This window comes from Pan paniscus, chromosome 9, assembly GCF_029289425.2.
Source record: "Pan paniscus chromosome 9, NHGRI_mPanPan1-v2.0_pri, whole genome shotgun sequence".
Taxonomy (NCBI): Eukaryota; Metazoa; Chordata; class Mammalia; order Primates; family Hominidae; genus Pan; species Pan paniscus.
In genome coordinates, this window is record NC_073258.2 from 58,561,353 (window position 1) to 58,612,510 (window position 51,158).

The 51,158-nt window shown below is 47.2% G+C and overlaps 1 protein-coding gene across 14 annotated transcripts; it reads right to left on the bottom strand.

The window, feature by feature from the left end:
• Nucleotides 1-2,068: 2,068 nt before the first annotated feature.
• SLC43A3 (solute carrier family 43 member 3) lies at nt 2,069-22,572 on the bottom strand. 14 transcript variants are annotated; one of them, XM_063608164.1, is made up of 14 exons: nt 22,493-22,572; nt 21,674-21,738; nt 21,074-21,475; nt 20,626-20,755; nt 19,065-19,111; nt 16,379-16,455; nt 16,054-16,146; nt 12,816-12,955; nt 11,641-11,738; nt 10,002-10,175; nt 9,684-9,800; nt 5,034-5,220; nt 4,275-4,398; nt 2,069-3,007 (listed from the first exon to the last, which is right to left on the bottom strand). In XM_063608164.1, the coding sequence occupies exons 3-14, from the start codon at nt 21,255-21,257 to the stop codon at nt 2,903-2,905; spliced, it is 1,476 nt and encodes a 491-aa protein (XP_063464234.1). In that variant the 5' UTR covers nt 21,258-21,475; nt 21,674-21,738; nt 22,493-22,572; the 3' UTR covers nt 2,069-2,902. The 14 variants fall into 14 exon arrangements, with proteins under 14 accessions (XP_063464234.1, XP_063464238.1, XP_063464232.1 ...); XM_063608168.1 differs by having other exon boundaries at nt 21,074-21,438; nt 22,493-22,570; XM_063608162.1 differs by having other exon boundaries at nt 20,626-20,794; nt 21,074-21,438; nt 22,493-22,566.
• Nucleotides 22,573-51,158: the final 28,586 nt, after the last annotated feature.

Below are 51,158 nucleotides of genomic sequence, written 5' to 3' on the forward strand. Positions count from 1 at the left end.
AGAGACGGGGTTTCGCCATGTTGGCCAGGCTGGTCACGAACTCCTGGCCTCAAGTGATCTGCCCACCTTGGCATCCCAAAGTGCTGGGATTACAGGCATGAGCCACTGCACCCTGGCCCGATATTTCATATTTAAATGGAATCATTAGCAGTTTCTTGTGTCTGGCTTCTTTCACTTAGTCTAATGTTTTCAAGATTCATCCATGTTGTAGCATGTGTCAGTACTTTTTTTGATTGCCAAATAATATCCCAAATATGGTATATTTCCTTTGTCCGTTCACCAACTGATGGACATTAGGCATCTTTTTTTGGCTTTAATATATCATCTGTAATGCTAGCTGTGATCTGTTCAACCCACCACATGCCAAGCGCTCGACCTAATTTGTAATCCTTACAACAGCCCAGAGAGGCATGTCTATTTCTCCCACCATACTGACAAAGAAGTGGTCCATCCAAAGTCACAGAGCTGACAAAGTAAGTGACAGAGCTGAGATTTCCAGAAGGGTTTTTTTCCACTGCACCACACTGCACCTCCCCCACCCCCATGTGTTTTTCTGGCTCCTTCTAATTGGTTCTGAGGCCAAAACAAGAATCCACTCATTCAACGATCATTCATTCAACAAGAATTAGCTGGTACCATGTGGATGGTAAGCACGGATTAATTAGAGCCAGGCAAGAACAGACCTTGCCTCCTGGAGTATGCTGCCCAGGCAAGGGGTGGGAGGGTCATGATGTGGAGGCAAATGCCAATCACCAGGAAGGGTGTGACCAAGTGCCAGGGACTCAGACATGCTGGAAAGTCTGAGTAATGATTTTTGGAGAAGATGACATTTTGAGCAGGATCCCAGCAGACCAGATGGATTTCACAAGCTGAGGCAGGGTGAGCCACCCACGCAGAGGAACTGGTGCACACACAGACCCAGAGACTGGGAATCTTGGTCCACAGGGATGGGCTCTGCCCCGCTGTTGGTAGGAGGTAAAGAGGGAAGGGGATAGGTTGAGATCACACTAGTGACAGCCTTGAATGCCAGGCTAGCATCTGGGTTTTTGTCCTGTGGACAGTGGGGAGCTGCTGAAAGCTTTTGAGCAGGGTAACAAGACCAAATCCATCCATTAGATTTAGACGCTGCTCATAGACACCACTAGAACTTTGGTGTCCGCCCTCAGACCCAGGCTCCTGGGCCCCTGGAAATTACACCCCGACGTCCACAGGAAGAAGGAAGAGCTGGGTTTCAGACCCTTCTGCATCTTTATAGCCCCAGCACCCAGGACAGGGCCTGACACGTGGCAGGTGCTCAATAAACATTTGTTGAATGAATGGATGGATGAACCTGCCTGCCAGCCCCCTGCCTTCCACCCCCATCCCCCTGCCTCCCACCCCCATCCCCCTGCCTCCCACTGTTCTTTCCTAGTCCCTCTCCTAGCAAGGTGGGAATGAGACAGCGGGTGTGCCCCAGATTCTCCCATCCCACCCACCTGCCATCTCTCCTCCTGCACCCTCAACTTCTCCCTCCTTGCCCCCGTCCTCCCCAAGGGTCATGAGTAAACACAGGAGCAAACCCTCATGTGCTCCTACCATGTGCTAGGCAGTTGCAATGACTTTACATTCTCACAATCGCCATCAGAGACAGAAATGATTAACTGCACTTTGCAGGTGGGGAACTAGTGACTCAGAGTGGTTAAGGGGCTTGCCCAGCTGCTGAGGGGCAGAATTGAAACTCAAACTAGAAATTTCTGATTCCATCCAGCGCTTCTAGCTGGGGGTGTGTAGTGAGGAGTAGGGTTCTGCTAAAGTTAGTTAAGGATGTGGAGAGGAAGAGGAAGCAGAGGGGTTCCTGGGGAAGTCTCTGGGCCCACATCCCAGGACCAGCGGGGTGAATCATAGTCAGGGTTCCTGCCCCACCTCTGGGTCCAGCTGCCACACTAGATGTGTAGCCAGATTCCCTACCCTCTTCTCATGCCAGGGTAGGGCCTCCTCAGAAACATACACATACACACAAACACACACACACACACACACACACACACACACAGCCCAGGCCCAAAGCCTAGAGAGATGGAAACAGTAGTTGCCTTAGACACAGAAGCTTTATTTTTCTATAAAATTATTCCCGAGAGAAATTTTCTTTTAAATGCCCAAAGTAAATAACTTATATCCCTTCTTGAAAACATCCCCAAAGATGGTCTGTCAGAAATCCTTCGGTCAAGCAGGTCAGCTGGCTCCCATGGCCCTTGGGGTGGCCTGACTCTGTCACTATTCCTAAAACCTTCTAGGACATCTGCTCCAGGAAGAACTTTCAACACCAAAATTCATCTCAATTTTACAGATGGGAAAAGTGATTCTGAGACCAGATCAGGGTCAGGCCAAGGTCATCCAGCATCAGTGGCTGGGCTGAGACTGGGCCCAGAGAACCCTGTCTGCTCCTCTTTTTCCCAGAGCTGTGAGTTCTCTAGCCAAGGCTGCACTCTTGAGGGAGAGCCAGGAAGCATAGCTGAGGCCATGACAACCTCACTCTTCACCTGAAAATTTAACCCGTGGCAGAGGATCCAGGCACATATAGGCTTCAGAGCCAAACAGGCCTAAAGAAATAGTTGACACACTTCCTCCCCCAGGTCATCTCCCCTGGAGTCAAGGGTCTGCCAAGGCTAAGTGCAAGGAGACACTCCTGTTTTGAAATAAAGAAGTTCCACATGCCTTTGCTTTGAGTCTGTGTGATATCAATCTGCTTGGCAACTGAGATTCTTTTCTTGCTGCTCAGACGTCCTTGTGTGTCTTTATTTTGTGTCTGTGTGTGTGTGTGTGTTTTGCTGGGATAGGCAAAGTCTTTTGGGACATGAGGTCCTCAAAGGTGGTGGAAGATGAACAAAACCATCCTCAGGGCTGAAAAGTGAGGGCTTCTGAACTATGCAATTGCAGAGGGACTTTCTTTCCAAGTACGGCATTCTCGATATACCAGAAAGGGGTGGAAGAATGTCAGAAGAATGGCAAGCATGAACATCACATTCACCTGCAGGGAGAGCAGAAGTGAGGTGAAATCCAGGAATTCTGAACAACAGAACTGTTGCTCAATGAAGCAAGCACTGGTCCATTCCATGACCAATGAAGGGACCAGAAGTCTACCGAGTTTATATTCTACTTTTCACCCAGACACTATGGTGCCCTGGAGGAAGGACTTTCAGTTACTTTTCATTCTGCACTATCGGGTGGGGTAGAGGAGGAATATCAAGCCCATTTCACAGATAAAGAAACAGAGGCCTAGCGAGCATTCAATGACATGTTCAAGGTCACATGGGAAGCTGGTAGAGGCACCAGCTAGAATACACAGCTGATTACTAGGTCACCTGATGTCACAATCAAGTCATTCGCCTCAGATTTCAAGTTTACTCTTTTGGCCATGCACAGTGGTTCACGCCTGTAATCACAGCACTTTGGAAGGCAGAGGCGGGTGGATCGCTTGAGGCCAGGAATTCAAAACCAGCCCAGGCAACATAGCGAAACCCCAGTGTCTATCAAAAAAATAAAATAAAATAAGCTTGGCATGGTGGCACATGCCTGTAGTGTCAGCTACTCAGGAGGCTGAGATGAGAGGATCGCTTAAGTCCAGGAGATCGAGGCTGCAGTGAGCCGAGATTGTGCCACTGCACTCCAGCCTGGGTGACAAAGCAAGATCGTGTCTCCAAAACAAAAACAAAAAACATTTAGTCTTTCTTTTCTCCAAGTGATGGATTTAAACTCCTACTCTAAGATTTGCTGCTTTAAAAATAAAAAATGAGGCAAATAGAGCTGTACAGTGGTCAAAACACAGAATTCAAAGTTGACTTTTGCTCCTTAGCTGGTGCCTCTGAACACATAAGTAACCTCTTTGAGCCTCAGTTTCTGCAAAGAGCAGGAGACTCATGCCCACCTCCTAGAGCAGGACCTCAGAGCATCCCTCCAGGTGTAAGGACACAGAGGTGAAAGCACAGAGCTCCTGTCCCTGGGGCCAACTGTGGAAACTCTGCGTGGGCCTAGGGCAGAGGCCAGGGTGGGCCTGCACTCACCACACCTTTGAGGTCTCAGGATTTTGCTTGAAGTTTCGTGAGAATTCCCCACCCTACTCCAGAATGTCTGTTTCCCCACACACACTAATACTTTTGCCCCAAATACTTGAATAACACAGACCCTTTGGGAAGCTGCACCATGCTACATACCCAGGCCATCACAGCCAGATTTGGGGCAGCCAAGGCCTAAGGCCCAGGCCTCCTGCCAGGGATCCCCATCCTCCCAGTACTCACGTAAAATGGGTCATTCTGAAGGGAGCCTTTGATGAGGGTGAAGATGGGGAACTGGAGCAGAGACACCACAGCCGACAAGGCCATCACCAGCCCAAAGAGCTTGCCAAAGTGCTCTGAAGGGAAACTGGGGAGAGAAACCAGAGGGGTTCCAGTGAGCTTCAGGGACCCTCCCTCCAAGCAGGAGCCTGGCCTCTGGGGGCTGTCGGCCGCTTGTCCCCAGCTCCCCTGTCCTAGGCCTGCCCTCCAGCCACACCTGTCTGGCCTTTCCCTCTTCAGCTCTGCTCAGACATTTGACCCACAGAACCCAGAGAAGGCACATGCGGGGCCCTGGACAAACAGACAGGACCTTCCTGCAGGCTGCACCAGGGAAGAAAAGACAGGCATGTAAATGGATGGCATGCCAGACAATGCACGCACTAGCAAAGGAAGTAAGACTAGAGTACTAAGGGCACAAAGAAGGGAAGACACTTTTCCATCTCTTCCCTGGAGAACTGAAACAGAAGTGGGCCTCAGAGGATGAATATGAGTTCACCAGGTAGAAAACAGTGGGAGAGGGCACCGCAGATGTAAAGGCTCAAGTGCATGAATGTTCTATCCTTCCCACCACCTCTGGTCTCACCCCCTCCACACCTGCCCCCAAACCCAGTCTCCCGCACCTGACTGCCTCCAGGCCCCGCCTTGCATCCCAATTTCTTTACCTCCAGCTTCTCTTTGCCCCAGTGTGTCCGTCTCCACAGAGCCCGCCCCAAGGCCACTTACGCAAGGGTGAGGAAGGCCGCGTTGCTCCCATAGAGGAAGGAGCGGCTGATCACTTGCAGGATGAAGGTGAGGTACTGGAGAGGGAGGACGGGGACTGAGGCACAGAGGGCGAAGCCCAGGCACAGCAGGGATGTCAGGGCCAGCGAAGGCACCGTCGAGCAGAGGGCCACCGCCAAAGTGGAGGAACCTGGGCGAACAGAGAGGAAAAAGAAGCTCTCTGTAGGCCAACCCAACAGAAGTCAGCAAAGAGCCAAGGAAGATTGGAAAAAGGGGAGGAGCCACTATCCATCCACTGTCCCAACAGAAACCTGGGAGTCATCCTCGAATCCTTTCCCCACATGCCCCACCTCAAATTCATCAATAATGCTGATCATTCACCTCCTACATATCATTCAAATGTGCCCACTTCTCTCCAACCCCACTGACTCATCCTAGCTTTAAACCACCATTAACTCAGTCATGGATTACTGCAATGCCCTCCTGACAGGCTACACATCTGCCCCTCCCCGCCCTGAACATGTAGCCAGATCGTCTTTGTAACACTACTGGTAATAGCAAAAGACTGGAAACAATCCAAATAGTCATCAGTACAGGAATGCTGTGGCAACTACGCTGCAGCCATGTAATGGAGACCCAGGCAGTGGTTAAAAGGCATGAGAGGTCCCTGCTACAGAGCACCCTCAGGATAGAGTTACATCAAAAAAAAAACTCTGCAGAATAGTGTATACAGTATACTACCTTTTATCTAAAAGAGAGGGAAATGTATTGATATGGTTTGGCTGTGTCCCCACCCAAATCTCACGTTGAATTCTATCTCCCAGAATTCCCACGTATTGTGGGTGGGACCCAGTGGGGGAGGGTAACTGAATCATGGGGGCCAGTCTTTCCCACGCTATTCTTGTGATAGTGAATAAATCTCACGAGATCTGATGGGTTTATCAGGGGTTTCCACTTTTGATTCTTCCTCATTTTTCTCTTGCCAACACCATGTAAGAAGTGCCTTTCACCTCCTGCCATGATTCTGAGGCCTCCCCAGCCATGTGGAACTGTAAGTCCAATTAAACCTCTTTTTCTTCCCAGTCTCAGATAGGTCTTTATCAGCAGCATGAAAACCGACTAATTCATGTATATACACCTACACAATGTTTATATTTAAAAAAATAAAAATGGTTACCTAAAGAAGAGGAAAAGGGGTACAAGAAACAGAGAGGGAAAGTAAACTTCTTTGAATATATCTTGTTTCACAGTTTTACCTTTGGGAAAATGTAAATGTCTGATATGTAAATGTTTTACAAATAAAATAAAATAATAATAGGAAGAAAACAAGTAAAACAATCTTTAAAAATCAGAAACAAAATAAAATGAAACCAATGAACATAACTCTATACCAAATTAGTGACCCTTAAAATCAGTAATTTGGCCCAGTGTGGTGGCTCACACCTACAATCCCAACACTTTGGGAGGCCAGGGCAAGAGGATTGCTTGAGCCCAGGAGTTAGACATCAGCCTGGGCAACAAAGACCCTTCCCCTACAAAAAAAAAAAAAAAATTATTTTAAATTAGCCAGACATGGTAGTGCCTGCCTGTAGTCCAAGCTACTTGGGAGGCTGAAGGGAGAGGATCGCTTGAGCCCAGGAGGTTAAGGCTGCAGTAAGCCATGATCGTACCACTGTACTCCAGCTTGGGCAACAGAGTGAGACCTCATCCCTAAAAATAAAAAAGAAAATATGGCAATTTGACTGTACATCTCTAATGGGATATATCCTAAGGATGAGAAAGGAATAAGGAAGGACAGAAAAAAGGAAACAAAGAAGTAGCAACAGTATTTAGCAATTGTATTGTTATCAAGTAACATCAATATTGGTAAAACCAGTAATTATATTTAAAATACTATATATGTGTATGTACATTTATATATGCATATGTTAGGAACCAAGATTATCAGAGGAAGAGAAAGGGCTACAAATGTAAAATCAAGGAAATAAAAATTTGAATAAAAATATCAGTATTATTTATGATATTTTTCTTATAAAAAATTATATATATGTTAACTCTATCCAAAACCCAAAAGCAGTGACAACCCAGGAGCAATAAGAAACCTCAGCATCCAGACTGTAGTCTCTACCATTTCCAATTAAAGAAACCCAGGGCTAGTTGGGAAAAATGACAATTTCATGTCTAGGGCAAGAAACACACCTAGTGAAATGGACCTGAACATTTAATTGTGTTAGAAAGTAAGGAAACTCTCTAGAAATAATGTGATTTCATCTAAAAGACACAGATTCTGGGTTGGTAAAGTTTTCAATGGCCAAAGGTGAGACAATTTGAGCATCAAGAAGAATCATGACAGAACAGATTAAAACATGTCAAATATATTTTAAAATGAAATATTATAAAATAAACAATTAGTAGCCATCCCTGAAGGTCACTAGGGCACCAACTCAGATTTCAAACTGGTAAATAAATGTGTAAACCAAGCATTTATTTCTGGGTAACAAAATAGTAAGGAATGTTTTTCTTTCTAGAAGAATTCTAGTGATTAAAAGCAGAAGATAGAAATAGAAAATCATCCTTTTGGCCAGGGGCAGTGGCTGTAATCCCAGCATTTTGGGAGGCCGAGGCAGGTGGATCACCGGAGATCAGGAGTTTGAGACCAGCCTGGCCAACATGGTGAAACCCCATCTCTACTAAAAATACAAAAATTAGCCAGGTAGTGGGCGCCTGTAATGCCAGCTACTCGGGATGCTGAGGCAGGAGAATCGCTTGAACGTGGGAGGCGGAGGTCACGGTAGGCTGAGATTACGCCACTGCACTCCAGCCTAGGCAACACAATGAGACTCTGTCTCAAAAAAAAAAAAAAAGAAAGAAAAGAAAAGCATCCTTTTGCAATCCTAATGAAATAATGGGCCTAGGCATTGATCATTAATGGCTCCTAAAATCACTAAGTATATGGTTGATGGGAAACTTTATAGTGGATGGATCAGACTCGCAATGTCTAAACCAGTTGATCAATCTTAACATCGTAACAAGACAACAGACACCAGGGGCTGCTGACAGGAGAACAGAGGAAACCCATAGCTCTACCGCTGAGTTATCCACGGCAAAAAAAAAAAAAAAAAAAAAAAATTAAACTGCGTTTCCTCCAAGCTTCTAATCCTGCTGTTTACAGGAAATACCCAAGGAAAGGAATACTTTTAAATGACACATTAAAACAACGCCAAATCCAAAATATGGGGAAATGACCCAGTTTCTTCAACAAATAAACAAGAAAAGGTGGGGGGGGGACTGTTCTAGATTTTAAAAGCTATAGAAGACACAGCAACCAAATACACTGCATGGACCAGGCATGGATCCTAATTGGAACAAACCAACTGTAAAAGGATGTATTTGAAATGATTGGAGGAATTTGAACAGTGACTGCACAGTAGATGATATGAAGAAATTATTGTTATTTTTTAGGTGTGATCATGATTTTATGGTGATGTTTAAGTAAAAGAGGCCTTATTTGTTAGAGATACATTTACGGGTATAGAGAAATATTTACGGATGAAATGATACGATGTCTGAGATTTGCTTTGAAAACTCTAGCAGGTGTGGGAGAAGTAGGTGCATGGGTGGAGGAAGGGATAGATGAAATAAGTATGCAAAATGTTAGTCTACTTTTGTCCCTCCTGACCCAGCAGGTTAAAATACCTCAGCATACCTCTACTCCTCCAACCAGGTCCAAGGATCAGGCCAAAACTCCCTGATGTGGTAAACAGCCTGACCCCTTCTTACCTCTCTCTCTCCAGCCACTTCCCTAAGATTCCCCAGTGCTCTGTGCCCTAGCCCGCCCGACTCATCTGCCCAGATTCCTCAATGTTTCACTCTCTCATTCACCATTTTGACCCCACTGTGCTCCTGGGCCACTCTCCAAGGCCCCACCTCTTCATCTCCTCCCTCCTTACTCATCCTTCAGGTCTTGGCTTAGGTGCCATTTCCTCCAGGAAGCCTTCCCTGACACCAATCCCATCCTCACCTAGAACAGATTATGTGCGCTTCTTTGTGCCCCCCATGGCCCCCTGTGGGTTTGCTTCACGGATTATAACTGCCTGACTACCTGCCTTTCTCCACCCTCTAGACTAAGAATACCTTGAGAAAAAGAACACATCTATCTTGTCTGTCATTGAATCCCTGGTGTCTGGCACCATGGCTAACACATAACTATCACTCAGTGACTAGTGTTTTAATGAACGAATGAGTGCAACTAGACAGGGTTAAGAACAAAAGAGAAGACCAGGCATGGTGCTTCACGCCTGTAATCCCAGCACTTTGGGAGGCTGAGGTGGGCAGATCACCTGAGGTCAGGAGTTCAAGACCAGCCTGACGTGGTGAAACCCCATCTCTACTAAAAAGACAAAAATTAGTGGGGGATGGTGGCACATGCCTGTAATCCCAGCTACTTGGGAGGCTGAGGCAGGAGAATCTCTTGAACCCAGGAGGTGCAGGCTGCAATGATCTGAGATCACACCACTGCACTCCAGCCTGGGCAACAGAGTAAGACTCTATCACAAAAAAAAAAAAAAAAAGAGCGAGAGAAGATGTCATGGGGTAAATGAAGACCTCCCTTCCTGGTTCCCTGACCAGCCCCTGCCCTCCCCCGCATCTCACCTGTCTTTCTTGCTTCCTTCTGGTACTTCTGTTTAAGCCGGTCCATGAGCAGGCCATTCCAGGGGGCACACAGCACTCCGAACTGAGTGAAGGCAAAGGCATTTGTGTAGGTGCTGACTGCAGAAGGAAGAGAGAGGTTGGTTGATGAGAAGTTTCCAAAACTCCCTTCCAGGCAGGGACTCTCCCACCTTACCCTTGTCTGCACGTCCCTCCTCCCCACACCATCAGACCCTCCTCTGGTGTGTACAGCCCTGCTGGGAGGCTCTGTGTTCCCAGCTGGGACATGCAGATGGGCTACCTCCCAGCCCTACCACATACCTCGTGCCATGTCCCCACCGGCCATGTTGGTCAGCAAGGAGTTGAGAGTGCCAATGAAGAGGTAGTGCCACAACTGTATCACAGACAGCCACACCAGGTGCCAGGCAAAGCGCCGAGAGAAAGCGTAGCTCCAGAAGGAGCGGAGTTCCTGCTTCTGCCCTGCCCCTGGGGTCTCTAATGGGGAGAGGAGGATCTGGACGTGAATTACGAGGAAAGTGGACAGGTAGGATGGGGAGTGTGGAGGCTTCAATGGAACATTTCAGATCCGGGCCCACCTTCTACCCTTGGCTCCCAGAACTCACCCGGCATGCTCTGCACCTGCCTCGGACTCACACATCCCCACCTCCCTGCTTTGTCATGTTGGCCCTACCACCTTGGATGACCCTCTGTGTTCTTCTCTGTCTATTGAAATCCGATCTGTCTCTCACAGCCTGGTCAATGACACTTCTTGCAGTAATACCTTCCTGATCTTTCTCAGCAAGAAAGGTGAAAGGAACGACAAGGAGAGGAGAAAGTCAGAAGGGAGAGGAGAATGAGTGTGGATACTCTGTTCTAACCTGCTCCTCAGCACCTCCCTTTCTTTTGATACCAGTATCCTGAGTTTCTTTGGGAAATCTTCCTCTACCCTAATCTTCATGGTCCAGATGGGACTGTGAATTCAGTGTTCTCTTCCTCTCTCAAGGTTAACCAATGAGATGGTTCCTCCTAACAAGGCAGACCGGCCATGAGTTTAGATTAGGACGGACTTAATCTAAAATAGGTCCTACACCCTGGCAAGTTCAATGTCCTCCCTTGATTTTGGAAGCTTCCCAGAACCCTATTCTTCTTTCTTTAAAATAAATAAATAAATACATGTTTTGGATCCAATTGTCAGATGGTAAAAATAAAAACAAAAAAACTTATTCTGTATATTTAAGATATACAATATGAGGTCATAGGATACATATAGCTACTAAGATGGTTACTACAGTTAAGCAAATTAACATATCCATCATCTCACATTTCTACCTGTTTTGTGGCAAGAGCAGTTAAAATCTACTTGTTTAGGAAAGTCCCAAACACAATGCAGTTTGATGACCTACAGTCTTCGTGCTGTGCATTAGATCTCTAGGCCTGTTCATCCTGCTCATCTGCTCCTTTTTGTCCTTCGACCTGCATCTCCCATCTCCTCTCCCACCCCGTTCTTATTTCTACTGTAGCTAGCTGCGGTTTGTGATGTGTGTAACCAAAGACGCGGAACAGAGAGGAAGGAAAGGAAGCAGTGATAGAGTTGGGACAATAAGAGAGGGCGGACCCAGGAGACCTGGAGAAATGGGGGCACTGTACCAGACTTAGTGCAATGGCATCACAGAAGAGGGCAGAACCGAGGAGTGGGGGGAAGGGAAGGCAACCCATGGAAGGCGGGCTTCAAGGGGTGGGGAAGTGATAGGATGCGAAATAGAGAAAAGAGGGACAGAAAAGAGACGAAAGCCCTGGACCCTCCATTAAGTGAGAGGGTTGGGAAGATGCCTAAGGCCCTTTTTCTGTCCTGCCTTTCCTGATTCTGGGTCCCTGGGGGAGCTCTGGAGGTGAGGGGCCAGGAAAGGCACAAGGAGAGGCTTGGGTCTGGAGGAGAGATGGGTTAGCCAGCAGGGCTCACCTTCCTTCGCTGAAAGGAACTCCTTTGACTGTAGCTCCCTGTTTTCATGCTCAGCTGTTTTCTTCTCTTCCTTTGTGGTGCCATTCCCAGAGCACAGGCTATGGAAACAAAAGCCCCACCAGCAAGGCCAAGGACTGTGAGCCGAACCTAAGACTCAGACTGGAGGGAATAGTATGGTGAATCCCACATTCCACCGCACTTTGGAATCACCTTTTAGCCACCCTGATGCCCAGGTTGCAGACCAGACCAGTTAAATCAGAATGTCTGGAGGTGAGAGCCAGGCTTCCTTTTCTAAGATCTCTATGTGAATCTAGTGATTCTAATAAGCAGCAAAGTTTAGGAAGCATGAAAAGAGTAGGGCAGGCCCAGGTTCAAATCCCAGCTCTGCCTCTTCCTAGCAACAGAAAGATGGCTCAGACTTAACCCTTCTGAGCCTCATTTTTTGCATTTAGAAAATGGAGATAAGGATATCTCAGAGGATTATTGTGAGGATGAAATCAGAGAGCACATGGGGTCTGACAATTAGTAAGTGAGCAGCAAAGGAAAGCCCTTCCTCTACTCCTTGTGGCAAATGACTGCAAAAATGATCACATTTCTTCACCTCCTCTGTATTTCCCCCAATTTGAATGAGACTGCAGCTCTATTTCCCCATGCCCTGAATCTGGGCCAGCCTTGTGAACTGCTTCAGCCAAAAGAATGCAGCAGAAGTGGTTGTGCCAATTCCAAGCCTAAACCTCAAGAACGCTTGTGCATTTCTGCACTCTTTCAGAACCCTGAAATCACGGTGTGAATGAGCCCACGCTGGCTTGCTGGAGGATGACAGCCACGTGACCCAGGCATCCCTGTCACTCCAAACCTATGTGAGTGAGGCCATCCTAGCATAGCCAGCCCCCGTGTAATCCTCCAAATGATCAGATGCATGAATGAGCCCTGTCAAAATCATCTACATCTGGCCCTGATCAGCGGAACTAGCCAGCTACCCACAGACTTGTGAAAAATAATAAATGCTTAACATTTTAGGCTGCTGAGTTTTGAGACAGTTTGTTATGCAGCAATAGCTAACAGATGCACTGCTCCAGTCCTCCTCCTCTCCTGTGATAGGTTTGCTTTGCCCTGTCCATCCCACCCTAGGGCCAATGAGGGGCTCTGGCCCACAATCACCAGATAGTCCTTACCCATAGCTGTAGTTGGGGGGCAGTGGGTATGGGATGTGTCCCCAGGGCATCAGGAGGAAAGTGCGTGCTACATGCCAGGTACTGCAGACAGAGATGAAGATGAAGGAGGCCCTGAGGCTGATGCCTTTTTCATAAAGAAGCTGCAGAAGGAGAAGGAAAAAGTCAGTGTCACACCCACGTTCACAGCAGCACTATTCACAATAGCCAAAGGATGGAAGCAAACTAAGGGTCCATCAGCAGATGAATAGCTAAACATAATGTGATCTATACACACAATGGAATATTATTCAGCCTTAAAAAAGGAAAGAGGCAACCATGCTGGCTCACACCTACAATCCCAGCACTTTGGGACGCACGAGGATCACCTGAGCCCAGTTCAAGACCAGCCTTGACAACATAGTGAGACCCTCACCCCTTCTCTACAAAATTTTTACTTAATTAGCTGGGTGTGGTGGCATACACCTGTAGTCCCAGCTACTCAGGAGGCTGAGTGGGAGGATTTCTTGAGCCCAGAAGTTTGAGGCTGCAGTGAGCCATGACTGGGCCACTGCATCCCAGCCTGGACAATGAAACATGACCTTGCCTCCAAATAAAAAAAAAAAAAAAAGGAAAGGAAAGAAATTCTGACACATGCTGCAACATGGATGAACTTTAAGAGCACTATGCAGGGCCGAGCTCAGTGGTTCCTGCCTGTAATTCTAGTGCTTTAGAAGACCAAGACAGGAGGATTGCTTGAGTCCAGGAGCTTGAGACCAGCCTGGGAAACAGCAAGACCTCATCTCTACTAAAAATAAATAAATAAATCAGCTGGGCGTGGTGGTGCACGCCTGTAATTCCAGCTACTTGGGAGGCTGAGGTGAGAGGATATGATTACATGATTACATGCCTGTAATCCCAGTACTTTGGGAGGCTGAGGCAAGCAGATCACCTGAGGCCAGGAGTTCCAGACCAGCCTGGCCAACATGGTGAAACCCCGTCTCTACTGAAAATACAAAAATTAGTGGGGCATGGTGGCACGCACCTGTAATCCCAGCTACTCGGGTGGTTGAGGCAGGAGAATCGCTTGAACCCGGGAGGCGGAGGTTGCAGTGAGCCAAGATCCTGCCACCGCACTCCAGCCTGGGCAACAGAGCGAGACTCTGTCTCAAAAAAAAAAAAAAAAAAAAGGTTAAGATAGTAAATTTTATGTTATGTATATTTTATTGCATACAAAAACATCAGCAGAAGAGGCAGGGGCTGGAACCCTGTTTTCTAAGGAGTCCTAGTACAAGCCATCACCTACCATCCTGTAAGCTGATTAGGGACACCTGGTACACACACGCCCCCACCCACCCCAAGACACACCCGGCAGTAGAGGAGTCCTCATATGACCCATCCCACAGCCGGTGGAGCCTCCTTGTGTGGCTCCCTAGAGATTTTCTAGCCCAGTGCCTTTTTTCCCCCAACGACAGCAAAGGCCTTTTGTTCAAAGAAAATTTTACACAAAAATTCATCTTACAAAACACACCAATGGGGAGCTTGCCAGTCATCTCCCTCTTTATTCTCCTTGGTGACTGGTATGACATCAAAGAGAATTCCTAAGTTCCTCAACAGCTCAGTTTGAAAACCACCGATCTAGCCCAACCTCCTCCCATTTTACAGAGAGTGACGTTGAGGTCCAGAGAGGTGCAGTGAATTGCTCAATAAATTGACAGAGTAAGCAGCAGCAAAGTCAGATTAAACTAAGAATTCCTGTTCCTGCTCCCTTTCCCCTTCCAACTCTAGAGAGACAGGAGAGAGGCTGGGCATGGTGGCTCATGCCTGTAATTTCAGCACTTTGGGAGGTCAAGGAAGGCGGATTACTTGAGGTCAAGAGTTCAAGACCAGCCTGGCCAACATGGCGAAACCCCATCTCTACTAAAAATACAAAAATAAGCTGAGTGTGGTGGCACGCCTATAGTCCCAGCTACTCAGGAGGCTGAGGCAGGAGAATTGCTTAAACCCACTAGGCAGAGATTGCAGTGAGCCAAGATCCCACCAATGCACTCCAGCCTGGGAGACAAAGTGAGACTCCAACTCAATAATAAAAAAAAAAAAAAAAAAAAGAGAGAGGAAAGAAAGATGAGGCAGCCATCTGGGTTCTCCAGGGGAAGGAGGGAGAACCCAGAAAGTGACTCTTATGCCAGGAGTAGAAAGGCTTGAGTGCCTCAGGGGCTCAGTCTCTGCATAACCCTCCAAACCTCCAAAGCTTATGGGACTAAGCTAGACTCATGTCTAGGTGGTGACTGCCAGAGATCCTCTTCTCTGCCCCCATAACCTGCAGGCAGTGCCAACTGCCTGTGAGCTAACACTAAGCCCAGAGAGAAGTCCCAGGTTGGATGGCTTGAGATCCACACTCTTCCCTTCCTTTCACTCAGCCATCTGTGGTGTGCTGGCTTTAGTCCTCCAGCTTGCTGCCTCATAATTGAAGCATGGTTGCCACAACTCCAGCTATCACATCCTCACACCGCAACATTCAATGAGGAAGACTTTGTTTTTACTCTGCTTTCACCTTCCGTCAGGAAAGAAAAGTCCCCTTGAATCTTCCACTATATACACTCCCTTTATCTCATTAAAAAGGACTGGATCATATGCTGACCTCCACCTATCACTAGCAACGGGTAAATGGATTGCCATGGTTGGCTTTGATCAATCAGGATTCATCCCCTGGGCTAAGCGGGTCACTGCCCAGATAAAACTGTTCGCAATGAATAAGACAGAATGGTTGTTGATTGACCTCTAATAGCCTTGGCAACAGTTCATCCCCTGATACCCCAACATCAGCCACTGGGACAGCTGGACAAGCCTCTGTGTCTGCCCCTGCTGTACCCACTAGCCACTTGCCACCTTCTTGTCCAAACTAGAAGCTCACAGTAGCAAACGCCCCACTCTAAAGGTCCCCCAGCCTCTACCCAACACTGGCCCAAGCACATTATGACCACTGCCACAAAAGCTTGGGCAAGTCTGAAGAAGGGGCTTAGCGGTTACAAGCTCAGGCTCTAGAACCGACAAGCCTGGGTTCAAGTTCCAGTATCATGGCTACTAGCTGCAGAACCTTCAACAAGCTTTTTAACCTCAGAGACTCAAATGCTTCATCTGTAAAATGGGGGTAACACAGTACCTACCTCACCGAGTTGATGGAGACAAATAATGCAGGTTCACAAGACAAGTGTCTGGCATATACAAGTGCCCAGTGAATGTAGGCTGTTGCTATATTTACCTTAATAATAAGGAAGACTGCCGAGGAAGAGTCAAATGCTCCATTGTACAGAGTGATGATGGTCGAACGGTGTTGGCCAAATAGGTTCCCAATCTGGGGATGATAGGACTAGCCTGGATCACTTATTTATTCATGAAACAGATACTTCCTGAGCACCCAGCATGTGGCAGACCCTCCTTATACCCAAACTCACCCTCCACCGCTAGAGCTCCCACCTCAGCTTGGGCCAACCCCATCTGAGGCAGCCAATTATAGAAAAGGGTCTCTCCTTCCCTCCACCTTCCCTCCACCCTGCCGAGTGCCTGGGATTAGGGAAGGCTCCCACCTGCAGGTTGGTGATGAGAAACAGGATTCCCCCAATGGTGAGCATTGGCATGGCCAGGAAGAGCAGCACGGCTGAGCCTGGACCATCAAAGTCAGAGGTAGGGTGGTGTCATAGTGCAACCCAAACATGGAGCCCCAAACTCTGCTCCCACCTGCTCCAAATTCCCAACAATCCTGGTATCCAGGCCCCAATTCTAGCCAGCGTTCCAGCGTCCTTCAAGGGTTTTTAGGATACTGGCCAAGGCTTCCCCAGATATCTCTGTGGAAGTCTTCTGAGCCACCTTCTTCCCAACCAAAGTTGGTCCTCAGTCTGTGGCAGGCCAGGAAGTCTACAGACAGAGGCAGAGCTCTAAGTGAAGCCACCTCTCTCTTCCCTCAGTAAACCACAAGCTGCCTCTCCCTTTCATCCTTGACACTCCTGGAAAAGAAGACCCTGGACTCAGGTCCCTGGCTCAACCCTCTAGCCCATTCCCTAATTCATGGTATTGGCCTTGAGCTTCAATCATCTGTTTAATGGGAACAACAGTTCCTGCTCTTCCTGTCTCAGGTGCTATGAGAACTGAGTGAGAAAAGGACCATGGTCTTTTCTTTGTTCACTAAACTCTGAGCACTTCTTTGGTGCCAGGCATTGTGCTTGGCACTGGAAATGCAAGATGAATCAGATAGTCTTTGCCATTAAATAGACTGACATGCAAACAAATGGTTATAACAGGTCTGGTAAGTGTGAGACCACAGCAAAAAAGCTCAAGAGCTGGGCTAGGGGAACCCTTGACAAATTCTTCCTCCCCAAACCAGACTTCTGCCCACCATTATTCTGGCCACAACCTATGCCTGTCCTATTATTTGCTAAAATGTTTTAAGTTGACTCACTTTTATCCAAAAAAGTATCTATTTTTAAAGGACACTTTATATCACTACTGTAGATGAAAACACTGGCATTGCTTGTCATGAATAGAAAGAAACTGTCAAAATAAATACAATGAAAGGAAAACAATGTTATTCAACTGTAGCTGGATGCATTTGACCTCAGAATGTTCAAAGCCTAAGACCTGCTCTTCCCATCAGTGTTAAAATCACACTGGCCCCACATGAAGACATTCTTTCATGAAATCAGAAGGACTGAAAGAGAAATAAAAAGGGAATAGCTGTTCTACCAGGTGATTTGATGTTTGTTAGTGTAGTTCACGTAGTATGCGTGTGCCCCTAACATCCTCTTAACTACCGTGCTATACCTTAAGAAGCACTGCCAAGAGCTAATTTTAGAGTATTCACACAGTTTACCATTCAATTTCTGTCTTTATAAAACGTACATCTCTCCTATTACTAAAGGTTGGAGACTCCTTTCACAATAGAGTCCTTATGGGCTCAATGCTTTTTTCAAAACCGAAAAGCCCTATATTATGGAGGAAGAGGAGGATTGTTGCTCAGACGATTTGCAAGCACGAGTCAAACATTACCCAGCCACCACCTCCACATTCAGTTGCTTAAAAATCATTTACAGGCTTTTAGAGTAGATGATGCTGGTTTGATAAGGAGAGTGGTTTGAAATAATTGGTTTGAGGTGCTGGGCCATCTCATGAGATCTGTGTGAACAAAGACACTCAGCCTCTGTGTTTGCCCAGCATGAGTGCAGACAATCTCATGATGCTGTCGGCTTTAGCATAGCTTACACACACAAGAGTAATGTACTTTCTTTCCTAAACCAAAAATTGAGCCACGGGTCTAACACTAGGAAGGAATATTGGGAGGCATCTCGTGGCCACCATAACCAAGGCAATGAGAGAAAGAAGAGTGAGGGATCAGGAGGCCTGCACATCAGGCCCACCTCCCACTTGCTTTCTCTGTGGCCATGGACATGTCTTTGCAAGGGGTCCTGCTGTGGCTTCAGTTTCTCCTCTGTGTAATGGGTGGAAGGGTGGTGGAAAATAAACCAGATTGGAGTTCCAGACTTAACAGACTGGTGAAATTTTAAAACAAAGATTTTGAGTACAATAGGGTTGTCAACTTTTACCCTGCTAAGTAAGGATATTTTCAAAATGGTCATTCATATAATCATTTCATTAAAAAGAGAAAGAGAACATTTTAACACATAGGAGAAGGATGTAAAGGTTTTTTGTTGTTGTTTTGTTTTTTAGGGTTTTTTGTTTGTTTTTTGGTAGAGTCTCACTTTGTCACCCAGGCTGGAGTGCAATGGTGTGATCTCGGCTCACTGCAACCTCTGCCTCCTGGGTTCAGGCAATTCTCCTGCCTCAGCCTCCTGAGTAGCTGGGATTACAGGCGCGCACCACCATCCAGCTAATTTTTGTATTTTTTTTAGTAGAGAAGGGATTTCACCATGTTGGCCAGGCTGGTCTTGAACTCCTGACCTCAGATGATCCACCCGCCTCAGCCTCCCAAAGTGCTGGGATTACAGGAGTGAGCCACTGCACCTGGCCAGATGTAAAGTTTTGAATAAATTCTACTCTCTGAAGTAATCCCTCTCCATCATCCTTGCTTTTCACATTTTCTCAACAAACTGTTTTCACAGACCAGCAATAGCTCAAGATCCTTCCAGGATTCTTTCAAGCTGCAGATCTCTGAATAACCATGTGGTCTGTATGTCTTGCCTATAGCCCTCTGCTCACACCTGCCCCAGCCACCAGGTGCCTCTGAGCTTGCATCCCTCCCACCCACCTGACAGCACTCACCTGCAGAGGTGAAGGCTATGATAAGTGTGGCGGTAGTGTAGAAAAATCTGAAACACATAACAGGAAAAGCAGAATATTGTCAAGGAGGGAGAAACCTGGGAGAAAAAACATGATTCTGCTCGGCCAGCCCACAAGTGTAGGACTTGACCGCACCCTCAGCCTGGGATGCAACGGGCACTGATGCCTCTGAGCCCCAGGCTCAAAACCAGGCGCAAGAAGCCGCGATGAGATTGAGATGTGGTCCTGACCTCATGGACAGTGCATTTTGCTCATTCTTAGGCCCAAGGCTAGCATGGAAAGTCTTGGACAATGAACTCAGCTGACGATGTGAGTGGCTTGGGACTTAGCCAGGACAGAATGGGCAAAGCGAAGGTCCTCCCACCTGGAAGCCCCAACAGCCCAACCCCTTGGAGAAAGGGGTTAGTGCCTGGTCTGCAAATCAAGGCCTTGAGTTCTAACTCCTCCTCACTCTGTGACCTTGGGCAAGGCGCTGTCCTTCTCTGGGCCTCAGGAGCCTTTTCTATAAAAAGAAATGATCGGACTGATCTAGCTCAGAGTGCTATGATTTCAGGACTACAGTCCCAAGGTTATCAGGCTCCCTTAGCATTTGGGGGTCTTGTAAGGCATGGAGTAAAAAAAAAAAAGCAATATCCTAAGGCTGGAGAAGAGGGAGGGGACAAAGGAAGGGGAGGAAAGGGGAGGTAGCAGGGAGCCAAGGACCAAGAAGGACTGAGGTACAGTCATTCTGCATCCAAAGGCTTAAATTGTAAGGGACTGTCTTTACTCTGGCTATTTCCGGAAAGGCAGGCCCAGCCAGCCCTCCCGTCTCTCTCTCTGACAGCCAATCTCACATGTGCCTCCCTTGGGAGCACCTGCTCTGAGCTGTATCAGCCCCCAGCAGGCCACTGATTACCACTGAGCCTGGCCACAGAGCACGAGATTAGGATGCAGCAACACACTGTGTGTGAGATCACGTCCCGAACCTTCTGACTCATCTGCACAGGAAACCCCCACAGTCTCCCCTCCAGTCAGAAGGGACCTGAAATTCCACCAGTGGCAATACCAAAGAAACTTCCTATTAGCTAAGCCCCTAGGGAGTGATTGGCTGTTGGGGTGGGGAGGGGGGGCGGTGAGGAGGATGAGGATGAAGCCTGGGCAACCTGGATGTAAGGCTGTGCAGGGGATGAGGACAAGGATCCTTGGGGTGAAGGAAGAGAAGAGCAATTTTAGGTTTTGCTAATTTTGTAACCCTGGCTCCAAGCCAGCCCTTACAGGAAGTCACCCTGGCCTCCGGCTCAGTTCAGCACGTGATAGGGAAGCCACATTTATGCAGAGCAGGGAACGAGGTAAGGAAATGGAAGTGGGGCTGTGGTGAAGTGGGCAAGTCTAGAGAGAGTCCCGCTGCCTGGGGCTGTTCCTAACAGCTGCTGGGAGCGAGCTGCAGGTGTGGTGCCTGGCAGGGTGGCCGGGCTGTCTGACTCTGGATTTCACTCCAAGCTAGGCTGCTGCCTGAAGGATTCCTCTCACCCACCTTTGCCTGGGCTGGGCCTTTGGGACTTACATGGCTATGAGGCGTGCCACGGTGGTCTTGAACCGGTCAAAGATGTAGCCAGTGGGGAATGTCATGAAGTTGTTCATGAAGGACCCCAGGGTGAAGATGAGTGAGAACCTCTCATCCTGGGCTTTGCAGTCTGGAGTAGAAAAAAGGTCTCCCATGCATCCCAGCCTTCCTGCCAAATGAGCACACAGGCTGGGCTCCCCTCCACCTCAGACAGCTTGTCGGTCGCAAACTTGTCCCTTAAGCTGAGTTGAAATGTGGCTGCCCCTAATTACCCCTCAGGAGCTGGTGCCTCCCTCCCAGGCACTTCCCAGATCAAGTGGGGTGAGAGCTGCTGACCCTTCCTCTCATCATAGAAAGAGGGGTGGGCAGGGGGCAGAGTCCTTCCTGCTCCTTGCCACCACGTGGGAACCAGACTTAACTTCCTTAGAAAAGTCATCCCTGCCCTTACCAGCCTGCCCTGTGGCATTGCCAATCGGCCCAGCATCTGGTCCACACAGATCCTTAAAGTAATCTTCATTCTTGAAGACAAACACTAGTGAAGGCCAGCCAAAGAGGACGCCAGCAAAGCCCAGGCATTCCAGCAGCCCAGTCAGCAGTGTGGCCACGTGCAGGGGCAGGCCCTGGCCCGCCATGAGCAGAGGTGGAGTGGATCTTCAAATCCCACTTTGTCCCCTGGACGGATCACAGGCGCTGTAAGCCTGGCGTTTGAGCACTTGGAAAATTCCTCTGGCAAGCCAAGCACTTCCTTTCCCGTAGCTCTCTGGTTCTGTTTCAGGCCTGGGCAAAAACCATCAGCGGGTGATTCTCTGGATCCTGTAGAATAAAGATAGAGGCTGCTGGAAGAGGAGGCCTGCGGGAAAGGGAAAGGTAGACTAGAGTTATTTGTGAGGTGCATTAAGAGGCAGGATGATCATGGCCGCTGGCAGCAAATGTGGGGAATAAATACTCCAATACATCATCTTAGGCACTGCATTTGAGTAACCACGTGGCAAGTAGAGAGGCAGGTCTTGATGGCCACTTGGAGTCACAGGTGAGATAAACGACTTACCCAATAGCTCCCCGGGAGCAGGTGGAGAAGCGGAGCTCCTGCGCTCGAATTCTGAATACCGTCCCCTAAAATAATGACAGCAACTCAACCAGGTGCAGAGGCAGGGAGATTTCATACAGAAGACACAAACTCCCGCTGCCAAGTTGGTGTTATCTTCAGTTTACTGACAATGAAACAAAAGCTCCCACGGATTTCAGGAACTTGCCCAAGGTCACAGGGCTAGTTTAGTCACGACGCAGGCCATTCTACTGCCAGAAATACCCCCAACTCCCATGACCCTCGCCTAGGACTCGCAAACCTGGTCCCCGCCGCCCTTCCTCGCATCAACTTCTACCAGGAAAGCCTCCGGGGGCCGCTCCCCGCCAGCCTCCGCACCCCGCTCCAGCCTGCGGCCCGCCCTCCCCGCAGAGGAGCCCGAGGGGCCAGGCTGCGCTCGGCGCCCCATGGGCCCGAAAGGGGACCCTTCGCCCTACCCGCCTGCTCCGCGCCGGGGCTCTCCGCGCCCTTTCCGCACGGGCCAGGTTCGCATTCGCGCCTCTCGCAGCCCCTCCCAGTCCCCTGCTCGCCTCCGCCCCCTCCTGCCCGCCCGGAAGGGGCTGGGGCAGGCCTCCCACTCTCCATCACTTCCTTCTTCTTTTCCCTTGCTCACAGCCTCCCGCGCCCTTTTTACCTCTCCCTCTTGAAACTTCTCCCTCTAGAACCCCCTAGAACCCCAGCGGTGTCTTTCCCTCCCTCCTCGCTGCCTTTCAGCCTCCCAGCCCCCTTGCCTCTGCCTCCCCTAACCAAGTTAGTTGAATGCTGTTACTCGCTCAGGCCCACCTAGGGAAAATGTCACACACAGCACCCAGAGGACACACAGACAGCACATGAGGGCATAGGGACACACACACTCTATTTGTGCATTTTGCCTTGACCGCTGGGTTGGCAGGGAACATATTTTTCCTATTTGCTCACCAGCTTAACCGTCTCTCCCAGTTTCACACTCCCAGAGCTGCCAAGAAAATCCCAACCACAGAATCAGGAAGCCAAGAACCAGGACTGAGGGCTTTTCAGAAACCATCCCCTGGAGGACTGCCCCATATTTTCACTCCCAAAGACCCCTTAGATGACTCCCTGCCTCACCCCCGCCCCCCAGGTTCTGAAAGAGCCTTCCCGCCAGACTGCATTGATTAACTATTCATTCATTGCCCCATTTTTTATTAATCAAAGACATATATAATTGCTCATCGGAGCTTGTGATCAGCGTGAGGCCTTACTAAGCAGCTGCCTTACTATCCTTCCAGCCCAGAGCACGTGAGCTGACGTCTTCTTTGGCCTGTGTGGCCGTTTCCTTGCCAAAAGCTCAGTTTGGGGAGAGCTTCTTGCGTATTAGATGCAGTCTGCAGACTCCCAACCCCAGCTACCTGGATCCCCTGAGGGCCCAGGAACTCCAGCTATTCCAAGCCCACTCCTCTTTTTTTTAAGAGGAAGAAATAGAGGTTAGGATAGGGGACAGCCAGAACTGAGGATTTTCCAGATCACCACCAAAGCACAAAAGATAAAAGTCTGCAACCACCCTAGTGACTTGACTGAATGGAGGAAGAGTGGCTGGGGTCCTGTACCCCAAGCTACTCACTAGTTATACAACCTGAGGCAAGCTCTTTGGCTGCCCCACCTGTAAGACGAGGACAATAGTACCTTAATTATAGGAATTGTCATAAAAGAAGTATAAGATGGGTGTATGAGGTCCCTGCATGGCACAGGTGCTATAGGCAGATTGTAGGGTAGTAGATTTTCTAGTCTGCAGTTATGTAGACAGAGCCAGAGAAGCAGCTCTGGGGAGGAATTTCAAAGGAACTTGCCCACGGTCATTCTACAAAGCTGCAGTACCTTCCCAACTCTGAAACGTATGCTCTCATCACCCCATCTTAACAAACATTTGGACATTAGAGAAAACAAGTCTTTTCTTAAAATAACATTATTTATGGGAGAAAATCCACAAAAATATAGCATCCCAGGACAAACAGGGCTTAAGATGCAAGATTTTCTATTTTACTGCAAGACACAAAGACTCTGAAATTAATGCATGCCCTATCTTCTGCTCTGGCATACATTTTAGTCTCCTGGGGGGATCAGTAAGTGTGGAAGTAGCAAGGGAGAAACAGAAAAAAGTCAAAGTAAAGAGAGAGATTTTAGAATGTTAATCTGCAGGAGCCTGCCAGAAAGATCTAGCTCATGGGCTATCTGTACATCCAGGACTGAAGCATGGGACACGGGGCAGGTCGTCCAGGGTTCTGTCCACCTTATCTTGTTACCTCTCTTGACTCTTAGAGCCTCCACTCCACATCTCCCATCAATGTCTGCAGAAGACGTGGCCTCCACTAACACAAGTCTTACTGAACTGATGGGACAGGAAATTAGAATATCCTCTGAACCATTCCCATGTTCTTTGGTTCGAATTCCAGCAGCTAGAAAAGGCAGATGCTATTCTGATCACTCTCCTGCGTGGCTCCAATGAGGATTAATGAGTAACATCAGAGAGAGAAGTGATTATAATAAGGTCTGACGGTGCACCCGATGTCTTCATCCCTTTTCTCTTCGCCTCCTTCCTCATCATCTCACACCTTTTTTTTTTTTAATTGACTGATTGGTTCAACAAATACATGTGGTACCTCAGGCTCTGTGCCAAGTGCCGGGATTCGTAGAGAAGAGATTCAGTGCCTGCTCTCAAGGGGCTCATTCTCTTGTGGGAGAGACAGACAAAGAAACCCAAGATTTCTGGAGTGTGGGAATGGTCTTCCAGGCAGATGCTAGCACAGCACATTGAAAGGCACGGAACCTCAACAAAACAATAACATTTAGGAACCAGCTAGAGCACAGGTTGGTGAAGAAAGTGGCAAGATTTGAGGCCAGCGTCGCCATCTAAGTGAGGGCATTAAGAATTCAGCCCACATCAATCAATCATGTCCTATTGATTTCACCCCTTAATATCTCTCCTATCTATCCTTGGCCACTGCTCTATGCAGACACTCATCATCTCTCACAGAGGCATCATCTGCTTCCAAGCCATCGCCATTCTCCTGCAAGAGTTTATTTCCATGGTTCCCACTGGATGACTTCACTTAACTGCTCAAAACCCTTCTGAGGTCCAGTCAACTGGCTGGTAAGGACCAGTCCAGGGTCTGGGGATGCCAGCCATGAGACATTGCTTTGAGGGGACGAGGGAGCATAGAACTGGATCTCCTGCATCCTACTGCCCAAGTACCAATGCTGGAGGTGGTTTTCCTTCCCATCATCAGCAAGTCTGGATATCCAGGATCCACCCTATGGATGTTTTTATGGACAGAGTGGGAAGATGGATATGTTTAGGTTAGGGAAAGAGGGTTTGCCAAAGAGGGCAGTATAAGTGAGCTGCACTCCATCATTCCCCTGGCACAAACAATGGCTAGTATCCTCTAGTCCTCAAGAGCATCACCTTCCAATGCAGTCCCTGCCTGTCCACAGACCTCTCTCCTCAAACTTCCTCTGAACAACCTCAGCGAGGGCAATTGCCACTCTCTGGGCAGAGTCCAGATATTCTCTCCTACCCTCTGACATCACTTTCTAAATTTGTATATGTAGATAAACTCTGAGCCGTTCACATAAAGGGCTTTGATTTCGGATACGCCAAACACATAAACAAACAAACATAAGCTTTCCTTTCACAATGGGCTCATGTAAATTAAAATGTTTGGTTTTCCACCTACGGTCTTGAAAGGGGTTTCTAGAGCCTGTGTTGGAAGTCAGAAAGCAAAAGGTAAATGCAAACATCATTTCACCTGCAGAGAAAATTCTAATCCTCTTGAGGCAGTGCCAAAAATAATACAAGCACACTGCTATCGAGCCAATTACTGATATCTCTGAGCTTCCGTCTCCTCATCTATAAAATTGGAATCGAGCTGTATGGATTAAAGATAATGTATGAAAACTGCCCAATTAGTACACTATTAATAAATAGCAGCTACTGTTGTTAACAAATATTATTGACTTACTGGAAAACAAAGAGGAAATAAAGTCACATTTAGGGAGAATTTCAAAGTGTTCCTAACCTAAAAAAGAAATAAATTAGGGGGAAAACCACTAAGTAATGGGTGAGCTCAGTTTACCTTGCTTAAGAAGTCCCACCCTAGAGAACTGATCTCTAGATGACACCCAAATGCACTCAGTACAACCCCCCAAGACTGTCTGGGCTTAAGGCAGGGGCTTGGATTGTCCTGTAAGCTGTGGGAAGTCTGTTCATGAGCCACAGTAGACAGGAAGGGGATGGAGTCTTAGAGCTGGCTCTTCAGGGTATCTCCTAGTGTGTTCAAAGCAGTTCTCAGGAGGGTGGGGAACTACTACATAGCCAAGTAAATATGAGGCCTCCTTGCTCTGGGGAGACATTTCTCTTTAACAGAGGTGAATCTGAAAGGATACCCAAAGAGGCACTGGAGGGTGGGGGCCACTCTGGCCCCTCAGAGCAGCCAGCTCAGCTTCAGTGGATGCTAGAGGCAGCAGAGGATCAGCCTGGATCAGCCTCCCTTTCACCATGCAGAAAACAGATCTCCCCCACCAGACCAGATACTGGAAGCACTGGGCCAGGCCTAAGAGAAAGCAGAGCCCCAAGCCCCACCACACCAGGGCTTATGAGGCTACTGCTACCCACCCTCCCAAGCCCCAGCTCCACTTCTATGTTCATCAAGCAACTGTTTACTGGTAACTGCACTTCCCGATAGACTTTGCTAGAAAGGAATGCCTCAGTGCACTGACGATATCTAAACCTGCAACTCTAAGGACCAGGCTGGGGAACACTGTGTCAACATGGAGGCACGTCCTACCCCTGAGAAGAAAAATAAGGAATATCAATAATACCTGCTGGGCACTGAGCACTGACTATGTATCTGATTCGAAGCGCTTTTTGCTTAATCTGTCACCGAATCTCACGATAGGTGTTGTTATTAGCATCTATTATCTGGGCCAACTGAGGCCTAGAGGGATGAGGCAAATCCCCCAACGTCACCGGGTAGCAGTGTCAGGACTGGGATAGAAACCTGATGCTCTGACTGAAACTAATGCTTTTTTTTTTTTTTTTTTTTTTTTTTTTTGAGACAGCGTCTCACTCTGTCACCAAGGCTGGAGTGAAATGGTGTGATCTCAGTTCACTGCAGCCTCCACTTCCCAGGTTCAAGTGATTCTCCTGCCTCAGCCTCCCGAGTAGCTGGGATTACAGGCGTGCACCACCATGCCCAGCTAATTTTTTTGCATTTTTTGTAGAGACGGGGTTTCGCCATGTTGGCCAGACTGGTCTCAAACTCCTGGGCTCAAGTGTTCTGCCTGCCTTGGCCCCCCAAAGTGCTAGGATTACAGGTGTGAGCCACCATGCCCAGCCAGCTGATGCTCTTAATCTGTGCCCTACCCAGCCTTCCTGGGAGGCTTCCCAAGAGCTACACAGAGCATGAGTTCTGGAATCGGGTTGATGGGGGTACCAGTTATTACTAATAGGAATGAAGATGGGTAATTCTTTCAGACAGCACCCTTGATTAAAACAAGAGAGTAGTGCTGCCTCTCTGTGATTCTGTGTCTCCCTGCCCTGCTCACACAGACACCACACCCACCCACACGCATGATCATGAAAAGAGGAAATGGATCCAGGAGAAGGAGACGACTCCTGAGTGAAAACAACGGGGTTTTTCACATTGAGAGCTTTGCCCAACACCCCAAAGATGAAAAGAGCAGGAAACTGCTGGGGCCGATTGAACACTGGACTTTTGTTGTGGAAAAAGGCAAAGGGAAGCCGGAAGAGACTGGAACAGTTTCCATGGTGCTGGAGGATGGGGAAGTGGGTAGGGATTAGCTGGAGGGAGAAGGAGAAGCTGGGGTGGAGGGGAACCTCCACTTGCCAGGAGAGCACATGTAGGATGGGAACCCCAGATGATACTCAAGGCATGGCATTAGACCAGAAGCAAGTCTGTGGTGAAATTAGGGAAGGCTCCACTGCGGACTGTAGACAGAGCACTGGACAAGGAAGTGGGAGACCCAGGGTCCAGTCCTGGCCCTGGAGCCCCCTGGGTGGGCTGCCCCGGGCACCTTTCTCTCTTGGGCCTCCATTCCTACCTCTGTGAAGCGAGTGCTGAACCTCTCTTAGCCCTGACTTGCTGAAATGCTGGGACTCTGTACAGAGGCTGACATTAAGCAGGGATCTGTCGTGGGGTGCTGCAATGTGCCTCCAGATGCTGCACGGGAGAGGGCAGAAAAGGCCTATATGGTGAGTCCGCCCTGGGAGCCTCTGCTTGGAAGCTGAAGTGGCCTGAGAGTGACTCAGAAACCACGGAAGTTCCCGGGGCTGATGGGTTCTTATAGATTGTACATGCAGCTCTCCTCGTGGGCTGCAAAACCGCAAGATGGGCTGTGACCACTCTCAAGGAAAGAGCCCTATCTGCAAAAAGCATTCTGCCCTCCAGGTCTTAAAGCAAACACAGACTCAATCCTTATTCCTTTTAAGACAAAATTGCCTCAGGGGCATCAGGGAGGAGCAGGCCTCAAATGTGTGCCTTTCTAGAATTCTCAGTGAAAGCACCCTTTTGGGTATTAATAATGACAACAGTAATGACAGTCATTTACTGAGTGCTGCTTTTGGGACAGGCATTGGGCTAAGAGCTATATGTAATATATATTATTATTTGATGCCCACAGCCACCCCATAAGGAGGCGGAGGTACTATCATTATGCCAACTTTAAAGATGAAGAAACTGAGGCCTCAAGAGATGAAGTAACTTGGCCAAGTCACTCAGCCAGTAAATGGGAAGAGATAGACTTCCCAGTATCCAGAGCCCATGTTTTCACCATTATGCTGAAGTACCTCTTTTCCTGTGCCAATGTGATCTGCCTCCAGGAATCCTGTCTTGATGTTCCCTTCCCCATACAGAAGTCCTCTCTGTGTCCTCTTCAGCCTGATAGTATATCTTTTCATACCATTCTTTGGACATCTCTGTTATACTACTCCAATGGTGTTCCCTCCCCTGCCCCTCCCTGGGAGCTTAGTTGTTGTGATTAAGTATAGGGGAAATGACCCACACTAAACAAACTCATAAGAGACTGATTGATAAACCTGAAATGCAATTTATTAATTAACACTGAGAAATGAAACCACGCAGCAGATGGGAATCCTAAGGCTGACTGGTCAGCACAATCTCTTTCAGGAAGGACAGGCTTTTGGGAAAGGAAATCAATACCAGAAGGTTCTTTGTTGAGTACAAAGTCAGAGGGAAGGGAGTTGATGGATTGACACGTAGGTGAAGCTTGACATACCTCTATAAAGCCTCCATCCTGCCAAGGATCAGAATATCCAAGGCAGGGAGCCATCTGGGTGTCCTCTCCTTTGGACAGTGCTGGATTTTTCTGGATCCTATGAAGATCTTACCTTTCTGGCTGCATTTATCATGATTGTGGAAGGCTTTTTGTTTCCTTGTTTGCTTAGATTAATTTCTGCGTATTTAATAGAACTGAAAGGCAATTTCCCATTGAGACCCACTGAAGAGGAATAATCAATACATACTAGCTGTGTTGCCCTTTGCAGAGAATTCACTTCTGTGTTGTCACTGTATCCTCATGCTTCCTTATAATGGAGGGACAGAGATGGTAAAAACATGGACTTGGAAGCCAGACCATCTGGGTTTGAATCCTGGCTCTGTTACTTATAAGCTCTGCAACCTCGGGCAGATTACCTAAGTCAGTTTCCCCTTCTCTGAATTGGGGATAATAATAGCACCCACCTCAACATCTGTCAAGAGGATTCAATGAGGGAATACACATAAAGTGCTCAGAACAGTGTCTGCCATCTGGTAAGCAGTCAATACTTGTTAGCGATGATTAATAATTCATTTCATAGATGAAAAAACTGAAGCCTAGAGAGATAAAAAGTCAACTAAGATCATACAGCCAGTAAGTGGTGAAGATATAATTGAAAATCAAACTGGCATCCTTTAAGCACTAAAGTCTTTCCACAGACTAGTTTCTTACCCATTTGCTTTCATAACAAGCTGAAGGAGAGCTTGTTTCAAAATCAGGTATATCCACCCACCGGAATGGGTAAAATTTAAAAGAATGAAAATATCAAGGTGGGGCTTGGACACAGAACAACTGGAGGGAGTAAGCAGTAAGAACCACTTTGGAAAAGTGTCTGGCAGTTTCGAAATAAGTTAAACAAACACTTAATGAATCCGCCAAGTTCAACCAGGGATGTGGAACCACTCTCTCTGTGGATTGCTACAGGGATTTGGCCTTACTCAATTGTAGGAGGTAGTTAAGCAATCTTGTAAGGCTATTATCTTTGCATGTCATGTTGCAGTTGAATTCCACAGGTCAGGCAATTGGGAAAGGAAGATGGATATAAAGTGGGCAAGACAGAGCAAACTGAGCCCCATAAATATGAACTGGAACCCCATGAGGATGAACTGAAGCCTTTAAATCCACATCAGCTTTTGTTGTCTCTGTCGTTGTTAATGTATTTTGCAGAAGCCCGGGTTCATTGCATGGAGCTAACCACATACACACCTGGCCCAACAGTAGGCAACGCCAAAGGAGAAGCCAGCTCCATGCCAACCAGGTGCACCAGCTGTTCAGTCACATGTGTGAGCCACAAACCGACTGCTGCTTCCCTTCCGCCCTCCAGATTCCCTGAAGAGACACCCTCATGTTCCGCTCTAACCAGAAATACACAAAAAAGGGAATTCAGCATAACCAAGTCAGCACATTACAAAGCCAACACACCTACCTTATGATCAGGTAATTCCACCCAAGATATTTACATAAGCGAAATGAGTGCATACGCTCACCAGAAGTAGTGTACAAGAATATCCATAGCAACTTTATTCATAACAGCCAGAACCTGGTAACAGCCCAAATGCCCACCGATAGGAATACGGATAAGCAAATCGTCCCGTAGTCACACGACGGAATACTGCATCACAACAAAAAGAACCAACCTTTCATACACACAGTGTAGATTAATTTCGCAGATGTGATGTTGAGCAAAATAAACCAGATGCCAAAAAGTACACAATGTATATATATTTTTTCTTTTTCCTTTTTTTTTTTTTTTTTTTTTGAGACAGAGTCTTACTCTGTCGCTCAGGCTGGAGTGCAGTGGTGCGATCTCGGCTCACTGCAAGCTCTGCCTCCCGGGTTCACACCATTCTCTTGCCTCAGCCTCCCAAGTAACTGGGACTACAAGAGCCCGCCACCATGCCTGGCTAATTTTTTTTTTCTTTCTTTTTTTGTATTTTTAGTAGAGACAGGGTTTCACCGTGTTAGCCAGGATGGTCTCCATCTCCTGACCTCGTGATCCGCCCGCCTTGGCCTCCCAAAGTGCTGGGATTACAGGCTTGAGCCACCGCGCCCGGCCATATTTTTTCTTTTTTGAGGCAGAATCTCACTCTGTCACCTAGGCTGCAGTGCAGTGGTGCAATCACGGCTCACTGCAGCCTCAACCTCCCAGGCTCAAGAGATTCTCCTCTCTCAGCGTCTCAAATAGCTAAGACTACAGGCACGCACCACCATGACCAGCTAATTTATTTTTTTTGTAGAGTCGGGGGTCTCACTATGTTGTCCAGAGTAGTCTCCAACTCCTGGGCTCAAGTGATACTCCCATCTCGGCCTCCCAAAGTGCTGAGATTACAGGCATGAGTCATCATGCCTGACAATGTATATCTGTGTGAAGCTCAAGAATGGGCAAAACTAATTGATAGAAAAGTTAGAATAGTGGTTAATTACCACCGGAGCAGGAGAGGTGCGGGTCTGTTACCTCTGCTGAGGAGGGGTATGATGGAGTCTGAGTTCCTGGAATGTGTCTTGATCTAGGTGGTAGTTATATAGCTGTATAGATGTGTAAAATTTCATTGGGCTGTACGCTTAAGGTCTGTGCCTGTAACAGTATGTATGACATACTTTAATTTTTTTTTTTTTTTGAGACAGAGTCTCCCTCTGTTGCCCAGGCTGGAGTGCAGTGGCACAATCTTGGCTTACTGCAACCTCTGCCTCCCGGGTTCAAGCAATTCTTCTGACTCAGCCTTCCGAATAGCTGGGACTACAGGTGTCTGCCACCATGCCTGGCTAATTTTTGTATTGTTAGTAGAGACGGGGTTTCACCATGTGGCCAGGCTGGTCTCAAACTCCTGACCTCGTGATCCTCCCACCTCGGCCTCCCAAAGTGCTGGGATTACAGGCATGAGCCACCGCGCCCAGCCCCGATATACTTTAATTTTAAAATGGATTTTAGATTCCTGAGCTCTACCCACAGAGATAACTGATGGTCCGGGTGCAGTTCAGGGGTGACTATTGGGAGAGCTCTGAACTGTGCCTTCTTTCTTCCCAAGTTTGCTCCCCATTCTGTATGGTCAGTCATTCTTGAATTCACCCTAAAACCAAATTTTTCAAGGATGGAGAACAGCCAACTTTAATCTTACTTCTCTGGGATTTGAAAAAGCAAATTCCTGTTCATAAAGGTACCCACATTGTGGGACGTCATCAAACAGAGCTTCTTCCTAATAACGGCGGCGGTGTTGTAAGGTGTGTTAACAATCTCAGAACTTGAACCGCTCTTGGTTTTAAGATGCCAAGTAGCTTAATGGTTTCCTATCACTAGGAATTGGAGCATCTCTGTTTTCATAATACTTCCCCACATCCCAAACACCACTCACTTGCCCTCTCCTAGTGTGAACGGAACCCAGCCCAGGCCTGGAACTGCTGTCTCCATTTTGAGAGGCTGAATCTTGTAAGGACTGGGGGTCCTGACTCCCTAAGGGGAACAGTGTCCTCCCTGGGGGAAAACTCATGAAGATCATAAGAGTCCTAGACACAAACGGCCCAAGCTTCCACAAAATGCACATTATCCCCTTTCCTCCCATTTAAAACACAGATGTGGCCGAGCGCAGTGGCTCACACCTATAATACCAGCACTTTGGGAGGCCAAGGCTAGCAGATCACTTGAGGTCAGGATTTCAAGACAAGCCTGGCCAACACTGTGAAACCCTGTCTCTACTAAAATTGCAAAAATCAGCTGGGTGTGGTGGTGTACACCTGTAATCCCAGCTACTCGGGAGGCTGAGGCAGGAGAATCGCTTGAACCCAGGAGGCAGAGATTGCAGTGAACCGAGACCGCGCCACTGCACTCCAGCCTGGGCGACAGAGCAAGACTCTGCCAAAAAAAAAAAAAACATTAAATTCAAAATAAAATAAAAGAAAACACAGATGTGCCTATGGAGGAAAGGGCACTAATATGAACTCAAGACCCTGCTGGCTCCTCCCTATACCCCTCCCGGAGCCTCAGTTTCCATTCTTCATAGCTGAACATGGGCTGTGGGATGCTGATTCCTGTTGGAAAGAAAGGGAAGGGACAGAATAATCACTCCTATTTACACAGTTCTCTACAGTTTGCAAAGCAAAGCACTTCCACATCCCCTCCCTGAGCCCCCCCCCAACTCCATTGCCACCCCCACGCTCCAGCCCCCGCAAGCCTGAAGTCATGTAGGAAGCGTCCTTTAGGCTGGGCTTGGCTTTGCTTTTCGTTTGGTTTCGGAGTCCCCGGTGAGAAGCAGATACCTCCAAGGAGTAACTAGTCAGGTGTCATCCCACACCTGGTAAGTATTTGGGATCAGGGGAAGTGATACCTAAGAGGCGGCACAGAGAAATTAAGTGATTTGGCACACGCCTAGCGCCAGAGCAGGTGAGTGGCGCAGGGATGGGGAGTGATACCCAGACTCCATGTTGCAGTCAGAGGCCCAAGGCTTTTGGAAGAGCAGACCCAGGTTAATTATGTGCAATCTCATAGTGCCATTAGGTGACAAGTCAGAGACAGAGCCTTTCTTTCTTCTACCAAAGCCAGGCAGCTAGGGCAGCCGGAACACCTGGGCTGCAGCAAGAAGGAAGCCTTCCTGTATGCTCCACCCTCAACCGTGGAGCAGCTGGACAGGCCTCCCTACACTGCAGCTTGGGCTGGTTGTGGCTGGACTTGTCTAACCCTCTAACTTGTGCACCTCAAAGTCGGGGCTCCTCAATATTTTCTCTACCCCTGACAGGGTCCACCATTAAGCCATATTAAGGGACAAAGGAGAGACCTGAAGTCAAATCTGAAAATTTCAGATAAAGCAAGCCACCCAACAAAGTACATGATGGGATTGGAGAAATGCTGACAAGCGAAACTCGGAGAAGCCAAGCTGGCAGATTGATCTGGAAAGGTCAACAGGAACGAACGGCTATAATGAGGCTCAGTCTGTACATCACCAAGCCAATGGATTGGGTCCAGCGAGGATGCAAGATGTATTGAGTGTGGTGTGCCTCTTCTGCACACACCTGCGGCTCCCTGGGATTTGGGATGGGGAGGGACTGAGAGCTGTGACAAACCAGGTCAGGCCACAGACTCTGGATTTAGGACAATCAAAAAGTACACATACCTGGGGGAAGTGTCCAGGGAGGCTGGAAACTGACCCTGAGGCAAGACTGGAGGTGTCTAGGCCCACTGCTGCGGGCACTGGCTTGACAGTGCTTTTGAGAAAAACACAAAGTCTACACTGTTTGTCGTTTGTTTTTGTTTTTGTTTTGAGAGGTAGTCTGGCTCTGTTGCCAAGAGGCCAGAGTGCAGTGGCCCAATTTCAGCTCGCTGCAACCTCTGCCTCCTGGGTTCATGTGATTCTCCTGCCTCAGCCTCCCGAATAGCTGGGATTACAGGCATGCACCACCACGCCTGGCTAATTTTTGTATTTTGTAGAGACGAGGTTTCACCATGTTGGCCAGGCTAGTCTCAAACTCATGACCTCAAGTGATCCGCCACCTTGGCCTCCCAAAGTGCTGGGATTACAGGCGTGAGCCACCACACTCGTCCCACACTGTTTTTTGTCCTGGCCCTGACTCACTTGTCCTGATTTCTCAAGAGAGGGACTTTCAGAAAATGAAAAAAAAGAGAACTTTACTAAAGATCTTCAGTATTGGTAAGAAGAGAACCCATCCTCTCTCAGCAAGGATGGGAGACAGCGAAGAGATACGCTTCATGGGAGAGGGACAGCAGAGCATCAGCAGGAAGGGGAGCGACAATGTCCCCAATACCACAGACACCTATCAGGTGTGTTTGGGAGGGCCTGGCCCCCACCAAGTCTACAGAGTTGAGGCTTGCTGGTCGAAGTCATGATCTTTGTCCAAGCCTTAGATGGTCACCCTTTCTCCATAAACCTCCGTCCCACACTGAAACACTCCCTGTGTGTCTTTGAACAAGTCCTTCCTCCTCTGAGCCCCATCTCAACCAAAAAAGAGAAATGAACTTGCACTGAGCTCCCTCCCAGGGCTCCATGAACATCTCATGAGATTCGAACCCCTAGCTCTGGGCTATCACAGCCCCATCCTTTATGCATTCCATCGTCATCGTAGGATGTAAGCCCAAGAGCCCTGGCACTAAATGAGAGCTACTCACTGAGAACAGCTTGGTGCTGAGACCCTGGGGCATGCAGAGGGCCAGGAAGTGGCCAAGGCAGGGCAGAGCCACTTGTTTTCCCTGAGATGGTCTGCCTGGGCCCTAGCATTTCCATGACTGCCGTATCAATGCTGAGATCCCAGAGGTCCTGGGAGGAGCCATTGTTCTCCCTTTACTAAAGTGACCTGAAACCTTGGACAGGCTGCCAGTGCTCCCTGGCCTTTTAATTTTTTTTTTTAATTGTTTTTTTTTTTTTTTTTTTTTTTTTTTGAGATGGAGTCTCGCTGTCTCCCAGGCTGGAGTGCAGTGGTGCGATCTCAGCTCACTGCACCCTCTGCCCCCCGGGTTCAAGACATTCTCATGCCTCAGCCTCCTGAGTAGCTGGAATTACAGATGTAAGCCACCATGCCCAGTTAATTTTTGTATCGGCTTTCACCATATTGGCCAGGCTGGTCTCAAACTCCCAATCACGGGTGATCCACCCACCTCAAACTCCAAAAGTGCTGGGATTACAGGAGTGAGCCACCGCACACAGCCTATTCATTCAGTTTTGAGACAGGATCTCGCTTTGTCTCCTAGGTTGGAGTACAGTGGCACAATCATGGCGCACTGCAGCGTCCACCTCCTAGGCTCAAGCAATCCTTACCCCAGCCTCTTGAGTAGCTGAGACTGCAGATGCATACCACCACACCCAGCTAATTTTTAAAAGCTTTTTACAGGGATGGAGTCTTGCTATGTTGCTCAGGCTGGTCTCAAACTCCTGGGCTCTACCGATTTTCCCCCATCAGCCTCTCAAAGCCCTGGGATTACAAGTGTGAGCCACCACACCCAGCCTTCCTCAGCCTTTCTGCTCCTCACTGCCCTGTAGCAGAGTCCACTGGGTCCTCAGTGCCCAGCTGAGCTTGTGCAGGAAGCCCAGCTCTGGGTCTTACTGCCTCACCCCTAACCAACTCCTATCATACTTCAGGGCATGGCTCAAATGTCACTTCCCAAAGGACATTGTTCCTGATCACCAGACTGGCACAAGTACTCTCCCGTGGCCCATACTTCTTCATCATAGAATTTATCCCTGCTTATAATTACATGTTTGTGTTTGGCTTACTTGATTTCTGAGCTTTCCCCCCATCATGCACGTACATAAACACACACATACACATAGACACTGTTAAAACAAATGAAAACCGAGGCCAGGCCTGCAGATCCCTTAAGCAAACAAAACTAGTCAGGCTTCATAAGTGACCTAAACCTTGCTTAACTTGAAAATATAAGTGGCCTGGGCCTATCTTCCACTTCCACACTAGAAGGTTTTCAGGCTCACACCTGTAATCCCAGCCCTTTGGGAGGCCAAAGCAGGAGAATTGATTGAGCCCAGGAGTTTGAGACAAACCTGAGCAACATAGAAAGACCCCCCCTCTACAAAAAATAAAACATAAAAAATAATTAGCTGAGCATGGTGGCTCACACCTGTAGTCTCAGTTACTGGGAAGGCTGAGGCAGGAGGGTCCCTTGAGCCCAGGAGTTGGAGGCTGCAGTGAGCTATGGTTGTGCCATTGCACTCCAGCCTTGATGACAGAGTGAGAATCTGTCTCTTAAAAAAAAAAATTAAACAACCAAAAAAACGTAATGGCTGGGCATGGTGGCTCATGCCTGTAATCCCAGCATGTTGGGAGGCCAAGGCGGGCAGATCACCTGAGGTCAGGAGTTCGAGACCAGCCTAGCCAACATGGCAAAACCCCATCTCTTAATAAAAATACAAAAAAATTAGCCAGGCGTGGTGGTGCGTGCCTGTAGTCCTAACTACTCAGGAGGCTAAGGCCGGAGAATCGATTGAACCGGGGAGGTAGATATCGCAGTGAGCCGAGATTGCGCCACTGCACTCCAGCCTGGGTGACAAAGCAAGACCCTGTATCAAAAGAAAAAAAAATTTGAGCTATTTCTTGTAAATGTTTATACATGTGTTGCTTAACAACAGGAATACACTCAGAGAAATGTGTCATTAGGTGATTTTATCTTTATGCAAACATGATAGAGTGTACAAACTAGACAGTATAGACTACTACACACGTAGGCAACATGGTATAGCCTAGGCTACAAACCCATACATATTACTGTACTGATTACTGTAGGCAGTTGTAACACAATGGTAAGCATTTGTGTAGCTAATCATAGAAAAGGTGCAGTAAAAATATAGTATAAAATATTAAAAAATGGTTCACCTATATAGGGCACTTATCATGCATGCAGCTTGCAGGACTGGCAGTTGCTCTGGGTGAGTGAGTGAGTGAGTGGTAAGTGAATGTGAAGGTCTAGGACATTGCTGTACACTACTGGAGACTTTATAAACACTGTATACTGGCTGGGCATGGTGGCTCATGCCTGCAATCCCAGCACTTTGGGAGGCCGAGGTGGGTGGATCACCTGAGGTCAGGAATTCTAGACCAGCCTGGCCAACATGGTTCTCTTTAGTTGAGAACCCTGTCTCTACTAAAAATACAAAAATTAGCCGAGTGTGGTGGTGCATGCCTGTAATCCCAGCTACTCAGGGGGCTGAGGCAGGAGAATCTCTTGAACCCGGGAGGTGGAGGTTGCATTTAGCCCAGATTGCACCATTGCACTCCAGCCTGGGTCAAAGAGCAAAATTCCATTTCAAAAAAAAAATGCAAAGAAACTAGCCGTGCATGGTGGCGGGTGCCTATAATCCCAGCTACTTGGGAGGCTGAGGCAGAAGAATCGCTTGAACCCAGGAGACAGAGCTTGCCGTGAGCCAAGATCATGCCATTGCGCTCCAGCCTGGGCAACAAGAGTGAAACTCCATTTCAAAAAAATAATAAATAAATAAAATAAAAACAATGTACACTTAGACTACACTAAGTTTATACAAAGATATTTTTCTTTCTTCGATAAAAAAATTAACCCTAGCTTACTTAGCTTTTTTACTTTATAAACTTTTAAATTTTTAAAAACTTTTGACTCTTTTGTAATAACACTTGGCTTGAAATACAAACATTGAACAGCTACACAAAAATATTTTCTTCCTTTATATCCTTATTCTTTAAGATTTTTTTTTCTTTTGAGACAGGGTTTCACTCTGTCACCCAAGCTGGGGTGCAGTGGCACATTCACAGCTCACTGCAGCCTCAACCACCTGGGGTCAATTGATCCTCCCACCTCAGCCCCTCGATTAGCTGGAACTATAGCCGCATGCCACCACACCCGGCTAATTTTTGTATTTTTTGTAGAGATGGGGTTTCACCATGTTGCCCAGGCTGGTCTTGAACTCCTGAGCTCAAGCAATCCACCCGCCTTGGCCTCCCCGAATGGTGGGATTACAGGTGTGAGCCATTGTTCCTGGGCAGCTTTTTTCTATTTAAAAATTTTTGTATTTTATTTTAACTTTTTAAACTTTCTTGTTAAAAGCAAAGACACAAACACACACATTAGCCTAGGCCTACACTGGGTCCTATCATCAATATCACTGTCTTCCACTTCCACACTAGAAGGTTTTCAGGGACAATAATATGCACGGAGCTGTCATCTCCTATGATAACAATGTCTTCTTCTGGAATATCTGTTGAAGGACCTGCCCGAGGCTGTTTGACAGTTAGCTTTTTTTATAAGTATAAGGCGTACACTCTAAAATAATTATAAATAGGCCATGCGTGGTGGCTCACGCCTGTAATCCCAGCACTTTGGGAAGCCGAGGCGGGGTGATCACTTGAGGTCAGTAGTTCAAGACCAGCCTGGCCAACATGGTGAAACCCCATCTCTACTAAAAATACAAAACATATTAGCAGGGTGTCATGGTGCACACCTGTAATCCCAGCTACTCAGGAGACTGAGGCAGGAGAATCACTTGAACCCAGGAAGCGGAGGTTGCGGTGAGCCAAGATCGCGCCACTGCACTCCAGCCTGGGTGACAGAATGAGACTCTGTCTCAAAAATAAAATAAAGATAAATAATATAGTAAATATATAAACCAGTAATATAGTTATGTATTATCGTTATCAGATATTATGTACTATATATAACTGTATGTGCTATTCTTTTATATCACTGGCAGTGCAGTAGGTGTGTTTACACCAGCATTGCCACAAACATATAACTAATGCATTGCGCTACAACATCAGGACCACTACGCCATAGACAACAGGAATGTTTCAGCTCCATTATAATCTTATGGGACCACCACTGTATATGTGGTCTGTCCTTGACCAAAATGTCATTATGGGGCACTTAACTGTATTAAAGGAAAACAAAACTTAAGCTTAACCAATCAGAAACAGCCAACAAACTTAAAATTATAGAACTAGGAACTTTCAAATGGAATAGACCAAATAAGGCAACTGTATAACTGTAACCAATCAAATAACGTTTCAAGCCAGGGTCTCACTCTGTTGACCAGGCTGGAGTGCAGTGGCAAAATCACAGCTCACTGCAGCCTTGACCTTCTGCAAGTCAAGTGATCCTCCCACCTTGGCCTCCCAAAGTTTTGTTATTAGTTGTGAGTCATTGTGCCCAGCCCAAATAATTTCTTTATCATGCTTCCACATTTCCGTCGTAAATACTGGTCTCTGACGCTTTGTCATCTGAGCGGTCTCACCACTGCTCTATCCTGTCCTTATGCATCACCCCATACCAGCTCCCTTACTCTCATAACTGCCTTATGAACTATGTGTTATCCCCGTTCTAGAAATAAGGAAATAAAGTCCTAGAGAGGTGAAAGAACTTGGGCTCAGTGAAGCCATTGAAATACGTCATGACTGAAAAACTACCTCTGAAACTACCCCAATTTGTGGATTGCTTAAAAAAGAAAACTTAAACTCTATAAAATTTTATTGTTCCTCAGATTTTTCTCTAACAACATGCACACTCCCTCATAACAATATGAGGGCAGGGACCTTTAGTCACTTATTCAGCAACCGTGGGTGGAGTGACTGTTGTATGCCAGGGACTAAGCCAGGGGCTGCAGACACCACACTAAATAAAAAGGCAAAAATTTCTATTCTCATGGAGTTTACATTCTAGTAGAGGAAGACAGACAATACACAGTAAGCCTAGTAAATAAATAACTTACATAGTATGTTAGGAGGTCGTGAGTGCTATGGGGAAGAAAAAGTAGAGCTGAGTGGGCCAGGTGGAGGAGTAGAGTATGGAGGTCAGGGAGGCCTCATTGAAAAGGGAAACTGGCTGGGCGCCGTGGCTCACGCCTGTAATCCCAGCACTGTGGGAGGCCGAAGCGGGCGGATCACAAGGTCAGGAGTTCAAGACCAGCCTGGCCAATATGGTGAAACCCAGTCTCTACTAAAAACACAAAAATTAGCCGGGCATGGTGGCAGGCGCCTGTAGTCCCAGCTACTCGGGAGGCTGAGGCAGGAGAATCGCTTGAACCCAGGAGGCAGAGGTTGCAGTGAGCTGAGATCGCACCACTGCACTCCAGCGTGGGTAACAGAGTGAGACTCTGTCTCAAAAAAAAAAAAAAAAGAAAGAAAGAAAGAAAAGAAAAAAAATGAAAGAGAAAAGAAAAGGGGAATTATGAGCAAAACCTTTAAGAAACCAAGGACTTGGCAGAGATCTGCCTGGTCCCTGCTAGATCTCCAGCCCCTGGCCCCGTGCTCAGCACCCAGTAGTTGTTTCATAAATCATTAAACAGATGAGCCAGGAGCAGTGGCTCATACCTACAATCCCAGCATTTTGGGAGGCAAAGGCAGGCATATTGCTTGAGTTCAGGAGTTCCAGACTAGCATGGGCATCATGACGAAACCCCGTCTCTACAAAAAATGCAAAAATTAACTGAGCGTGGTGGCATGCACCTTTAGTTCTAGCTACTTGGGAGGCTGAGGTAGGAGGATCACTTGAGCATGGGAGGGTCACTTGAGCCTGGGAGGTTGAGGCTGCCATGAGCCATGATCAAACCACTGCACTCCAGTCTGGGTGACAGAGTGAGACTGTCTTAAAATAAAATTTAAAAAAAATCAAAAACCAGATGAATAGGTAGATAAATGGATGGACAGTCTTTCTTTTTCTACATTTGATGTCCAACCAAGACACTGTGACCTGGACCTAGGGATATGGGATAGACATTGTGTTTTGTATCTCCCAAAATGTCTCTTTCCTACTTCCCACTGTTCAGAATAATGTAGCTTGGAGTTTGATCTCATCTGCAGAGCTGCCCTGATGAGCCCAAGACAATCATGACAGTATCACACTCCTTGCCCAAGACTGGCTCAGGAGCCCTGACTTAAGACAATCAGTGTATATTACCTTCCTGGTGACAGTCATTGGCTTCAGGTGGGTGGACCTAAGCAATCCCAGACAGAAAGGAAACTCTTTCATTCCATGACTGGGGAAGGGCCACTTTCTATTTCTGAAGATGAACAGGGAGGCAGGCAGCGTCTGCTGGCCCAGCAGCCAACTTGTAATCAAGACAAGAACAATCTGGCTTAGGATGAAGCTGGCCCTGCAGACAGAGGTGCCGAGACAGAAAGAACCTGGGTCTTTGATGACATCGATAAGCCCTGGATCAACCAACCTTGGAGTCCCCTACCTCTGGGCTTGCTGCTGCCTGAGATGGATAATATAATAGATCTTCTTACTGTTTAAGCCAGTTAGAGCTGGGTTTTCTTTCTTTTTTTTTTTTCGTTTGAGATGGAGTCTCGCTCTGTTGCCCAGGCTGGAGTGCAGTGGTGCGATCTCGGCTCACTGCAAACTCCACCTCCCGGTTTCAAGTGATTCTCGTGCCTCAGCCTCCTGAGTAGCTCAGATTACAGGCACACACCACCACACCCAGCTAATTTTGTATTTTTAGTAGAGGTGGGGTTTCACCACGTTGGTCAGGCTGGTCTTGAACTCCTGACCTCGTGATCCACCTGCCTCAGCCTCCCAAAGTGCTGGGATTATAGGCATGACCCACCGCGCCCGGCCAGGGCTGGGTTTTCTATAACTTGCACCCTCCAAATATTGTAACTGATGAGGGACATTCCTTCCACTCCCACTGTGTGCTGATTTGATAAGTGTCACCCTCGCAGGTCAACTTTTCGCTTTTTGAGTGGTCTCACCATTGCTCTATCCTGTCCTTATGCACCACCCGGTACCAGCTCCCTTAATCTCACAACCACCTTAGAAAATATGTGTTATCGCTCTTCTAGAAACAAGGAAATAAAGTCCTAGAGAGGCGAGGGAACTTGGGCTCAGTGAAGCCACTGAAATATATCTTGACTGAAAAACTATCTCTGAAACCATCACCAAGTACTGGTCAGAGAAAGGAGGAGATAACATCTTCTACTGAAAAAAGAAAAAGAGAGGGAGTCCCTAGGTCCCAAAGGTGTGTGGAAGCGGCATTCAGACCTTGACATCTTAAGCTCTCCCACCTGGGTCCACTGATGCTGAGCCTGGATGTATTAGGCTGTTCTTGCATCGTTGTAGAGAAATACCTGAGACTGGGTAATTTATCAAGAAAATAAGCCTCCTGGCTGGGCATGGTGTCTCACGCCTGTAATCCCAGCACTTTGGGAGGCTGAGGTGGGTGGATCACCTGAGGTTGGGAGTTCTAGACCAGCCTGGCCAACATGGCGAAACCCTGTCTCTACTAAAAATACAAAAATTAGCCAGGTGTGGTGGCGGGCGCCTGTAATCCCAGCTACTCGGGAGGCTGAGGCAGGAGAAATGCTTGAACCTGGGAGGCAGAGGTTGCAGTAAGCCGAGATTGTACCACTGCACTCCAGCCTGGGCAACAGAGCCAGACTCCATCTCAAAAAAAAAAAGAAGAGAGAGAGAGACAGAGAGAGAGTCAGAGAGAGAAGAAGAAAAAGAAGGAGGAGGAGGAGAAGAAAGAAAAAAGAAAAAAGAAAGAAAGAAGGAAAAGAAAAGACAAGAAGGAAGGGAAAGAGAGAAAGAGAAAGAAAGAAACAAAGAGAAAGAAAGGAAGAAAAGAAAGGAAGGAAGGGAAAGAAAAAAAAAGAAAGAAGGAAAAGAAAAGAAGGAAGGGAAAGAGAGAGAGAAAGAGAAAGAAAGAAGAAAAAGAAGGAAGGGAAAGAGAAAGAAAGAAAGAAAGAGAAAGAAAGAAGGAAAGAAAGAAAGAAAGAAAAAGAAAGAAGGAAAGCAAGCAAGCAAGCAAGCAAGCAAGCCTCCTACCCATTAACAGAGTGCCTAGCGGGGCCGATGTGGTCATGTCGGTGAGAGGCAACACTGGGAGAAGTTAGAATTCTCCATGATCTCTGTTACTCATATTCCCAAACCTCTCAAATTAGCCTGAGGCTCATGGTTCTGCAGGCTATACAGAAAGCATGGCGCCAGCATCTGCTCAGCTTCTGGGAGGCCTCAGGAAGTTTTACTCATGGCAGAAGGTGAAGCAGGAGTAGGCGTGTCACATGGCCAGAGCCGAAGCAGAAGAGCAAAAGAGAGTTGGTGGACAGAGGTGCCACACACCCTTTTTTTTTTTTTTTTTTTTTTTTTGAGACGGAGTTTGGCTCTTGTTGCCCAAGCTGGAGTGCAGTGGTGCGATATCTCAGCTCACTGCAACCTCCGCCTCCCGGGTTCAAGCGATTCTTCTGCCTCCACCTCCCAAGTAGCTGGGATTTCAGGCATGCGCCACCACGTCCGGCTAATTTTTGTATTTTTGGTAGAGACAGGGTTTTGCCATGTTGGCCAAGCTGGTCTCAAACTCCCGACCTCAGGTGATCCACCTGCCTCGGCCTCCCAAAGTGCTGGGATTACAGGCATGAGCCACCACGCCAGGCCCCACACACCTTTTTTTTTTTTTTTTTTTTTTTTTGAGACGGAGTCTCGCTCTGTCGCCCAGGCTGGATTTCATCCATCGGGAAGTGCCTGTGGGGCTGGTGTGGACATGTGGGTGAAGGTGGCACTGGGAGAAGTTAGGATTCTCCATGACCTCTGTTACTCATATTCCCACACTCTTCAAATTAGCCTGAGTCTCGAGGACAGTCTGATGGCTGGGCAAACCCTGCGGCAAACCATTCCCCAGCCCTGCCCTCTCAACCGGAGTCCTTCCGATACATGATTCTGGGCAGCTGTTGTTACCCGTGTCCTCCATGTTCTTCCAGAGATATCCATGCATGCATCGGCATATGTGTATAATTATTATATCTATATTTCATCCCACAAGCTTTTGACATCAATAGTAGCATATTATTAAATTGTTCTGTACATTATTTTATTAACTTGGTATCTCTGGTACTGCTCAATATAAGAACATATAGACCTGGCCAGGCGCAGTGGCTCACATCTGTAATCCCAGCATTTTGGGAGGCTTAGATGGGTGGATCACTTGAGGTCAGGAGTTCGAAACCAGCCTGGCCATCATGGTGAAACCCCCATTTCTACTAAAAATAAAAAATTAGCCAGGTGTGGTGGCAGGCGCCTGTAATCCCAGCTACTTGGGAGGCTGAGGCAGGAGAATTGCTTGAACCTGGGAGGCAGATGTTGCAGTAAGCCGAGATCACGCCACTGCACTCCAGGGTAGGCAACAAAGCGAGACTCTGTCTCAATAAAAAAAAAAAAAAAAAAAAAGGAATGTATAGACCTTCTTTATTCTTTTTGATGGCTGTAGGTGGATGTTCTAAAATTTATGTAACCAATCTCCTATTGATAATATTTAAGTTATGTCTTCAGCATCATATGAAACTTACAAACAAGGTTGCATTGACTATCCATCTGTAAATGTCTTTTTGAACATTTCTAGAATAATTGCAGGATAAATTCCTAAAATGAGAATTTCTGGGTCAAAGAGGATATGCATTTTACATTTAATAGATATTTGTCAAATTGTCTTCCAAAGTGGTCGTACCAATTAACACCCCCACCTGTAATAAATGAGAGTGCCTTTTTTCCCCACACCCTGGAGAGATGAAAAATTTATGGGCCCACTTTGGAGTGCATGGTGGAGGAAGCTGTTGGCCGTTATATAACCCTCGTCATTAATAAGCCTGGGGGTGGGGGGGAGAAAGAGAGGTTAGTTAGTGGGTGCAAACATACAATTAGATAGAAGTAATAAGTTCTAATGTTCGATAGCAGAGTAGGGTGACTATAGTTAACAACAATGTATTGTATATTTCAAAATAGCTAGAAGGGAGGACTTAAAATATTCCAACACATAGAAATAATAAATGCTTGTCTGCGGCCATGCCACCCTGAATGTGCCAGATCTTGTTTGTTCTTGGAAGCTAAGCAGGGTTGAACCTGGTTAGTATTTGGATGGGAGAAATGATAAATGCTTGAGGTGATAGATATCCTAAATACCCTGTCGAACATTATACATTCTATATATGTAACAAAATATCACACGTATCCCATAAATATGTACAAATATAATGTATCAGTAAAGAGAGGGCTGGGCACGGTGGCTCACATCTGTAATCCCAGCAATTTGGCAGGCCAGGGTGGGAGGATAGCTTGAGGCCAGGAGTTCAAGATCAGCCTGGGCAACATAGCGAGACTCTGTCTCCACAAAAAATAAAAATAAAAATGAATTAGCCAGGCGTGGTGATGCATGCTTATAGTCCCAGCTGCTTGGGAGGCTGATGCAGGAGGATTGCTTGAGCCCAGGAGTTTGAGGCTGCAGTGAGCCTACGACTGCACCACTGCACTCTCCAGCCTAGGCAACAGAGGAAGACCCTGTTTCTAAAAGAAATAAATTAAATAAAATAAATAAAAATAAAAAGACTGAAAAGCAGAGTGGTAAGAGAAAGGACTTTGGGGCTCAACAGTACTAGCCTTGAACCCGGGCTGTTACTTACCCATCGTGTGATAAGCAAATGCCTTAACCCCTGTGTGCCTCACTTTCTTAACATATAAAATAGAAGTAAAAATCATACCCACTTCAAGGGTCATTATAAAAAGCCAATAGAGATAATGTATATAAAGCTTCTGGAATAATGCCTGGCACACAGTAGGAGTTTAATAACTGGAAATTCACTGTTGTAGTGGGCAGCCTTCTGAATCTGTGTCCTCTTTGTCCACTAATGGCTTTGATCTGGATTTGGCTCAGGCAAGACCTGGGGAAGGGCAGAGACTGAGGGCAACTGGAGGTATAGGGTGGTCTGAGCTTCCCCAGCAGAGTGAGGCTAGGAAAGGTCTGGGAGACAGACCAGGCAGGTGCTGATAAGACCGGAATGGGAGGCTGGAGCATAAGGCAGTTCAGTTTTTCCCAAAGGGGGGTGTACAAAACGATCTCGTATGACTCCTTTATACTGTTAATGTTTTCATTTTATCGCGCACTGAAAAACAAAACCAACATATTTAATGAATGATTCCAAGGGGATTCTTGCTTTTACAAAAAATGCTAAAGTAGGCATTCACATGTTTAAAAAGTGAGTTGATTTAAATTTTAAAATTACTAAGTCATAGTACATAATGTGTGAGCCACAGCTATCCCCAAAATCATGATAGCGATACATTAATGACTGAAGTTCTTTAAACATCAACATACAATGCCAATTCCAGAATTCAGCTCAAATTCTGCAATTACACAGGCTGGGGTTGAAACCCAGCTTTTTTGCTAACTGTGTAAAATTAGGCAGGAGGGCTAACCTCGCTGAATCTCAGATGTCTAGTCTGTAAATTGAAGATAATGTTTGTTTTTATCTCACAGAGTTGTTGTGAAGATTCAATAAAATCACAACACGTGAGGATGATCTGGCTGTGACACCTGTCACCCTACTGATCTCCAGAGTTGATTCGGCTGATCAGGCTGGCTGGGCAGGTGTCCCCTTTCTCCCTCACCACTCCGCATGCATTCCTCCCGAAACTGCACACTTGGTCAAAGAGGAAGACCTTTCCTGATAGAGGAGGACCATTCTTCAGTCAAGGGTATATGAGCACCTGTTCTGTCCTGCCAGAATCTCCGAAGGAGCTCTCAATAAAATCACAAGATTTTATTGTGCATGGTAGCATGAGCCTGTAATCCCAGCTACTCAGGAGGCTGAGCTAGGAGGACTGCTTGAGCCCAGGAGTTTGAGACCAGCCTGCGCAACATAGTGAGACCCTGTCTCAAAAAAAAGAAAGAAAGAAAAGAATAATAATAGTAATAAATCACCTGCGCAACGTGCTCACTTCTCTCTTTGGAATGTAGTAAGTGTACCTAATAAATGTGATCATTGTAATCATCACAGTGAGCACAGGCTAAAGCATCTTGACTTTATTCTATAAGCAATAAAAGAGGATTTGTTTTTACAGAACTCATTATGTTGTGAAAATAATTTTCCAACATTAACAAAGAACATTCTTCAAGTAAAAGGAAAACCACCCATCATTCTCCCAACCTTCAATAATTTTCAATTTTGCATATTCTCCAGACTTTGTCAACATGAATACTTACTTTGCATGGTCGCAATCAGTGTTCATGCAAATTCTTTTATCCTGACTTTTATAAACAAATATGATGTTATAAACCAGTCTCCATGTTTCTGCATATTCTTTATAATTATCATTTTGTGGCTGCATAATATTGCATTGACTATGTTAACTGCAGTTTTCTTAACCATTTCACTGTCTGGGGAAATGGAGGATAATGCCAGGGTCATGCCTGGAGCTTTTTTGTCTATTGCATTATATTCTTAAGATCAAATCCCAGCAGTGAGATTAGTCAGTCAAAAAGTAATAATATTTTCAAGGCTCTTGTTATATTTTACTAGATTGTTTTCCAGAGTTTTGCACACTGCTCCCAGAGATGTAGGAACACAGACGTCATCCAACCTTGCCAGTGCTGGGTGATGGTGTTTATAAACTTCTGCTAATTTAATAAGTATGAAATGCTATCCTCACACGGCTTTCATTTCTATCTCTTTGATCATTAACAGGTTGAACTATTTTCCAAGTATTTGTTTACTCTGTGCATACCCTCTTGGGTGAAGTAGTCATCCACTTCCTTCACCTGTTTATCTGTTGAAGTCTTGAGGCTTGTCTTATAAATATGAGCGAGCACTTCAGAGTCAATAGACATTAATTGCTTCCAGCCAGATTTGGCCACTGAGGCTCCTGAGCAGGGGAATGCATGATCAAAACTACACCCTGGACAGATTAAATTAATTGGAGAAAATGGGCTGAGAGGCAGAGATATGTGTCACTGGCCTACTGTATTTGATCCTATAGTGGGGGCCTGAACTGGGGCAACAGCCTGAGTCCCCCACTACCAGTAGCAGGAGGCTCCATGTGTCCCCCATATTAGAGCTTGCGGCACTTCCATTTGCCCCACCTCCTACAATACCCCACATACATGTACTCACTCTCCCTTGCAAATCTAGTGGCTTCAACCCACAGAATTTAAGGGGAAAGGAATTGTTCTGTCCTGTTCACTTACTGCAGAAATGAGAAAAGCGTTGTTCACATGGGATCACCTAATGAAGGGATGCCATCCCCAACGGTGCCTATAAGGAAATGGGGGAGGGTTGGAGAGTTGTGCAAAATGCAACAGGGAATCATCAGAGTCTCTTGCCCCATGATAGAGGGTTCTCAAATTAAGAGAGTCTACAGCAACTAATCTCACAGCCACTCTAGGCAGGGCTTCCCAATGCTTCCCCAACCCCACCTCCATCCTAGACTTTACCCACTCTGCTGAACACAGATGTTACCCATAGCACCTTGCACCATGATTGTTTGATTAGCACCTCCCACAGTAGACTGTGTTTCTGATAGGTCAGCAACATTTGCTGAGCACCTACTCTGCAGGGCTGTGCCAGGTGCACAAAATAAACAAAGCCAAAGACAACATGGACCCTGAACTCAGCAAGTTCAGAGTCAAGTGGGATAGGGAGGCTCTCTTCACTGGAAGGTAACTCCAAGAAACAATGGGACTCAACTTTCTAACCAAGAGAACTCCAGGGAGCTAAAATTCTGACTTCTGGTTAAGACTGGTGTGGAGCTTCATTAAAGAAGAAAAGATTCACCCAGACCTGAGTTCATAGCCTGGCTTTGCAGCTTTTAAGTCATGTAACCTTTGATGAAGTTATGTGACCTCTCCACCCAGCTGCCCCTAACACTTGCAGGGGCAGGGCTGGAGTGCAAAGGGAGGCACTGGTACCACAGCCTGGGAGGCACCACCCCACTAGTGCAAGCCGGGCAACCTCTGCCCCCAAGGCATCCCTAGCCTCCCAACTGCAAGCATCAATCTTGCACTTGGAAAGGAACCTCACCTTTGAAATCCAGGTTCAAATTTAGAATGATCCAGCTCCTTGAAGTTCTATACAGAAATACAGCCAGCAGCCAGGCCCGGTGGCTCACGCCTGTAATCCCAGCACTTTGGGAGGCTGAGGTGGGTGGATCACTTGAGGACAGAAGTTCGAGACCAGCCTGACCAACATGGTGAAACCCCGTTTCTACTAAAAATACAAAATTAGCCAGGCGTGGTGGTACACGCCTGTAATCCCAGCTACTTGGGAGGCTGAGGCAGGAGAATTGCTTGAACCCAGGAGGCAGAGGTTGAAGTGAGCCAAGATCGTGTCATTGCACTCCAGCCTGGGCAACAAGAGTGAAACTCCATCTCAAAAAAAAACAAAACACAACGCAGCTTCCCTCCACTTCCCAACCACAGCTGCATCTCAGACAACAAGGGGCCTCATGTCCATGCACATGAATATCCAACCCACATGTCTAAGGCCCAACCACACCCTCTCCAAACATCTGCCCCTTGGCCACCCTTTGGCCATGGGTTCATGCACTGGCAGAAAGGTAGTTCAGAGAAGAAGCCCACAAAGGCCCAGGAAGTCCACTTGGGCTTTTTGAGATTCCAGGGTCCAGGATACCCTAAGTGTGGTCTAGAAGAGAGATGCAGCCTCTGGGAGGCACATTCCTTGGTCTTAGGGACTTCTTGCCCCCATGGAGGGAAACTGGCTAGATGAGGGCCAAAGCAGAGCCCTCTAAAGCACAGGGCTCAGGGAAGGACTCTTTTTGCCCACATCTAAGAGCAGCACTACCTCTCTGAGCCTGTTTCTCCATCTGTAAGAAGGGGACATTAATAGACTCTCCCCGCTAGAGTTACTCTACATCAGCCAGCACACGTAAGTTCATGACATGAAGCAAGGGCTTAATATATACCCGTTGTATTATAAATAATAGGCCAGGCGTGGTGGCTCACACTTGTAACCCCAGCACTTTGGGAGGCCGAGGAGGATGGATCACAGGTCAGGAGTTTGAGATCAGCCTGGTGAAACCTCATCTCTACCAAAAATACAAAAATTGGCCGGGTGTGGTGGCGTGCACCTGTAGTCCCAGCTACTTGGGAGGCTGAGGCAGGAGAATTGCTTGAACCCGGGAGGCAGAGTTTGCAGTGAGCCAAGATCTCACCATTGCATTCCAGCCTGGGTGACAGAGCAAGACTGCATCTCAAAATAAATAAATACACACATACATACATACATACATACATACATACATACATACATACATACAATACATGGACAGGGACCCTAAAAATGAGACAGGGAAAGAGAAAAACATGTTCTGACAACCTTGCCCTTTATACTAATTTAGGTTTTCTTGCCTGTTTTAGAAAGGGCCTGGACAGGAGCCCTGTTCCCCTCAGGCCAGGCAGAACAAGGTGTGGAACTCACTGTGGAAGGGTTCTGGGTGACAAGTGCAGCCCCGTCCCTCCACCTCCCAGCACAGTAGGCAGCATGTGTCTCCATTGACTGGCTCAGGAGCAGGCCTGGTGACCAGTGGGAGAGCTGAGGAGCCCAGGGTGGGGTCTGAAGGAATCCCTAGAAAATCTGATTTTCTCCCAGGGCCCACATCACGTGCCCAGAGCTGGGAAAGTGGAGACAGCATGGGATCTAGCTGAGAGGCTCCATTTTTGGTAGCTTCTAGTTTGGGAGTCACAGAGACACCTGGATGATACGAAGATGTAGCTTTGCAGGACTCTCTAGAACATGGAGTCCAAGATATTCCCTTCAATGATGGGACCCTGAAGCCCACAGAGGAGAGGTCTGTCCCAGTTACTCAGCCATTCGGAGGCAGAGACCAGGCTAGAACTCAGGACTTTTAATTTGGACCAGGATTCCTTTTACCACAGTGGGCAGCCCT

What these genes read in the sequence shown, in the direction of transcription:
- SLC43A3 (XM_063608162.1), bottom strand. Translation starts at nt 21,257, where the DNA reads ATGGCGGGCCAGGGCCTGCCCCTGCACGTGGCCACACTGCTGACTGGG. An exon ending in TTCTCATCACCAACCTGCAG is followed by an intron (nt 16,147 to 16,378) that starts GTGGGAGCCTTC and finishes TATCATCCCCAG; the next exon opens with ATTGGGAACCTATTTGGCCA. An exon ending in TTCAGAATGACCCATTTTAC is followed by an intron (nt 3,008 to 4,274) that starts GTGAGTACTGGG and finishes CTCTCCCTGCAG; the next exon opens with GTGAATGTGATGTTCATGCT.